Source organism: Ylistrum balloti, unplaced genomic scaffold (assembly GCF_031769215.1).
Source record: "Ylistrum balloti isolate Yb309-2 unplaced genomic scaffold, AGI_CSIRO_Ybal_v1 Utg370568, whole genome shotgun sequence".
Lineage (NCBI taxonomy): Eukaryota > Metazoa > Mollusca > Bivalvia > Pectinida > Pectinidae > Ylistrum > Ylistrum balloti.
The window spans coordinates 1,766,514-1,838,602 of record NW_026782356.1 but is presented as its reverse complement, the minus strand read 5'-3'; the positions used below and the strand labels follow the sequence as shown (position 1 = coordinate 1,838,602).

General features: G+C 35.3%; 5 protein-coding genes and 1 pseudogene across 5 annotated transcripts; 2 read left to right on the top strand and 4 right to left on the bottom strand.

Moving 5' to 3' along the window:
• Positions 1 to 5,860: 5,860 nt before the first annotated feature.
• LOC132556442 (uncharacterized) lies at positions 5,861 to 13,537 on the top strand. Its single transcript, XM_060220854.1, has 3 exons — positions 5,861 to 5,994; positions 9,729 to 9,818; positions 12,222 to 13,537. The coding sequence occupies exons 1-3, from the start codon at positions 5,919 to 5,921 to the stop codon at positions 12,860 to 12,862; spliced, it is 807 nt and encodes a 268-aa protein (XP_060076837.1). The 5' UTR covers positions 5,861 to 5,918; the 3' UTR covers positions 12,863 to 13,537.
• Positions 13,538 to 22,754: 9,217 nt separating this feature from the next.
• LOC132556434 (uncharacterized) lies at positions 22,755 to 25,880 on the bottom strand (annotated as a pseudogene).
• A 10,836-nt stretch (positions 25,881 to 36,716) lies between these two features.
• LOC132556386 (uncharacterized) lies at positions 36,717 to 37,893 on the bottom strand. The gene is made up of 2 exons (XM_060220788.1): positions 37,811 to 37,893; positions 36,717 to 37,109 (listed from the first exon to the last, which is right to left on the bottom strand). Exons 1-2 carry the CDS (start codon positions 37,890 to 37,892, stop codon positions 36,868 to 36,870), a joined length of 324 nt encoding a protein of 107 aa, XP_060076771.1. The 5' UTR covers position 37,893; the 3' UTR covers positions 36,717 to 36,867.
• A 6,272-nt stretch (positions 37,894 to 44,165) lies between these two features.
• Positions 44,166 to 53,880, top strand: LOC132556449 (asparagine-rich protein-like). Its single transcript, XM_060220859.1, has 6 exons — positions 44,166 to 44,243; positions 44,381 to 44,544; positions 50,424 to 50,590; positions 51,857 to 52,129; positions 53,063 to 53,230; positions 53,584 to 53,880. Exons 3-6 carry the CDS (start codon positions 50,467 to 50,469, stop codon positions 53,598 to 53,600), a joined length of 582 nt encoding a protein of 193 aa, XP_060076842.1. The 5' UTR covers positions 44,166 to 44,243; positions 44,381 to 44,544; positions 50,424 to 50,466; the 3' UTR covers positions 53,601 to 53,880.
• A 2,040-nt stretch (positions 53,881 to 55,920) lies between these two features.
• LOC132556440 (conodipine-P2-like) lies at positions 55,921 to 58,642 on the bottom strand. Its single transcript, XM_060220851.1, has 3 exons — positions 58,559 to 58,642; positions 57,284 to 57,448; positions 55,921 to 56,313 (listed from the first exon to the last, which is right to left on the bottom strand). Exons 1-3 carry the CDS (start codon positions 58,571 to 58,573, stop codon positions 56,080 to 56,082), a joined length of 414 nt encoding a protein of 137 aa, XP_060076834.1. The 5' UTR covers positions 58,574 to 58,642; the 3' UTR covers positions 55,921 to 56,079.
• Positions 58,643 to 63,110: 4,468 nt separating this feature from the next.
• LOC132556433 (G-protein coupled receptor GRL101-like) lies at positions 63,111 to 66,639 on the bottom strand. Its single transcript, XM_060220844.1, has 3 exons — positions 65,178 to 66,639; positions 64,203 to 64,336; positions 63,111 to 63,194 (listed from the first exon to the last, which is right to left on the bottom strand). Exons 1-3 carry the CDS (start codon positions 66,637 to 66,639, stop codon positions 63,111 to 63,113), a joined length of 1,680 nt encoding a protein of 559 aa, XP_060076827.1.
• Between the last annotated feature and the right edge of the window lie 5,450 nt (positions 66,640 to 72,089).

The following is a 72,089-nucleotide window of genomic DNA, read 5'->3' as shown; positions in this document are numbered from 1 at the left end:
ATATTTTGTTGCCTTTCCCCATTTCCATACCAGTTAGCTTTTGATCTTAACATTAACCCCTCAACGTTGTTTTTCCATTTAGTTTCTAACTGTTGTTTTTTCTCTTCATACTCCTGACATAAGTTATCTATAGAATTCTTATTGATGCTTGTTGCTATGTTGCCTATTTTTGTCTCTAGTTCTTTTTCAACTTTTCTTCTATGTTTTGCTTTCAAATTGGAAAAGGATATGTTTCTGATCTAATTTTCATCTTCAATAATTCAAAAAAATGTTAATCATTAATTCTAAAAACCAATGACTGTTTATCACCTTCTGTATAGTATTCGTTAATAGTTTGATCAATGCAATCTTTAACGTTTTGAACATAAACTCTGTCTTTTAACAATGATGCATTATGCTTCCAATATCCTTTCCCCTTATAATGTTACTAAAACTTACTTCTAATATTATGCAAGAGTGGTCAGTCTTATATCCAGGGATGATACTAGTATCTTTAATTTATGAAAATATGTCTGTAGATATTAGAAAATAATCTAATCTGCTTTGACGAACAGGATTGTTTTGTCATTATGTGTACTGCCTGGAAAAAGCTGTCGCCAGGGATCAACAAAATCATAGAAATTAATTGTATTTTTTTTATTTCCTGTTGGGCTTCAGGGTTATTATTGTGAATGATATTTTGAGTATCTAAATCCTTATTCTGTTTAACATTCCAGTCGCCACAGAGTATAACAGAAGTATTATTGAATACTCTAATAGTATTTAGGAAATATGAGAGAGAAAAAAACAGGCGAATCTTTATTAGGCCCATAAACACATGGTAAAGTCAATCTGTTTTTGGTTAACTGTTATATCTGACATAATAAATATACCTGAAGTATCAATCCTATTGCCATGAATAGTATATTCAAATGTATTTCTCATCAAGATAGCTACTCCAACTGATCTAGAGTTATGATTGCTGAAGACACAATTATACCCCCACTCCCTTTCTCATATATTTGCTAGTTTCCTCAATACATATAATATCTGCTTTCTTCCACTTACAAAGATAAAAATTCTTGAATAATCCATTCTGACCTCCTAGAGTGACTACTCGGTACTGCGATGGTATATCGATGAACTTCACAGCTGATGGGGGACAACATGCTGAAACCAGGTAACTGTAACTCTTGTAACTATGATGAAGCCCAGGCCGATTTGGTCTGCATCCAAATGCAGTTTTGGGACATTTACGAGTAGGAGGTTAAAGGCATTTTTCATGCCGTGGTCTTATTCTTATTATTGTTCTTATTATTACTATTACTTCACTTGCACAGATCCACGCTTAACCAAGCTTTTATGGCTTAGTAATGAAATATATCTTATTATCTATTAAAACTTAATAATTCATCAAAACAAGAAAAAATAGTTAAATAAAATTACGTTTTTGCGTAAGGATTGGTACTTCCCTGCTGAAGCATTTGAGTAATCCGAAGATGATGCTCTCAGTGCATCTAACTCAACTTGCAATAGTCTCTCCGACACTAAAAATGTTGTTGGTAGACGAGGAAGGTGAATCGTGAAGCCTGGCTGGCATCGAGACTATGGGATGAAAATTTGATGTTCCCACGTGAAATCGTGGAAGATGACTCCACTATCGTGGACCAAGAAAGAATGATATTCCCGTGTTGCCACACGGAAGATAGCTCCACTACTGTGGACCATGGTGTTCTTGTAAGATTTCCTGGAAGGAATTCCGTCACTTAGTTTCTGTGTATTATCTGGACGCGATTGGAAAGTACTTTCGGTGGAACTGGCGCGGGACACGCCAGCAACCCCCAGGATAACATGATGACATTTGACTGTATTGCTCTTATGTGGGGTTTCCAAAGTCATGATATACTAATGGAATGTAAACGGACAAAGTGAATGGTGACTTTCTTTTTTTCTGTTTTTTTCAGTTTGATGTGATTTTGTTATTAACTAAGTCGTATTGTCATATATTTATATTACAATGTGTTTTATTTATATAGTGATGCTGCTAAATACTTTTTCTTTTACAGAGTTCCTAATTTGAGGACAAAATTTACGTCTAAGCAGGAGCAGTGTCGCGAAGTTACACTTTAATTGTAAATGTAAGTACATGTATCTTTCATATAATCTTTTTGTATCCCGTTTGTTACAATTTGCCTGGTATATTGTGTGATGAGACACAAAACCAGAAGTTCAAAGTTCGTTTGTGATGATGGTTACTATTCAACAACGCATTTGATTTTAAATCACAATATGATGACAGATTGGAGAGTGATGATAAATAAGTTCGTATATATTGGTATTACGAAATACATATACAATTTATATGAAAGTCCAACTATGTAAAAATCCTAAGTCCAATGAAATGACAGAGTTCTGTTCACACTCGGTAATCCGTAGTGTTGTCCCTTTGCTGGTTGGTAATCCAATTGCCAGATAGGTCTCCAAAACGAATATATTAAACGGAAGTGACCATTATCGATACTGACGTGTAGACAGGTAAATAATAGAGATTAATGAAACAAAAGAGACGTTACCGCTAAACCATTAACAGTAGATGACGTAATAGCCTCGGGTACATAATTAGATAACGAAACATTTACCGGGGAGAGCTCGCTTGTCACCCTGAAAACATATGCTTGAGAACAATGGAAATAGATTTATTACACATCAAAGCAATTTTAACAGATAAAAAAATGGATAAACGTAAATTAACGATCAATTACAAATATGTGAAAAATATTGAAAAGTTCTTTGTGATATATCTATGAATTGCTATATTTCTTTAACATGTGTTGTTTACATCAGAGACGTATATATTACATGTAATATATATGTCTCTGTTTACATGTATGTACGTACACATACCGTTGACCAGGTACGACAAGCTATTTTAACCACCTTACCTGTGTAGCCACTGGTACCTGTTTTATTTATAGTGTACGCTGGTCGAGAGTTCTTACTTAATGTTGGCGAAGTGTCAACGTTTGCGTAATTCAATTCAATCTACCATGTGCTCAATTCAATTTATTTCCGTAAGTTGTACAACTTACTGGATAAATAAAAGTCAAAGGACAAAGACACTCGCATTCTTACCATCATAAACACTATGTCATCATTCGTTATGCTGGTATAATATTTTTGGAGGAGACCACGAAAATACTAATTAATTTGTCACAATAAATCTTTCTTACTTTTATGTGCTGACGTTAGATACTTTCCTAAATTATCAAGGTCTTTTATATTTTCAGTTTTGAGAAAAGGAATGAATTTAAACATACCAGGCTTATTAAAATAATATGTCTTAATAAATTTGATACAAAAAAATCTTCATAAAACTTACATTTGATAATAAAATGATATTCGTCTTCTGCATCGTTCTCATCACATAAAATACACGTTTTTACTCTGCCTGGGTACATCTCTGTATAGTCCACGTTCAATTACTAAATCATGCACAGATAAACGGATCTTAGAAATAAGTTTCTGAAAACTTACATTAACTGGCTTTTGTAGGTATGACTGGAATTGAATACTTCCAACCAGATGTTTGTATAAAAATCCTTCAGGTGAAGAATTAACTTTCACAAGACATTCTTGTTGAAAATTGTCAAATAAACGTTGTTTATAAACAATAATATGAAATTTAGCAGAACTGTTATTGGTATCTACAAACATGTATCCAAGGTCGACAGTTAAAAGGTCACGTTTTAAATTAATGATTCAAGGGCCATTTTTTCAACTATATCGTCATAACACAATTTTAGTTCACAGTTTTAGCTTTAGCCAATATTTGAAAATTATAACTTTTCTGAGTATTTCTAAGGGAAGTCTTCACAACTCAATGTATAAAAATAGTAGTATTTGTTGTTTTTCTTATTCCTAGTAATGACCAAAGAAATTACGGTATGGAGTTTTTCAATTTCTGGAGATTTGTGATAACCCCAGATTTCAGATTCATACATTCAAATATTATTTACATGAGCGTCAAAAATAGCAAGACAAGATTCGATATCAAAAATAGTCTATCTACATACATTATTCACCGCGTATAATGATTTTCGTCCTTGCTCTGCAAGTTTAAGTTGAGTAAATATTCTTTTAAAATTTAAAGTAATTCCAAGGTAATTATATTCATCTAATATTTCAATTTCCTCATTATCGTAAAACCAATTCTCATTCGAATGTACTAAACCACCAGTCCTTAAGAAGACTATATTTGCCTTATTTACATTTACAGTTAAACTCCATTATCTACCATACTCTTCTAATGTATCTAACGTTTTCTGTGCGTCATGTGGTGTTTTAGACATAATAAATCATGTAATCTGCTTATATCAGTTAAAACGGTTGTTAGTTTGGATTTCTACCGAGGAACAACTATTTGTTTATAAGATTAATTGCTGAACCATTAACACATGAAGTATATAAAAGGGGAGACAATATTTCCCCTGCAATCATCCACAGTCACATTTGAAGAAAGCTAGAGTGCTAGAGAGTGTAATTCAAGTGACCATTGGTATGAAAGTTTTCTTCTAGAGTAGTGTTCCTGTGTTTGGTTAGACAGAGCCTGACTTTTCGGTCGTGTATTTTCACAGTGTACCTGCTGTATATAGAACTTCAGTCTTACTTATATCTGTACACTTGTAAATGTAAATTCCTATTGCTGAGTACAGCTTTTAAAATACACGTATTGGTCTCCTCATCCTTTTCTCCCGTTCATTTAGGGTTTGTTTATACATTTACATGAGCTCACTGCGCGAGCCCCAAACAAATAATTGTTGACAATGCTATTTACCACAATATGATAGTGTTTACAAAATGATCTGCGTCTTTTTTTTCAAATCTATCACGTCACGTGATCAGCCCTAATTTTGAGAGGGGTTTCCCGAAACAAAGTAGTGGTCAAACTGGACTCTAGAAATAGAATGTGAATATCGGGACAGTATAGAGACGTAATTGTAAACACACAAAAATACACCCAATCAATAACAAAAGGTATGTCTCTTTAGTATCAATAACAGCAAAATTAATGTGATTATTGACATTACATTATCATTTTAGAGACACAAATTTCGGTCTAACGTCGCTCCGTCGAATCTATCAGTGAGCAGGCTTACCCTGTAAAGTAGGTGTGTCCTTTATTTTCGATGGGCTGATACAGAAGGTGTTGTCCAGTGTCGGATAGACGTGAAATTTACTCACCATGGTTACGGTTGTAATACGAGACAAAGTAAATGTAGAAACGGTCGAACGCCTGAAGACTTAGCGAGACCTCGACTATCTTGAGCGCTAGGGGGCCAAAACTCTAGAGTTATGAGACTTTTAGGTGACAGAGCAGTTATGGACAGACGGATGTGATCGATATTCCATTGTGTAGCCGGGTGATTTGGAGGATTATGAAAAGTATTTTGTGAAGTAGTTTAACGTATATAGGACGATTTGTATGTGTTGTCGTCTGCTATGTAAATAGACCGAGATTTTCACGGTTGAAGGCCTAGCTATATGCCTTTGTTATATGCTGAAGGATGGACGGATGTTTCGATATTCCGGGATATAAGTGTAATTACAAGTATGATTAGTATAGTATTTTTATAAATAGAAGGTATTATTACATACCTAGATGTTTAAAGAAAAAAGGGCGGTAAATATGCATCGTCATCTGCAGTGTGAATAGACCGAGAGAAGGCCTGATTGAACCAGGTATCTGGCCGTCAGCTTTGTCCAACGACTAACCGGCTATACAACTGAAAACCGAAACCGCAGATCCGGTGAGTGTGTGTACACATATGTACATACGGAAGCCGTGCTGTGGCACATTGCATTCAAAGAAAATTGATCAATATATTTCTCCCTTCACGTATTGGTAGAAGCTACTAGGTTGCTGTTTGACTGGACGTATAATGACATGGAGAACGGTGGCAACATCTTGTGGTGTGGGAATTACATTTCTGGTGGTTATACCATATCTACATATAGGTGAGTCCATCCCCGCTATTCGCACGAGTGATCTGTATGCACACACCACGACCACTTTCTATAAGTGGTACATGAATTAAGTATGTATTTTACTCGTATGAATAGTACTACACCACAAGTGAGTATATCTTTAATTGCTTCCTTATAGTAGGAGATCCGTTTTGGGTACAAAGACGTACAGTAATCTACCAATTTAACTACTATCGGTTGTATATCGTAGCTCGAAGGTTTACACTGAAATGTATTAACATGCTTTATATAACATCTTATATTTTACATCGCGTGACGTTAATATCCTTTGTACACAGTTGTTTTTTGTGACTGGATATTAATACAATCTGTTCCAAATGCGCACGATATTGTGTTTATGTTTGAAGTTTAGCAGGTTACTAGTAGGTAGAGTTACATTGTGAACACCCCATTCCGTCATACATATCACAATGGCCAGCCACTGGAATTCACAAATATGAAATCAGTTATTTTCAACAAGCTATACAAACTTAAATCGAGTCAATTCTTCTCTAGGGAATTTAAGGAATAGTACTAATATGTAAACTGTGTGTCATATGTAGACAAAACGTTTAACAGATAGATACATGTTTATGTACATTAAAGGGACATTGTTGTTCATTAGGTGATACACTTTGTATATATATATATATATATATATATATATGCAATAATATAACATATTGAGAGAAAAAAATATTTTACCGCGAAGTCGCTTTAAACGTTGTCTTGCAACTTATGTCGTGCATTTAACTGTGACATCCCTTCTATAGATGTTGCGACATCAACAATGTGCATTAAACTTAAAACGTGCCGAAATATGTGTACAACCGGAAACAAATAACTTATTCATCATACTTGATTTGAATTTTAAAAATACTGCAATGTTTTTCCATATAGAAAGTTGATAAGTCATAAAGTATGCGTGCTTGGTTTAGGATCACGATGAATGTCAAGAGAAACTAGATCTCAAGGATGTTTGTATTGTGAATTCACGATGTTTACAGACTTTACGGAGTATGGCTGTCCGTACCTAGTGTCATAAAATCAGCTTGCTTGTTGTTATGTTTGAAATAAAACCGAGTTTAAATACATATAACGCTTAGGCTTTACTACTAGATAAAGAAAGAAATGTGATAATATATGCTAACTAGGGAAGATTCTCGTTAAATGTCTCCATCAAAATATGTTATGTTTTAAAAGTTGACAACTTGACGTTAAGGTGTTAAGACTTTTAGACATAGTGGATTTTCCGGTTTACATACAAACTAGTGTGGTTTGTACGTGTGTTATTGGGGTGACTAGATTTCTGCACAAAGTGATTCATATATATTTATGATCTATGAAGTCGTAGCTACAGTGCGTACGAGTAATTCTTCAAATATATATACACTAGAAAGTAATATTCACTGAGTCCGGAACATGTACAGGAAAATGATAAATTGAAACCAGGTATGATTAGTAAAGCGCTGATGATATATAAACGGCCGTCTTTTCAGTGAAGGATGTGGTAGATGTACTAGACAGTAATTAAATCTACTTATGTTGGTAATTGAAATAAATAATGCTTTCGTTACGTTATATAGAAAATATAATCTTGGTATTTAATTTACAATAATTGGGCACACACTGTCAGCTTGTATGAATCACTCTTGCTGTCCAACGTGGACCACCACAAGGGGCTTTTCTGTGTGAGCAAACCCACGTGGTCCAGCAGGTGACCCCGTGCCTTTTCACGTCTGTTCGGGGTTTATAACCGTCTTCACCTTTTTAAGTATGTTACAGTGTATCTATGGTACAAATGTGACCTCGTCACGCGATACGGGGCTCTGGGTCTTTGTACCGCTAGACAAGTCCTAAACTTTTTATATTAAACGTGAAAACGTAACGCAGGTAGGTTTTAGCCTATTTTCACAGCCAGGGACGTAGATATCATCAATTTTATCTACGTCCCTATCACCGCCTTTGGAACTAGCTGTTGTTAAAAATGCTAGCTTTTCTGATCGGTAAAAATATTTAACAATTTACCAGTGGCACTTAGCGGCAGTCGTATGCTAAAAATGTCGTTTTCTTTCAAAACAGAGTCATGCATGAGGACAGTCGTCATGGTTTAAACATAGGTACAGATAAATGGATCAAAGATCAGTTCTAACAACTAACGAACTCCATATATATAATTACAAATAATTAATATACAGCACGTGACACCGATATTTATATTATATACATGAAAATACATTATGTAATATCGTAGACGTACAATTGTAAGTTTAAGTCATTTCATCAAAAGGAGGAAAAGATGAGAAGATAGAAAGAACAGAAGAGAAAAAGAGATTATATAGATAGTCATTATGAGACATTCAATTATAATACTCAAAACACACCAAAATATCCAGAATGAGATTTGTGTCAATCACATGAACGAATTAGCATTGCTCTGGTTTTCAGATGATTTTCCGAGACACGACGATATGGCGGAACGCACTGAATGATGGTATCACTGACATCTGTTAAGTTAACCATATTTATTGCCGTAAGACAAGGGTTAGGCACATGCTATTGCAACTTATCAACGCCTTCTCCGAAACTACGTGCAGATATACAGTCGTCTGCCACCATGGACAGACTTGCTCAATGTACTGCTGAAGACAATGGTGACATTTTCAATAATAGTGAAAGTGCAACCACCCAAAATGTTATCTGTTATATATCAACGGTAGACAGTATAACTAAACATTGAAAGACTTGATTTTCGGTGTTATGTTGAACACTCAGACCCTTCGGCCTCAGGCAACACTTTAGTCCCCTAGTTCAACATAACACATGTTGACCTCAACCCCAGGCAATATATGTATATTGTTCCATATATCAACAGGTAGATCTTGAACAGTATATATTTGTTTGTGTTTATATACCCGGTTCTGTACAGTGTACACACAGTGTCGATCTGATCATGTCAGAGTGACCAACACCAATATTCCCTCCAAGGTTGTTTTTTTTTGTGTCATTATACAACAATTATATTAGCTAAGTTTAGCGGGACGTTTGATATCATTAAGACGTGTAGACCGTCCAGTCATTGTGATTCTATAGGGTCACAAGCACTATGTATATGTATGAATTTCGGATTCCTTTGGGGTAGGAAAAACACATTGCTATCGACTGCTCCAACAAAAATTGAATTCAGTGAGAAAATTCACAACTCTACCAACTGATCAAAGAAGGAAAGATGTCCATTAGCTAGCAGAGACTGTATTTACATCAAACCATACCATGATTGTACATGCAACACCATCCGCTCATTTAACATATATCCATGTAACTGAACACATTAAAATGCAAGAAGCTTAACTGTAACAAGAGTGTTGGTTTTGATGGAAATGCTCTTAAGTTCTGTTAATATATAGCATTACAATATCATTGCCCGGTAGACGGAAACATATATCGCTGATCCCAGGATTTACGTCAGATACATGAAACTTTACCAAATGATTTTCAATCTTGACAACTGCTGTTAAAAGTGGAGATAATTTCATCACCCATTTTCTGTACAATTCTTCGTGAAAAGGTGAACCTTATAAAACATGCTTGTAGTTTTGTATCAGGATTTGTGTCGGTAGCACATTTGATACACGATATACATTTTGCGTAGTGTTTTTGGAGAGGTTGTCTCCCTTTGATTGTTCCTGTTGTGGGTTTTGTATGGATTTGCATTTATTACACAGGGATTTTCCACTTGAAGTTATGGGTACCTGATAAAGAACCGGTAGACAAAGAGAACTGTAGATGTACATGCTGGGACACTGTTTTTAAAGGTAATGTATAACACAAAGGACATTTTAGTAAAAACATTTCCCAATTGGACCTCGTTTCATGGAGATCTGACGGAGCCCCGTTGAAATCGTTGTCCTAGTGACTTTTTCTTACAAGTTTGTTGAAATACCTGACTTTTTTTTAGTGAAATTGAACCTTTATAATACATACAAATTAACGTTTGGGTAGGTGTATATTTTCTTGACGCTGAAGTTAACGAAGCCATGTTTGCTATCTTTGCAACGCCGTTCGGCAACTCTAGTTTTGTATTCTAATAAATATATTTTTTGTTGAGAAATATTCCAAACCCTACATCTGTGACGATACACAAAATAGCATTACCTATACACATCGCTTATTGATTAAAAGTGTCCAAAGTTTGCCGTAACCTGCCTACTACCTATGATTTATTCGATTAGCGACTCGGTTCAGTATAGACACATAAACTTGAAGTTCTTTGAAATGATCTCATATATAAAACTTGTGACATTTATTGGATTATTGGCCTAATAATTTTCCCGATCTAGATTTCGACGTTTCATTCCATTCGTTAGATTTCGATATAAACAGTCGACTGACGGGTTTTAAAATCTAGGCTCGGTATGAGTTACGAGTTCTGAAGATGCAGTTAATTTCTTAATTGCTATTGGAAGATGCTTATCACTGTGTGATAGTCCCTTACCACTGTGTGATGGTCCAAAACCACTGTGTGATGGTCCCTTACCACTGTGTGATAGTCCCTTACCACTTTGTGATAGTCCCTTACCACTGTGTGATGGTCCCTTACCACTGTGTGATGGTCCCTTGTGTGATGGTCCCTAACCACTGTGTGATGGTCCCTAACCACTGTGTGATGGTCCCTAACCACTGTGTGATGGTCCCTTTCCACTGTGTGATGGTCCCTAACCACTGTGTGATAGTCCCTTACCACTGTGTGATGGTCCCTTACCACTATGTGATGGTCCCTAACTACTGTGTGGTGGTCCCTTACCACTGTTTGATGGTCCCTAAACACTGTGTGATGGTCCCTTACCACTGTGTGATGGTCCCTTTACACTGTTTGATGGTCCCTTTACACTGTGCGATGGTCCCTAACCACTGTGTGATGGTCCCTTACCACTGTGTGATGGTCCCTTACCACTGTGTGAGGGTCCCTTACCACTGTGTGATGATCCATTAACACTGTGTGATGATCCCTTAACACTGTGTGATGGTCCCTTACCACTGTGTGATGGTCCCTTACCACTGTGTGATGGTCCCTTAACACTTTGTGATGGTCCCTTACCACTGTGTGATGGTCCCTTTACACTGTTTGATGGTCCCTTTACACTATGCGATGGTCCCTAACCACTGTGTGATGGTCCCTTACCACTGTGTGATAGTCCCTTACCACTGTGTGATGATCCATTAACACTGTGTGATGGTCACTTACCACTGTGTGATGGTCCCTTACCACTGTGTGATGGTCCCTTACCACTGTGTGATGGTCCGTTAACACTGTGTGATGGTCCCTTACCACTGTGTGTTGGTCCCTTACCACTGTGTGATGGTCCCTTACCACTGTGTGATGGTCCCTTGCTACTGTGTGATGGTCCCTTACCACTGTGTGATGATCCCTTAACACTGTGTGATGGTCCTTACCACTGTGTGATGGTCCGTTAACACTGTGCGATGGTCCCTTACCACTGTGTGATGGTCCCTAACCACTGTGTGATGGTCCCTTAACACTGTGTGATTGTCCCCTACCACTGTGTAATGGTCCATTAACACTGTGTGATAGTCCCTTACCACTGTGTGATGGTCCCTTACCACTGTGTGATGGTCCCTTACCACTGTGTGATGCTCCCTTAACACTATGTGATGGTCCATTAACACTGTGTGATGGTCCCTTAACACTGTGTGATGGTCCATTACCACTGTGTGATGGTCCCTTTACACTGTGTGATGGTCCCTTTACACTGTGTGATGGTCCCTAACCACTGTGTGATGGTCCCGTGTGTGATGGGCCTTTAATACTGTGTGATGGTCCCTTGTGTGATGGTCCCTTTACACTCTGCGATGGTCCCTTGTGTGATGGTCCCTTACCACTGTGTGATGGTCCATTAACACTGTTTGATGGTCTCTTAAGACTGTGGGATGGTCCCGTGTGTGATGGGCCTTTAATGCTGTGTGATGGTCCCTTGTGTGATGGTCCCTTAAAACTGTGTGATTGTCCCTTGTGTGATGGTCCCTTTACACTGTGTGATGGTCCCTTAACACTGTGTGATGATCCCTGACTCGTTTTATTATCATGTATCAGGAGCGTAGAAGTGTTTCAAGTTAAATGGGAATATCAACAGACTGCTTATCTTTTTTTGTCAGTTTTCGTCTTGTCTAAAGTTAGGAATGGATTTTGTCTGTTTCAGGATCTTACCAGAATCAAGATGTCATCAAATATAAACACATCTACTTTAACGCCACGGCACAGACTTTCTATATCTGGATACTTACCACTTGTCATATGATCGCGGCATACGAGGCTTTAAAATATCTGTGTGTTACAGTGAGCTCCCGGAAAAGTCGAATACCCATGGTGTTTCTTTTCCTCATGGACATTTATCCCCTTTATTATTCCTGGTGGAATTATCTTAATTATCTGAATGATGATTTTTATGATCAGTTTGTACATCAATTTTTCTTTACAGCTACCGAATTTATATCAACATATCTTATACTGCAGCTATGTTCAAAATCACAACAGATTGATAAATGGAAAATAATCACGATTATCTGTATTAGTTCCGTGCATTTACTGATAGGGGGCGTTGATCAGTTTTTCGTACAAATGTTTCTAGGTAAAGGAAAAATGTACCAGAAGTTACGTAATTTCGGATTTATGTTACCAGACTTTTTACACATCTTTTTACCGTTCTACATCTATCATAAATCGTTGAACGACAGCGGTAGTGTTAACTATCGACAACCAATGTGTACAAAAGTAGATATCTGTTTAGCGGTATCTGCCGTGTGTTGTGGTTTTATCGTTGGTAAATTAATCCTTTCATGACATAACGTACCCTAACAAAAACTCTCATTTATGACTATCAGGTGCACTTTCGCCAGGACATTACTGTACAATATGAAATGTTTTCCTGGCGATAGACAAACTACAAAAAAATGAAATATATTAGAATCTTTCAGATGATTTATATACATTATGTAAATTAGTCCCCTTGAGACAATATATTGGATGTACGCCACGAAAGAAAGTGCCCAGAACATTTTATTTTAAACAGAATTGTACGTACAGAATTTACATTCTTTATACTAGTATTAAGATATCAACACCAATTGAATAAAAAGGAACTGATTATATAAATTGGTTATAGAAAAAAGGTTATTGATCAGAAAACAATATGATTATATACTATATATAACAACAGTCCGTCTTAATGACTCATCGATACAAGTACATTGATGTCGTGTTTACCTGTACAGTGCTGGAAGTGTGAACTGAAGCTATGTTCCATTTTCACCTAAAAATTGACACAACTAATTTTTGATTCAAGTTTGTCAAAGTTATATCAATGTGTTGGAAAGTTACTATACTTGATAGCCAGAGGCATACATTTGGAGATTTATACATATTTTTGCTTTTATTTCACATTGAAGTTGTCCAATAATAGTTTTGTTTAAACATTGTTTAGACTATGAAGAAGATTCATGTGTAAGTTTCAACTGAAAAATGACACATTTAAGTTTCATCTTAAAAAATTAAGAATTATGTATTTGTAACGACGAAAAGTTAACTTTACTGACCAAAGACATACATTTTGGGATTTTTTATCTACAAAACGATATATTAATATTTTTCTGAAATGCCGCTATATAATCTAATTTAAAAAATCGTTCACGTGGAGCGAGAAATCTGCGAATGCGCAACGCGTTACGTCCTCAATAGCTGCAAATGGTATTGTCCAAGTTATTTTATCTTGATTTAATACAGCTTTGAGTGAAATGTTGTGATATGCACAGTCGTGCCACTAAGAAGGCAGCATTGAGTCAAGATATCATCACAGTTTTTTTTTTTTTTTTTATTTCAAAGCAGTTTAAGAAAATGCTGATTTTACAAATGATAAAAAGAATACGGCGGCGGTCACATTTCATATTTTGAGTTATAATAGTTTGAGACATTCTTACAAATATATCTTTTATGATCGATATGAATTTGTGATCGATTTCTTATACTGAATGACGTATACAAGCCTGTGATAATACATTTCAATTGCTACATCTGCGTGAAAATAATAAAAATATGTTTTTAATCATCTGTTTGTTTTCATTGAGTCACCTGTATTCAGTGTCGCCACGCTCATGTCTATATTGTCTTGTTATATCTACGGCTATCGGATATTAGAAAGAGTCATCATGGGGACAAAACACTATCCTAGTAATACATAACAGGCATCATTTTGTGTGTATATCGGTGATATGCTACATGATTATTTTGAATGAGGATTATTTTGGCAATAATAGATCCAAACATGATTTCGAATACTGATCAAAATAAAAAAAAATCAGGTGAATCGAACACTTTTCATATTAAAGCAGATCAGGAGATGAGCAGTAGTCGTCAGAGTGTCCTACCGAATGCTTTGTGTTGACAGCACTTTGTTACACTGTACATCTAAATATTGGAAACCGTCATAACGGTGTTTTTGCTGTTCACGAGATTCTACACATGTCACAGTAAAAGTTTTATACGTAACACAAATGTTATTGTTATATCAATTAGGTTTGCCTTAAGCAGTGATATTTCATCGATATTGAACCTCATCGCTACATTTATCAATACAGTATGTCATAATCCAGTGCTGACCTCGTTTGGCAAATCTTTACACACACTCCAGACGAGGGAATACAGTATTTTCTCAATCTTCACGCTACACAGCGATGTTGTGTCTTCTATTACCAAGAGTAACTACAGTGTAGGATAGATAATAGATCATAAAATCATACTTCAAACTAAGATATATACGGGGATCTATGAACCTACCAAGGGAATTAAACCAGGTATTCCAGAAGGATAAACGTCATCTGGTACTTCGACAAAGAATGTTATTGGTGAAACAGGACAACCAAATTAAATAAGGTAGGTATTTGTGAACTGATAGGTAGAATTATAAATACATTTTAATATTGAGTCTCATATAGCTCCATGTACGTTATACCTTTAATGTATAATAATTTAACACGACATCTCTGTAAAGTTGGGAATAAGTATCCCGGCAACCGAAAAACAAGTTCGAGAATTCAATTTGATAAAAAAAAAAAAAAAACAGTAACGTAAGTCAGCTTTGTAGAACTTTACATACATGTTCCAAATGAATATACATATACACATGAACATGGAAAGACAACTGAAGAAGGACGGCAATTTTGGACTCACGATCCACGGCACCAAATCGCCTAAACAAGAAATTCGACATCTGCCTAAAAATATATATCGACACGACATTCCTAATAAAGGATTTTGGAAGTTGTAGTGATCGACATCCGGAAATTCTTGACATGATCATAGTGGCAAATTGTCTAATGTGTGCTATGAACACCTAGATTGCAATATATAGATATACATGGACATAGGATATATATTATACATGGGTAGAATGCTCAGATAGGGCACGAGTGAAGATTGTGTTCCTTCGTTTGTGGTGTTACCATGTTCAAATATCAATTAAATAAAACAGTTCATCAGAGGTTTCATATGTGAATTTCCTGTCGAAATTATATAGGTGTCTAATATTTCCGCATTCCTTTCATGAACTTGACAAGCGTCACACAAATACTGCACAGATTTTTTTTTTTTTTTTTCGCAACTGACATCACAATATGTTTCTATGGGTCTGTGGTACAATTGATCCTTCGTCTAGGTTTTACACTTCATCAATCATCGTCACTATTCTATTGTTAAAAATACTTACAATGTTGTATTTTTGCTTTATACTCTAACGCATTGGTCTATCAATTAATTGACAACTTTAATGCGGGCACTACCAGCTCGTTTGATGAGGAGGAAGGATAATTCACAAAAAGCAAGGTTACCCCAGTAAATTTATTTTGCTGGTATATACCTCTGTCAAATGATATGAATGTTTTATAAAATGAAGTCGACAAAATATATAGCCCAAAAATAAATTGGTTCGATAATAATACACATTTAATAAAACACTGATTTTGAATTTTAGTTTGAAAAGTACGAGTTATTCCCCTTTAAACATGATATGATTGTATAACAGAAGATCTAATGTTATGGAAATAAAGCTGAAACATAACTACTAATTTTGTAAAACATACATAGATAATAGTGTAATCTTAGACATGGAAATAGGCTGTTTTTATGTGACGTGTAACATATAAATGACTCGTGATGTACGATATTATACTATAACTGAATAATATGATATACACTATATTGTAAACTATTGTACAATAGTATTGTGCAATATCAGATCATGATTAGACAATTCACTGTTACTAGTGCTGCAACGTATATTGTATAATATTATACTGTGACTAAACCATACGATGTAATACGAGTATCACATTTATATTACATAATATTATATCGTGGTCAGATAATACAATGTAATACAGTACCAATATTGCAATGTATACTGTACGATATGATACTACCATTTATATTACATTTATATTATATATATATCGTGGTCAATGTAATACAGTACCAATATTGCAATGTATACAATGTAATACAGTACCAATATTGCAATGTATATTGTACGATATGATACTATAACCAAACTATACGATGTTATACGAGTATTATACACGTATAATTTACAATACTGTATTATAACTACATCATACTATACCGTTGTTATATTGTAAAACAACATACTATGATTTTATCACGTACTCTTGTCTTTTATACCATGATCCATTAATACAAGTAATACATTACAAGAAAACCGTTAATGTATTAAATTTGCCATCGGGACCCCTACTATCACACTAGAATTGTGAAAAAGGAACAAATATACATATGGACAGTACATATTTACAAAAGTTTTGGTATTGATCCTAATTTTATTGAATATTGGACTATGTGTGACGAGTTACATGTGTAAGTATATTATTCGACAGCATATCTTATATAAATTTTTATCAGTTAAAACTTGTAATACTGGTTTATTGCAAAAGCTTTAACAATAGTTAAATAGCAAACCGTTTTAGGAAAAGAAATATTTGTTCAATTGAATCTAAAGGCACTATCCGCCATTTTCATAGAATCCAGAACCCGTACCCCGAGTTCATGAGTTTTGTCAAGGTTGTTGATATCCTCAAATGTCCATATCATACATATTATCGTCATCGCCGGATCTGGATTTCCAGACCGACATCATTGTGCACACAACTCTCTGGCTTCATCTGCATTTTTCATTGAAAACCGCAACTTTAAATGTGCCAAGAAAAAAAAGTCAGATAAAAATTACCTGTTAATTGGAATCAAATTTACTAATAAAACAGACATGATCAGAATAAAAGCACTGCAGAATATACAATATTTCTTTAATGTACTTTGTTTAGGAATTTCCACCTAATCATCAGCTAACATAGACCTTGATGCCATTTTATCTCAGAATTACAGCAGAAACTAGATAGACGATAAAACCAGGTATAAGCATTTAATTAGAATAACATTATCTATCATGCTGTATATCAGAGTAATCTACACCCAGACTAAAATTTGATATCTTATGATAAGCGTTTAAAATATTAATACAAAAGGTTAGGAATTTTCGGTATTGATTGTAGGGGTTATCTGTTTTTCCGTTTAATTCTACTGTTTGTTAAATTGGTATTAAAACACTCAATCATCATAAATGGCGTATAAAATCACTGCATAAAATGATGACGTAATCATATTGTGAGTGGCGCCTTGGTCGAAATAACTGAAACTGTCAATGATGGCATTTTTGCATAGCAATCAACGTAATGGTACCGAAATCTACAACAACCATGTCAGAGCGTTATCTAAGTATATGGTATGAAAAAAAAAAAACGGATGTCAATGTCTGTCAACAGATGTACATATGTCATCTACGTGTACGAGATATTGTAGCAACTACGTTACTTGTTCAAGCGATAATATTTCTATTTTTTCAAGTGACATCTATATTGCCTTAAAAGACACTAGCAACTTGGGACCAGTGATAAGAATCATATACATAAGACAGGACTTCAAAGTGGTGCGAAAAAATAAAGCAAAGAACTCGATCCGTGGGTAACCATCAGCCTCCTTAGTGCACCTTTATACCCATCGCAGGACGCACTGAGACTATTCTTTGGTAAAGGTAGTTCTTTGCTGAAAGTGTAATAAATCCGGAGTGTCCGTCTTCGTTTCTTCGACTATGTCTCCGATCACTCAAACGTTTTGAGTGTAACAAATTACGAATTGTTTTTTTTTATGCCAACTAACTTTCGTTTCCCTATCATCACCAAAAGCGACGCACGTGCGACATAGCGATGCATTTGAAATCAACCTGCGAGCGGCTTATAAAACCGAACTTTTCGTGAATAGAATTATAAATACTAGATGATGAAGTTAAGAATTTACAGACACTCTTACCAATGAACAAAAGAAGTTGAACACAAATCGCTGCCAAATCAAATGCCAGACACCGAGAACAATGGATGGCGTAAAAACAAAATTACAAGAATAAAAAAATGTGTAGCAAAGTTTGAAAGAGAATGAACCAGGACAGGCAGTGACGAAATGACGGAACCGACCCTTACAGCTCTAGAAAAAAGGACTGTTTTTGGACTGACTGCGGTATATGGATTAGCGACTGAAATGACAGACACTTTGGAATTGAAAGGTCACTACACAAGATGATGGTGGTTCCGTTATCTGCACTGAAAATAAACTGACATTGAACTTCTTTCGAATTGATCGAATTGATCAATGCAGTATTACAACAGAACAGCAATGCTACATTCAAACGGGTTTCAGTTTTTTTTGTGACCTGTTTTGAAAAGCTCTTCTATAAATTCAGTTAGCAAACATAGGAACACAGTACGTTCCCTTATGTCAGCCTGTAGTCTGTTGGAACATCTTGCCACCAAACTCAACGAAGATGTTGTAAACCAGAAACTCGACCATTTTTATTATTTCATCCTCCGTATATTTCTTCTTTAATTCGTTCACAACCATTTATTTATTTATACCGCCGCTCAAATTTCTTGGAAAAGAAAACAAGCCAGCTTTTTGTATACAGTAAATGTAATCATATTTGCAGGCAAGGATCAAGTTATTGGACGCCTTGTCGGCAGGCGCAATAACATACCTGTCACTGTAAATCTGGAACTGAGGATTTAACACCAGGATACAAAAAACGGAATAATGGATCAACTCGAATAAACTCTTTCGGAAAATGAATCCAACACAGCATGCTCTCGTTTCAACCATTCTCTGGCATAGTTTTCAACAGATCCATACATATCTTGAAATTCATATTCCAGTTAACGGACGTGGTTTTTAGGATATCTCGGACGAAGATTATTTGATATCAATGAAGACGTTAACCGACCAATTGTGAGGATACGATAAGTGATGACTGAGTCTGAATTCTCCGGGGTTCCTGTTTGGTAATAGACCTAAAGGCGCAAAAGTATCAGTAACACAATCATATATGGGACTGTCCAATCACACGTTTTAACCTCTGAAGACCTACACTTCCACCCGCTACCCATTATATGATTAATTTCTGTCTCTACACTGGCAACATTGCTCTCATAGCTTAACATCTTTAATGTCATTTCATTCGAATTGGCTTCAACTTTTGTCGATATGACCGATAATCGCAGAGGGATTAGATGTAATAGACGTAAAACTTCTAGCCAGGCAATTCGAAAAAAGGCAGTGACAATTATAGAACAACATCACATTTCTACAGTAAGGTGTTTGAACAACATCGTACCTAGATATATAACATTTTGCTGAATTGAGAGGAAACATAATTTAAAATGGTAGACCTCTTTATTCAAATATTTCATCAGTCCTACATATGTATGTAAAATGTGTTACTACGTTTTTATCTCTTCGTCAAAGAACAATAAAAAAAGCCCAAAAACAAAACTTAACATCAATTTCCAGGTATCAAAGAATTGTATATTTGCATAAACACGTAAAAAGAAATTACTACAACTGAAAAATGATTTAATCATAATCAGCACTTCTTCAATTTCCTAGGCACTATTCAACATATATATACATATAGATGTATAAACATTTAATATATAATTGAATTCAACATGTCATGACAAAAGACCAACGGAATTCCGCATCGGCCATTATCCATAAAATAAGGTACTTCCATATGATACTTTTCTTCTCATAATCTTGTAGACGCCTGACATTGTCATCAATAATACGGGTGTAAATAAATACACTGTTGCTCACAACTTCAACCATTTTTAACAGTCACATTTTGGCTTCTTATGCGAAGTTGTTAAAATAAAACCAACACTGGTCAAATGACACATTAAGATATCGATGGGAAAGTGTGTTCATTCCCTAGTGAATGAATTTCAGCTCCATTAAACAGTGCATGATTAAACACAATATCAAAACGACAATATACTCCATAGTATCACGTTAAATATCATATATATAATAACATGCATTTTGCAAGAGAAATGAAGCATAAAAGCAGAAATGCGGGACATTTAGTCAAATTTGGCAGCACAGGATATATATCTATGGAATTCAGCGGGATATTACATGTTTTACCTTTCATTATAGAACTTATCAATATGTTTTATGAAAAACGTGTTGTGCATAGAAACAGGGATAAATCGTATTGTTTCATATTGCAACTAGATTAATTGGTACGAAAGTATGACGAAAATATGTAAGAAGAAGTGACCAATTAAAGTGAAAGAAAATAAATAAACAAAATAAAAAAAAAAGAAAATGTTTTCATAATGTAGATCAAGGTATTCAGGTAAAGGTCAAAAGTATGCTGCATTATTCTCAATAAGGACATTATCCATGCATGTAATTTATCAATTGATACGTCACAGTATAAAAAACAATAACGACGCTATCATCACGCAGCACTCTTTGAACAGCGTTTTAAAGAGTAATAAGATCATTATCAACATTGTAATTTGGACTCAATTGTAACGAAACCAAAACCAATCATCAGTTATATTACCAAAATACTGAAAGCAAGAAAAGGCGTGTTTACCGTGAATACAAATATACTCCAAGTATGAAAACTAGCTGATTGTAGGTGAGTCTGTTAAAACAAACCGCGGTGGTACTTTATTGATATTATCTTTCACTGTATATTTTTTTCAACGCCTTTCAGAATGTTTGAATACAGTAGAGTCAAGCAGTGAATTAAACTGCATCCTATAGCTGTTGTGTCCTTCAAGGACTCGTCTGTTGTGCTATGGGACTAAAGTTTGAAACCAAGGAAGTGAAATAGGAACATATTATTTTTAAAAATGTTCAAATTTAGATAGAGAGCTGATTTTTTTCCAATAGACTTTTAATCTTTCTTCCATATATGATATTTTCTGTACATGCGTATATATTCTGAATAGTCTCACTATTTGAATGAAGTAATGCATGAACTACAGTAATCTAAAGCTAATTGACCGCGTAGATATGATCAAAACCATGCTATATGTATCCTTAACCTGACAATGTTTATCTCCGCCAATTGTATATGCACTTTTGCGTTACGTATTGGTGTATTGTGTGCACCAAGGTGAAGACGTGTGATCATTTATTCATAAGATTATGATATCTATCTCCAGTATATGCGACATATACTTGTACAAAATATAAACAAGTCAACAAATCTTTGTAACGCCGAAAAGTGCAGTTGCTCTGTCTTTCTTCAAGTCATAAGTAATATTAAGGCATACAGAGTTGAAATCAAATATTCGAAGTGTTAATTCCCTATTTAATTAATCTCACCCTCATTCAACAATGAATGATTAAACAACAAAACGACAACTATATACTCCATTGTGTCCCGTTGAATATCACATATACATGTATAACATGAATCGTACGAAAATGCAAAACGTCGGTTGTTTTACATGGGAAATGAAGCATTAAGGCGGAAAAGCTGGGCAATTAGTCAAATTATGTAGCACAGGAAATACATCTATGGAATTCAATGGAACACTACACGTTTTGCATTGAATTATATAGCTTATCGATATGATTGATATAAAAGAACAACAGAACGTAGAAACAGGAATTGTTATTTTGTTATTTTGATGCAATTGTAACGAAACCAAACTGATTGTAGGTGAACAAATCGCGGATGTAGTATTTAATCATTACGTTTTTATTTTAAAACTCAGATGAGTTGATCTAATCGACTGGAACCTTAAGCGATACACAAAATATATGATATTACATTTTTTGGTTCACAGATAAGTGCTATCTCTCATTGTCGGTACAGAGCCAGTGTGTCCGTTAAGACGACACTATCACAAATGTGTATTTTACCACCAAATCTCCCTCGATATCAGATACCAATCATAATTTTTTAAGAAACAACTTTAATGTATATTATCAATGAGAACATTATTAATAAAGCATTTTCATTCTATATCTATTTAACGAGTTTTGAAAAATATCGTCTCTTTAAGATGTTAACGAATCAAGTACATTGAACAATTTTAAAATACAAGTACTACTTTAGCAATTAAAAGTTTTTACCCTTTCCACTTATCTGAGTGGATTCAAACTAAGTTCACAAATATGTCATGACGTATCGAACTTTTCACTATCAATGTCCTTATGTAAGTGTTTCACATGTTTTGTTAAAAGCACAGCAATTACATAAAAAATAACTAAAAGGGCAGATTCTAGAATGAAAAAGTAACAAAACCATATTTTTGAAAAATTAGCCATTATATACCCTAGTAAAAGAGGGTTTGTGACACTTCCAGCCATAGTCGAAGTGAAGAAAATTGATGAAATTTTTCCTGAAATTTTCACAAATGAGTCATTTGTCCATGCTAGTGTAAGAGCGAATACGACAGACTTTGCAAAGCCGAACAGTGATGCTCCAATCCAAAAACCGATTGATGACGAATATGTTACACTAAATGCAATACATACAAATGATGCAAGCATCAACAGGATTTGAGATCCTTCGTAAATAATCAGTGACGTCACTTTAGTCATGATAGTTCCACACATCCCACCTATGACTACAGACACGAAATACACTGACGTCAGATACGAGCTTTCCTGTGTTGACCAATGAAGAGCATCGACACAGAATGATGCCACGTAGGCAGCAAACGCATGGTCTATTGCTTTACTCAGTGTTGATATAGTTATCATGACAGAGAGAGCAACTATTTTGATTGTCCATGGTATCTTCATTTTACTGTTACCAATTTTACTTACCTCACCAACAATTTCATCAGTTTTGGTAGCTACATTATTTGATTGCATAAAGTATTTCCATTTCTTGGACAAATATAGACACAGAAAAAAAAATGACATGAGCAAACAAGTAGCCGCTGATATGACAAAGGCGATGTATATTCTGGACTTCATTTCTGGTCTGCCTGTATATACAGGAAAGGTGGTATTTTCAAACGTATCATTCCATTTTGACAAATTGATGACGGAATTTCTCAATATTGAATACCTATTTGTTGACAAATTGTTATATCCACTATTACTACCAGCGGCAAATTCCTCATAGATTTCGTTACCTGATAAGGTCTGTATTTTTGCACTTTTCATTAAAAATGGAGCGATTATTATTGGGGATAAAACTCCACCAATGTTGAAGACGAGATGGAGACCAACAACCATTGTTCGACTGTCCTTCGTCCATAACTTGATAATCTCTGCATTCCCACCTAGATCAAAATCAATATGGATATTGTGAGAAAAAAACCCCTAGAATTTAACAATTTTTTGATCTAATTGAACAATGTATAGTTGATCAGGTTTATACCCTAACTTTGTGTAGTGTAAATATTCTCTGGATTAGAATTGCTGAAAGTATTATGCAGTTGTTTAATGAAAATTGGAAATATTGGCGACACGTTGATATATGAATATCTTCAATCCATTTTTCAAATCATCTGCAGTAAAAGAATACCTCGTGTAAAGCGATTTTCGCACATAGCGAAGTACAATGATGGATGTTGATCCGTAATAGATAAATAAAATAATTCAAACTTGAAAACGTCTCCACCTAAATAATTCTCAGGATTTGTCTTTACTTTCAATTATGTTGTAAAATCATATTATTTAGTTGCTCTTAATATACGTGTGGTATAAATTTGATTGTCGTTTGTCTTTGGTTAAGTAATATTCACAGAATTGAATAGAACACAATCGTCATGTCAATGTCGATATGATTATGGCTGATTTATGAATATGAGTACCCATGAAATCGACGATAACACAATGCCATTTAATGATTTTATAATATAACAAAAAAGTTATCAGAATTCAATAAGTTAACAAACAAATACAGATTTAGCTAACCCTACTTTACCTGAGTCAACAACACCCTGAAACAAGCCCAACACGGCATGCATGCCTAGCATCAGTGCAAAATCTGTACACCAAGGAATGGCGGCAGTTGATATTCCCATCCCGAAGCAACAGAAGGAGAATAGGCTGGTGCGCCGAAAGCGGTGGTACAGGACGCCATTTAACATGGCTCCGATAGTATAGCCAATGTACAGAAAGGTTACAATCAATGCTCCCTGAGCCAGGTCCACACCGGAAATTGCTATAAGGTCCAGTAAGGCCGGGCCAAGTTGACCTTTAGTACCACCCTGACATAAAAAACATGGAAATACTAGGACTCCAATCATGAAGTAAAAGAAAAATGGGGGACATGAAACAAAAAGTCATCAATGGAAAATAGTTAAGATGCAATTAGATAAAATCAATGATAACGGCAATGCAACATTTAAAATGAAGCTAAAGAAGAAATGAAGTTGAGTAACACATCTGTCAATTTAAAACTTTTTAAAATCAAATTTCAGACTTTCAATCAATTGAACATTAAATGTTGGAATTCGTTTTATTTACAACTTGGATAAAGACTCCTTAAAATGTTATAGAACGTATGTTAATGAATCATATGATAGATCCATACAAATAAAACGTAAATATAAGAACAATGAGAAACATGTATGAATGAAGTAGGTGATTTATACAATGATATAATTAACTATTGAAAGAAAATCAATCTTAATTTCGAGCAGGATATCTAAGCACCTCTACATCTTAATACAAACATATTGTATGTTTTATACACTGTACTTCATCCTTTTTATTGATTTCAGTGCATAAGCTGTAATTGAGGCTACCGTATAGAGCTCCAAATATTCAGGTTTTAAATATTCCATGAATAAAGTAACCATGACAATAATTAATATTTGATAAGACATAATCAGGGTCCGGCAATTTTGCGATAAATACGTTCACATCGGTGAAAATCAATATGATACTCACACTGTGTGAAAAATGATTGATTCTGACAAGACAAGTTAACACTACGACAAAACGTACTTGAAAATGTAAGATTTTGAATTTCAAATACAAAAAATGCTCATAAAAACGACGTGAACGCTGTCAATGATATATCTATAGTGATGTGTATTTTATAGTAAATTTTGAATTATTAAAACAAGGTTGGTCCAAAACCCGTGGAAACAATACACAGAAACAAACAGCGTATTTACAATGCATATGTAGACTAAAAGTTTAAAGGGATTTTGCATTATTGCTATTCCCCTTTGCATTAACGTTAAGAACGTCTGTTGAATACCTGCATAATTTCGTGTGCTTCGTGAAACACTACCCTGAACAGTTGTTTAAATGTAATGTAGATACTCACTATGACGGCGAAAGACAGATAGATGCAAAGCGTCAACAGGACCCGTTCTTTGTATTCAGGATTGGTGCGGATCTTTTGAAAAACATGCCCAAGCATATGACGTTTATTACCTCCATCCTCGGCGTCGACTTCGATATTCTTTTCCATTACTTCCGATCAGTCGGCTGGAACTTCTGGATTTTTGGAGAACTGTGTATATTAATATGCATTTGAAAAAATGACTTGTATCACTGTGATAGAAATTTGAGTCCAGTTCACATAGATTATAACGTTAATAATAAAAAAATTGATGTTTTAGAAGTTTAAACAATTATTTGACTGGTTTTTACCCTAGCACTGGTACGCGTCTGTTGTTAGCCGACAGGCGTGTCTCCTCAATATAATAGTAGTATGAAAATTCTCGGTGTGAAAATTCCCGTGACCCATTCACGACTAGGCCTTCTCCGAGTATTAGGCGTTCACGATTACGAAGGAATAATATTCCTATGACCGCCCAAGTCATAGGCTAGCCTATCAATTTAAAGTGTTTAGTTGTAGAATTAATAACAAAATATCAACCTAACAAATATACTTTTATTTAATCAACAATTAGTTTTATTTATCGACGTCATGCATCGACACCCCATCCGTGTTAGTGTTAGGACAACCATACACACCGCTTCCCTCCTTGATAGGAAGCCATTTTAGCGGATTTTAGCGCTAATTCACCGACCCCTCGTTCACTACCTTAGATATTGTGATATGTGAAGTACTTTCACGTAAATAAACAAAGAAATTACCACGGAAAATCCCAAAATAGATCACAATCACATGTAGCACAGTAAAGACAATATGGCTGCATCAACAAAAGCGTTGAACTTATGACGTCACAGGTTTGGGTGCCCGAAAACGAGGTCAACGCCTCTCAGCCAAAGGTGTGTTTTTCAGAAAAGTCGCAATTTCTCAGTAACGGAACATTCCACGGCATTCGCGTTTTCGGCATAGTGTATTTTATGTGCAGAACTATTTTTCAAGGTCAACATAGCTGACCTCTCAGGGTACACTTTAAGTGTGATTCATGATCCGATTCCTACAAAACCTGATATGAAGATGATGGCTTTTTTTTTAGAAAGATGCTACAGAGGAAGGTCTCGCGATATTCCGTGCTACAGTCTTGAAACAAACTCTCGATCTAGATATAATTATTTGGAAATTATTCACAGTACAGAAAATATATAGAATTTAGGGACGGAACGAAGCTTTTGTAATATCACAAAATTCTGTACTATTTCGATTCACACGTATAGAAGTCTGTGAATTCTTCACATTGTGTGCAGTTAAGGGAACCTCTGTTAGATAACCTCGGGGCACAGGTCAGAAAAGAAAACTGATAAGGGTAGAAATGAGAAACAGTTGCCACTACAATCAAAGGTTTTAGTGCCTAAAAAACTAATGTATGATACGCTCTGAAAGTTCTGCGGTGTACCGCTTTGTTACTATCGATTCGTATAATAGCCAGGTAGAGACATAATTTACTGAATAACATTCGCATAAAGTCTGCCTCACACCGAACCTCAGAGACTTGAACATCACTCAAATCATATTCATGTTATGATTATAACAAAAAAAAATCAAGAATATCATTATACAAATCTACATATTAATTCATGCCTTTTGATCACACTTTCTATTAGATTTTTTCCTACGACTGACCAAACAAGTTAATACATGGACTGTGTTGCTTTCTGGTCACATATCGATTTATTTGATATATGCTGTATATCACAAATGAAAGATGAAATCATAGAATATTCATATCTTTATAGCAAAATTTATGATAAAACTGACTATTAAACAACCCTTTTAAGTTGATAAAAAGCTTTAGTTATCCAAACTGGCATATAACATATATTTAATCATTGAGCTGTATAATAACTTTTTAGATTACGTTTCTCATGTATATGTATGTACACAGCCAGAAAACTAGAACATTGACCTTATATGGAACAGACAATGACAAGCAAAATCCTCATGTACTCAGATTTCACAACGTTTTACATACATCTACTTACGTATTAAATGTATATCCGCATACATGCGGTCCCTCCACAATGATTATCTGTGCAAATAAAACCAAGTGTTAAGCATGTATATCCTTAGCACGAAAGCACGGTCAATCATACTTATATATCTACAGAAACGTCTTTCTACAGTAAGCAGTGTCTCGTGCATCAGAAACCCACTATTTTAAGTAAAGACTATTCTCGTTGTGTGCCGAACCGCGCTCTCCACAAGGACTAATATATACTGCTTACCGACTATGGATTTACGTGACTGACCATGCAGCACTTATAGGTACCCGTCAAGGTCTATATCCGTGATATATAATTATCGTTTGCACAAAGGGCATGCAAATATAGGTATTAGCAATATGTCAAGTGTGGGTGTATACATACAATTGTATATACACATTTATACTTGCATTTACACGCACCAACGGACCCATATTAATACCCGAAGTGCACTACAGACCTTTATTTCTGACACTATTAAATAAAGGGAAGTAAGTCATGTATTCTACAAAACTAATATGTGTGCCACCGGAACTGACAAGATATTTCACTGATGTGGAAATGAAATACAGGAAATTGTCGCCCTCACTAGCAATAAAAGACATGATAAACGTCTAACTTGATTCATACACAGACCTAATCACAGTGAATCGTCTCATATACAACAATGTAGGTACTAGTGACATGTAGGCAAATATGACACAGAAAGTTAGTATTTTTGCATTTATGTCTGTTTTTAGTATATAAGGTATATTCTCGACTTTCAAGCATATGGTTCGAATTTGCTTTTTTTTAAAGTAGACATCACAATGAAATCATACTTTTGAAATGTATTGATTCATTCTCAATTTCAAATTTTGGAGGATTTGAAACCGACAACATTATTTTCGAATCAAGCCACTCGTACAAGAAATAACAGTTATGCTCGTAGCACAAGGGTTTCTAGAGATGCAGTTTGATGACGTTTATTGATATGTTTCTTACGGAAGTCATAATGATCTCACTGGTAGATGTTCTATTCCCTAGTACGTGTTTGATGCTCTTTGGTGTCCGGTTCTTGTTTACCTTGTAGTGACATAATGTACTTCGTTTGAGTAAATTTCAAGTGGTGGGTTTCTTCAGTTAAGTAGAAAACGTGTACCTTTCCGGAACGCATGGTCTTATTCTCCTTGTATTTTTTAAAAGTGTATTCGTGTAGAAGTTTGTTTCTTTTGTAAATATATGATCCTTCTTTGTTAAAATTTCATTTTGAAGTATGATCCTCTCGACAGTCCGAACTCTTAGAGAAAGCAATGCTAAACAATGCCGATAATACTACGTGACAGAATTGATAATTAGGTCGGTCAATAGAAGACGCGACCTTATATGTAACTGACAGCGTTATTAAGTAAGATGCAATTGCGTAATGTAACCTAAATTTTATTCGCAACTTATTGTCACTCCATTATCAAAGAATTCGACAAGCGCGGGGTCATGTCTTATCGACTGTATTATAAAGACTGATTAAGGAAGGAGATACATTTCAATCGTAAATTCATTATTGAAAGAATTATCACTTAACATTTTTAATCCAATTTGATTTTTCAGAACCAGCCCATGCTTGTATCAATATTCTACGATAGCATTAAGGTACATCTGGTTACACTGGATTAGGTTCAGTTGCCATAAAGTAGGTAAATGTGTGCGCTGTGTGTCACAAGTGCATTCAAAGTCGGGAAACGCCCGTGTTGTAGAGTATATTGCTCCAGATAGCAACTGTGACGATCTGTAAGATAACACATAACACTTATCAAGGATTTTTTTGTGATAATTTGCATTTCGATATAGCTCACTGAGTTTAACTATCCGAATTCATCTTTAAAAAAACCCATAAATTTCCATTTCTATTGTTGGTCATATCTAGGTCGAGTCTGACGTTTACACGTCATACCTCTTTGATTTTTTCTATCTTATTTTTTTCATTTATTTTGTCAAAATAGGATGGTTTTGTTTTCGTTCGTCTAATTTTTGCATTTTCGTCATCCTTGGGTAAACATTTGGCGCTTCATCTCCAAGTTTAAGTCGAATCACTACCTCGTTTATCACCAAGAAGTCATCAACGAAATTATATATCATATTTCACTATTTCATATGAATGTCATATACCATATATGGTCACACCTCATGTCCTGTTATCCTAAAGGGTAGATATTACTAAAAGTCATTATTATAAATTCACATGATCTTTTTGTGTTTTAAGATGTTTGAGATTGCTAACATTTGAAGCATGACTCATTACAATATTTATTTTCCTTGTTCAGCTAGTGGCCGGCATTCTACCAGATAATGAAAAACACTTTCTATTTGCCATTTTAAAAACATTTTTATTCCAAACATAACCTCAACAAATTGTAACAGAATTTATTGGGAATATATGTATAGTAGGTATCAGTATTATAAAAGGAAGAAGCCACCTGAAATAAAACCTTGGGAGAATACGTTAAGCCTTTCTTTAGGAACAAGGACATAAGGAAAGCAATATATCTGATCACTTTTGAATTGTAATATCGTCCTCCGTGTGCGTTTGTTGTACTATTTCCGCTTTTGAAATAATCAATATAGAAAATAAATATATGTAACAAGAGCAACTGAAATATAGCACAAACTGGCCAAAATGTGAAAAATATTGAAAAATCAAAATGTCTTTAAAGTTTTTGAACATTCGCAGTATGATAGTTTAAAAAAAGTAATCCATATATCGACAACTTACAAGTCAAGGAAGACGGGGGTAAACAACATCATCTACAAAATGCCAACATGGCAACACATTCCTAATTCCAATTCAAGTTCCATAAATCTACCGAAAAGATATGAAAAAAACAAAGATTGACATGGCGACTCCTGAAAAAAGTTCAAGGAGAATTATACCAGATGTTCCGGAAGAGTAAGCGTCTTCTGCTTCATCGACGACACAAACCATGTAAACATTGTATCAACAAAATCCTAATCCTAATTCAATAACACTAGGGCAAAATATACACAAAAGAAAGATTTACAATGAATATAAGATTAGGTGTTCCTACCTCTTCCGCCTCTTAGACGACACCTACCATGTAAAATAAATTTCACAATAATTTGACTCAAATGAAAACACACTGGAATCTAACATCTTTAATAACAATAATATCAATTGTACGGGTGGCGTGTTAATGATATGCATCGATAAGCAAGGTCGTGTGACAAGAGGTTGAACTTGTCATTTGTTCACAACATAGATAGCATGTATGTCACACGTGTAGAAACATAATAGGAGGTATTCAAGGTCATAAAGACATTGTGTTGACACGAGTGGTCATGTATATCGAAGCTCTTTATTGCAGCTTTTATACCCATTTAATATTACCGGTAATAACAGGATGCATTCATAATTTTATGTTCAAAAGAGAAACACGGGATATGACAAAATATGAATACCTATATACCAATTGTATGCCAGCATCTTATCGTGATTCCTTAATAATGAAAAATGTCCATACAAGCTTATCAATGACCTTAGGATTAAGATACAGAAATAATGTAACACGGGAAAGTTCATACTAAAATATTCGTAGTAGCACGTCCTAATTTTTGTTTTCATCTAACACGTTTTTTCTTATGTAATGTTTTTAGAGGCAAGCGGTGTGGTTTAGGTTAAAAACTAAATCGGTAGGTTCAAAGATAAATAGTTACAAAATCAATGATAATAACATATTTGTAGTAGTTTACAGAAGTGAACACAATACAGTCGGTTGCAATCGGGGAATACCCACTTGATCGGTCAGATGACCCCAAAAAATATAGTGAGATAAATAACAATGGGAGGCTTTTTAACACATGGTTTGATTGTGTTAATTCTTACAAAACTGATTTAGTACATACAGGATTGGTAGACATCTCAACATGACATTGGTAGGGGAAAATGTATCTTGCTATCATATAATGATACTGATAAAGAACACTGGTATTCGTCCGGGAGAAAAATTGCTAAGCAAAATCTCCTGAATTTCAGCGCGAGAAATACGTCCTCGCTGCTTGAAGACTTGTTGATAAATGACCAGAAAATTTTGATGAGCAAAATCTATGTCTGACCGAAACAGATATAACTTGATACAGAAATACACCCTTACCTGAGCAGGTGTCAATTATGTCAAGAAAACAAGGTCTGGTTCATTACACAACGTATGTCATAAGGGCTTCGTCGAATTTTCCGAAAGTCTGAAATCATTGGTTTTTATTAAAACAAAGAGTGATAGTTAAGAGTTATGAACCTCAAATTGCCAAATCAGAGAAAGGACAGTGTTCAGCTTATTTCTGTAATGTGGTTTTGAAACGTTATTACACTTGTTGGGTAGGTAAATCCCGAAGGATTTAAACGTCTCCTTTGTTTTATATCTAAAGGGGACGTTCAAAAAGTTTCCCTAAACAAATTAAAGTGCTTGAATTTGAGTGCTGCTAATGTAAATAGAGAATGTGGCTAAAAGTATACTTACGACAAACCAAGTGGAAGTCTTTCTTTAGAATGGCATTGTGTGATCCGAAAAGGAATTACTGTCACGACCAGCAACGTAAGAGAAGTTTGTTGTTACTAATCAAATTGTTTACTGCTTAATTTAATCGGCCGAAGCCATGGTCTGGACAGGTCAAGTGGTCATGTATCTAGGTATGTGTCATTTAATCACACAAGGTCATGTTACATCAATAAGACGATAAAGACTGCCGAGGTTTGTGATGCAATTCCTGATCAGAGATGTGTTTATTTTAGGAAGCGGATATCACGGACTTTCTGCACACTGTTGTGTCCTTGGACTTTCGCTAAATAGATTTTTTTTATAATTAACATTTAGCAGGTTTCCCACGTGCTCTCAGGCAAATTAGCAACCAACAACTACAACTAGCGTCCTTACCCACGACATCCGGCATTTCACTGGACACAACAAGCGGAACAATTATCAAACTAAGCTATAATTGAAACGGAAGGATGCAAATTTGTTTATATACTTGGAGTATCGCCCTGTGAACAGACGCTGTCATTTTTTAGTGAAGCATTAAATGTCATTTTAACAAAGTTCATTTCATTAAGTAACAGTCTGAAATATACATTGATCAAGGATATTATTCCTAGGTCATAATAAGTTCAGCCACCAGACAACAACATACACATGGTCAGCAATCTATGCTAATGTTTAGACAATGTTATTTACTTATCTAATCACTATATCAAATGTCATACTAAGTAAAGCCAAATGAAATGTATGAAATCCAAACAGAAACAACACATCTTAGTACCAGTATGTTTTGTTACCTGTGTAACGTTTGTTTGTTTCATTAGATTTTATATTTATATAACTATGCTCAATCTCATCTGACCTCTGTTACACAGCTTCAGGTCTATAAATAGTCATGAGTGCACTTGTCACTCATTATACAGACCTCCTCCTGTCCTAAAAATACATTGCATCTGTATTAGCATTTACAAACCTAAGAAACAACCATAAATGTGTATAATAAGAAAGGATATTACTCACTCCAACTGCAGTGTGTTTGTTTAATCGACATGAGATTCAGTCGGGTGTGAGTAAGATGTCCATGATGATGCCATGATGCTCACATTCCTAGAAAATCATAACGTTATGGGATATTAGTTGCTGAAGCGAATCGTGTAAAAGGGATTCTTATCCCATTCGGTACAACCATTACCGATCATCAGAGTTGTAATCTCATTGACAAACATCATATTTCTTTGTGCGATATGAAGGTACACGTGATGCTTGTTAGTTAGTTTATTGATATCCGTGTTTGTTCCGAACACCTGGTCTGATTCTCTTTGGACATTTTCAGGCGTATCCTTGTAAATTTTTCTTTTGTTCATATTCCCCTTGTTTTATTGAATTTGGGTTTGGATTATGATTATATTGACGTGTTTGCATTTTCTTAATGTTTATCCAAAACATTCCAAAAGTAATTATGGCATTATATGTTCTGCACAAGCATGCAAACGAACGAAATAGATTAACCCTTGGACGAGGACAATGGCAAGTCACTACCGTTGAACAAAGAACTAACAATTATAAAGAATTAGGTTGATGATGTACGCAAAAGAAATATAGTCGCCCAGAGCTTGGTATGAGACGTGTGCTGTACACAACCTTAATGCAACAACCCTTGTTATCGTCATCACTTAGATGCAGTTTGTTATGTGATATGCAAATTTCAAAAGTGAAATAATTGTTATGCCATATTTTCAATCATTTTCAGTAATTAGGAAAATCGAATACAAAATCTGAACTGTCTAAAAAAACCACGTTCTTTAACCATTTGAAGCAAAGATACTACATAACAATTTTTTTTAAATAAGAAAAAGTATGAATGTTCAAGTCAAAGTATATTGTACCACCCATTGTTCAGTCGTGTTGCCTTGCTCATTTCGGAATGTTTATAATGAAACCAAATAATCGTTCTACAAATAAAAAATCTCGATATTCTAATGCTTAAAGATATGCATGAAGGGCACAACGGGTTGTTTATTTTGCGTTTTCATATAAATCAATTTACATCACTTCACAACTGAAACTACTTCAAATTTGCGTAATGGTTTGATCAAATGCTTCATTTTCAAAGTTTCTAATCTAATCCCAAAAAATTAAAATTCATTTTTGCAATCGGTTTGATGGATTGTTTGGAATCTCTTCTTAATTGGACAGTTTTATGACACTTCAGGACCATTAATGACTACCATCCTTTGACCTTGCACTAGCCGTCTGCACAAATGCGAAACTTCTTTCAGGAATCTTTCTCAAACATCTCTCCTATATCGAATTGTCTGCCTGAAAGGTCCGAGTACGCTTGTCGCTATGTAGACATATACTGAAATGTATTCGCATGTACATACATACGTTAATTTCTATAAAAAAGACAACTGAGCCATTATTATGTCATTTTTAATTGATCTATTTTAAAAAGCTAGTAAATATATTTCTCATCAATACATAAGAAATAAAGGTCATGTGACTATATAGCTGATGACTATGTTACAACACGGCCATCGAGTTCTGTCAGAAGCATGTAGAATAACTCTACAAAGATGTTACATTTGCCGGTTCTAGAATACCATTGCTACATTCTGCGCTCAAGTTTTAATGGTAAAGTATTACATTTTTATTAATTACCCGGCAAATACTGATCATAGTCATCACTTTAAACTCTGGAAGTGCAGAAATAATTATCTTTACAACTTATATTATGTCTATTGTAAGTGTCAACTACTTAAAATCGGATATGGCTTTTTTTTCTTTTCCGTAATTAGACATGTAAAAGAATAAAAGTGATCTGATAACTCCGATCCCCATCGCCATTGTAACACTTCTTTTCCTTTCTTCTTCGACTTCCTTTATCTTATATGCTTTTCTTAACCGAGGAAGCAAACCCTGATTTTAACAGCAAATACGTACATGAACATCATTAAATTCTAATCAATTCATGTCATTTCTTGTGATGTACCCTGAAGGACAAACTCTACGTTTTCCATGGAATACGGATACCTCACTGTTCACATGTTCAACAGAGCTGTCAGAAAATGATCCCCTGATAGTAAGTCATGCCAAAATATTTACACCACGAAAGTTACACAAAAATTATTTGTAATCGGTAAGAGACAATATTTTTGTTAAATGCTGAAGATTATTTTCTTCAAAATGCCGGTCAAATGAAATTAATATCATATTCTTATTTATTTACAAAGTGGAAATAAGATAATTTACAATTTATTGACTTGCTCCGAGGCGACATATTTGGTGCTTCAGACATAGAGCAATTGGCCTGATGTTCAGTTACTGAAGGCAACTGAAGGCAACAACTCGTTCGTTATTTCCCCGATCATGGCTTTATCCATTGTCCTCTTATGTTTAATACATTTACAAATACATATCAGCGGACCGGTCTGTGTTGTCATGGTTGTAGCCATGGGCAAGACATTTCACTCGAATCGCTCTGGACAACATGCATCGGGTCTCCCATAAAGTGTTGTTCACGAGGAGATTAACCCAACAAACAAACTTCTGTGGTAGTGATGATGCTCCAGATGTTCCCGTCTTTGTTATAAGAACAAGCATACAAACTTAAGTCGGTTGTTTCTAAAATGACCCGATTTGATCTTTGTTTAGGTTTTCGCTGAGTTGATGTACAGATGGTAGTGGGTTTTTTATATCTATAGATGTTTACGTTTAATGATTGTTTGCTATTGTTTTTAAAGAAAACAATAGAAAAGATATCGAACTTCTTCTCATTGTATAATAAAACATATTTGTGCTTATGGCTTTATCAAATACAACACATGGTCAACTACCACCACCTTGAGTTGAATATTTTACCATACCCTAGGAAGCTATTGTATTGTATTGCATTGTATCATTGCGATGATTGAAGTCAGATAACGCCTTGGCCTACGTAGCTTTAGGTGTCTGTTTCGACGCTCCCTATCCGTGGCGGTTGGAATTTCTCAGGGAGCAGAGAACGGTCTGTACTATCATAGTTTTGTGTGTTCTAGGTATTTGTCATCATGTCTGCGAATGATATGCGACGAGCATCACGTTGTGTGGTGAGGTTGTCACCGAAACTAAAAGGGCCGATGAACCATCTTAAAACACTCTGGCTGTTAATGAAGCGATATATCCAGAAAACAAAACAAACAAAACTCTACGTCTACGTCTTTAACACACAAAATTTTGCGATAGAGAAATTACAAGTAAGCAAGAGTTACGTCCCTTTACCTATAAAAATTAATTTCATAGATTTATTTTCGAAGTGGTTTCATGATTTGTTCCCCAGAAGCTTTTACATAAAAACACGAAAAAAAACTGCCTTCTGTTTATTGAATTACTTTATTTACATTCATTGAACAATGTAATAATCCTCAGACAACAGAAATGATGGCCAAACATCATTAGTCAATGCTTATGTTATATTGGATGTGAATTGCGGTAGAACATCTACCAATCAAAATGACTGTTACATTTCACACATGGACGACCATTCCTATCAACAAATGTGGGTTATGTTTCTTGGGAACGTTACATGCCCATGCCAGACATCAACATAAAGGGAAGCATTTCCTCGTCTATAACATTTGTAGCAAACATCATTGGTAGAAGACTGTTTCCGCCAAACATTCCTTTTTGTGTCTTACGTGGCATCATGAATGGCGGAAATCGTGTATTCATCCCAGGCCTGAAATTCATCATCGGTGGAGGAAACAGAAAATTCCCCGTGCTTTTCGGTCTGGGAGGTAACGCCCCAGGTCCGGGCCAAAAATCTAAATCAAATTAAGAGAGAATATTACCAATATGAAAAAAGTTTATGCAAACTGATATGGACCATTGTAGATGTTTTATAATGAAGACGTTTGAAATGATGTCATAGTATCATTAAATAAACGAACAGAGATCGATCACATTTATCATCGCCGATGTTAAAGATTCTTTTCTATGTAAAATATAACCAATTTCCCTCGAGTTTTGTTGTCGCAACATTTGACTTCAATATGTTAAAATCTAGACGTCTAGACGTGTCTTGAGCTGTTTCCTGTGTTACACTGTACTGAAGTTAACAGGCACTTTCCCCACCTTGCGATAAAATAATTATTTTCGAGGTTTATACTGCAAAATTAGTTTGTCATCAACAATTGTATGAAATATACCTGATATTATCTAGTGTTTAGTTAATTAATTGAATGTAATCTTGAAACTTCTAAGATAATGAAGTCAGTGATAAACTTTTGTATAATTTTTGTCCTCCTTGTTCATCTTTACCTCGTAAACATTCAACGTTTTCAATTTCTGAAATGTGGCCTTCGATGGGAAACCGAGCACAAATGCCTACTGGTGGCCATAGTATATATAAGGAAATATATCGAGAACATCTGGTTACAGCTGATCATGGTAATATTTGATAGGAAATTATTTTATAAAAGTGATCGTTCGTAAGATCAGCTGGCTTGTGTAAAGTTTTATCTACCTTTGGATGGTTTGGGGACGACTGCATTGATCGGCTGTTGCTGTAGATTTTGTGCTTCTGTCAGCAGCACAATGGCGGCCATCGCAACGGCCAAGACCGGCAAGGTATGCATCTTCACTAAGGAATGGAACAAAAACAGATATTTTATAAATTTTTCAAGTAAAAGTTTGAAGCACACAGTGGAAAGGAAATTTTGTCTCTTCCCATTTTTGAAATCTAGTTTATGCTTCTTGCAACAATCATGGCAATGAGACGATAGTATTTCTAATTTGCTATGGTGACAACACATTCGGTGATTTAAGTGTTCAACGAATCGCCTTCAACAATTACATGCATTTATATACAGGGTACTTTCTCTTGGATTCAATGATTCCTAAATTAATTTTTTAAAACAGAAGGCAAAATGAGGAGGAGGTGGAGGCAAAAGAAGAGGAGGGAATAGAGGAGGAAAGAGGGACAAGGTGAGGGGGACGACGAGAAGTTGTTGAAATACGAAGATGGAAGGAGGACAACGCCGACGAGGATGAGTTGGCAGAATGAGGATGGCGGATGAGGAGGAAATAGTTAAGGAGGAGGAGGACGACGACGACAAGGAAGAGGTGATGATAGTGGAGACGGAGACGACGACGAAGAGGAATGGAGGATTAGGTAATGGAGGAAGAGGAGAAGGAAGAGGAGGAGGAGGAGGACGACGACGACAAGAAAGAGGTGATGATAGTGGAGAAGTAGACGACGACGAAGAGGAATGGAGGATTAGGTAATGGAGGATGAGGAGAAGGAAGAGGAGGAGGAGGAGGACGACGACGACAAGAAAGAGGTGATGATAGTGGAGAAGTAGACGACGACGAAGAGGAATGGAGGATTAGGTAATGGAGGAAGAGGAGGAGGAGGAATTTACAATAAAACGATCGGATCAGCCACGTTTTCTTTTTAAATGTATGCATTTACGTGTCGTGTCCCTGCCTTTTTTTAATTTCCATGAACATGTATCATGATTCAAAACGTTAAATGCATATTTATACAGGGGCAGGAAAAGGGGTAGTGGGGCTGGATATTACTGACATTTTCAACTTTTTTTTCAAAGGAAAAGATAACAAAAGAGATATTGCTTTCAAACCATTATGGTGATATTTCAAGAGACGTACGACAGGAAATAAAGCATCAAGCGACAAGTTCCAACACCTAAAACTACATCAAAGTCTAATTACCTACAAAACCTACCGTTATGAATTCCAAATATACCTATTGGTATTCTTAAGGAACGAAACAGGATATTAAAGGTGTGCTACAAAATACAAATTCAGTACACTCATAAGAGAGAAAGTCAAAATCAAACAACTAAATACACCAACGCATTTTCCCAACAACTACAGTTAAGAACACTTTTTAAAAACGGCCACCAAATTCGTGGATGATTATTCTTCTGTAACTGAAACTATGGTTGGCGGGAAAATAGTTTATATATTAAGTTAACGACCGTCAATGGCCTTGACACTTACGTAAGTAAATTGAAAAATTATTGATCTTTGTATCAATGTATTATTCATATATATCACGTTATTATATGAAAGATTTTCTGAATGCCGATCTGTTCCTAGGTTATTAAAATGTCGTGTTTCGACAGGCGAAAGATAACATGGCGGATGGTCAGAGCCTTTCGGACATTTTGTGATGGTGAAATGATAATTTTAAAATGCGTTTACTGAAAAAGTTTGGCTGTTCTTAAGCATTGAATCTTGCTTTTGCCGATTTCATGGGGTGGTGAATTGAGTTTCTCTTCAAACAAATTCAATGAACCATGAATTTGCTACATTAAGCAATATGCTCTAAAACGTGGTAGTTTCCTCGACTTCAAATGCAATTTTGACACAAAGTACACACATGAGCCAACTTTTATGTAACTGAACCTAATCCAGTGTGATCATGCTATTCTCAAAAACTGGTATATATGTGCATTGATACCAAAAACATAAAAAAGGACCAAAAATGTTTCGTATGATGCTTTCGATATTGAATTAACGATTAAAATGTCGATAATATCTGCAATAGCGTATATAGTTCAGACGGTAAAATGGTACATCCGGTAATCATTCTTCTTGGGGTCCCAGGTTCGAACCCAGGTAGTGACAATGCATTTCTTTTCAATATATTTTAATGAGCTATTCTAGTTGAGGGTTCTTTAAGTTGTTGTTTTTTTTTTCCTTTCTCAGTTTTAATTGTTATACAGAAATCGGTGCCCACAGCCATGGTAAACCGCCATATCGCCTTGTTATGAGCTATATATCATACATGTTGAAACAAGAGACATGAAAAATGATTAAAAAAAACGATTAAATTTGAATTCAATGTTCAAATTATTAGCTGGATAAAGCTTCCCTTCTCATCCGGAAATAACTGGCAATAGACGCTGCATGAAGGTACCCTGTTGATGTACTCGAAATTTGAGATCTGTGGTGGTATGTGACAAGGCACTTTTCTTAGCCCATCTTATTCACATAATAAAAAAAGCTGTGGATACGAACTAAGATAAACACATTAAAACAAGAAATATATTGAAAGTCTGTGAAATTGACTTGGGGTGTTACTATGAACCTATTTCCATTTTACATTCTACTCTGAATGGAAATAGTTTAATTAAATAAATTTTAAAGAGGTCATCTAGATATTCTTGAAGACATTGTTATCAGCGTATCTTTATGATTTTTCAACTTTAACTATCATAGTAGTATATTTGAAATAACTTCAGTGACATATTATTATTGTCCTAGCTTGATAAACTAGTCAGGACGTACAGACGCGGTCGAGTCAGTCAGCGGCTGAGTAGGTAATAGTGGACGTAAACCCTTTGAATAAATAGATCTAATAAGGCGATAAACTAAGACAGGTGTTCTTGCATCGTTCACTTCCATGTATTAATGGCATTTCCGTTCGTATGAAAACGAGTTAGCTAAAATTCTTTTTAATAGCTTGAAAAATTATCAATTATTGTTACAAACATTGACGCCGCTTTAGAAATTTTCACAGCTAAACACCGGTGTATTTAGAGAAGTCTGAACGTGACAATGCCAATGCGAAGAGCACCTCTAAATAGATTTATAGCTAGATGCAGAAGAGCCAAGCAATGTGTTAAACTACAACAAAAAGCTAATTTACAACTTCGCCGAAAAATTAATGGTTCATCTTATAAGAAAAGTCTATCATTTATTCATATGTAAACATAATATTGTTTTGCCATCGGTATTGTGTGAAAAAAAAGAAAACAAACATAACAAAATAGTTTTCATATTATTCTACCATGAAACTGGGGTTTTAAGATCAATTAAAGACTAGAATCGAGACACCAGCTAGAGTACACAAGTCAATATATTGATCAAAGGCCAGCCGAATAGCCGAATAACAGAGAAATTAAAATAGGAAAATTTCAAAGGCTGACTCTTCATTTTTTGTTACGGTACTATATAAATATTAAACTACATTCCAATCAAGAAGATCATGATTAAAGGTAAACCAGCTGTATCGCTTAGAAGATAAACCCAATCGTTTCATTTTAACCGAACTTTTGAAACAGAACTATATATTTATACCATCATCATTTGTTTTCACGGTTATTACAGTTTACGAATTGATGTAGTATGAAGTATAAGGACAAACTAACGAAAAACGTGAAGTAAGCTCGTGTGATAAAGTGTATTTTAGAAAATTATAAATACTGTTTGTATCAGTCTGTGTGATGATGACTATTCAAAAATATACCCGTGGCATAATGCTGTTTGAATGTCCAAACATCAGGTCCGTCCAAAATCTTTGAAGGTCTTAATCCCTACACTGTATCTTCCCTATGAATACTTATAACTAAGACCTACAAGATGTTTGAAAGTACTGCCACTTACCTTGTTACGTGATAGGTCCGTTTATCTAAACTAAGATATTTTTTCGTGATCTAACTTATATACGTGGTCGGACAACACTAGGGGGTCTTCAAAACGCTGGACAAATTAATGAACGAGAAAATACGTCCCATCCATCGTATGTAAAGTAAATGTCCCATGTTAGGACCTTTTAGCCCTGTATTACAAATTATATTAGGCATACCTTTTTTCTCTCTCTCTCTCTCTCTCTCTCTCTCTCTCTCTCTCTCTCTCTCTCTCTCTCTCTCTCGCTTAACCCGGTACCCTTTATCGACAATGAAATAGCCGAGAAAGGACGTGTGATGTATCTACAAAAAAGAGGCAGTTGTTGTCCGTCCTATCTTCAATACTTCCTTATCTGTCGATTCAGGTTATGCACAATTCAAGGTATATATGTAAAATCCCACACAACCATTGTATAAGAAGGGAGATAACCGTAGTTAAAACTTGTCAGTAGGGCAGTAAACGAGAAGTATCATACCTCTTGTGAGGAGGAACTGTGAATACTATGGCAAAAAGTCTGCAACTTACATTGATGTACTAACAAGAGAGAGATAAATATTTCATTTCATTTCAGTACTGCTATTTGAAGGCCGTCTCCATGTGATATTAAAATCTGCATTTCTATCACTATGAACAGTTGTATCCGCGCTTTTACTGGTGTCAGATCAGTAAGATATTTCACCTCCTTGAGATAGGGGATCTCAACCCGAGTGGGAGATTATCAAGCTTTATAATCCGCCCATCGCCCTGGGAGATGGGGATAGAGGGAATTGTCTTGTGTCGAGGACACAATCTAAATTGTGGTAAAATTGTTTTATCAAAGAAAATAACTGGTTTTCGCTTATTTATCAAAGGATTTATATAACCGTTTATATTGAAATATGACAGAACAAAGGGGGTAACTTGTTTGGAGGCCACATTTTATGTTTTACACTTGTGGAAGGGAGACAACTGTTCTGTTAAGGGGATGAAGCCAGTGAAACATGTGTTACTCGTTCCTTTCTGTGTGTTTGTACAGCATCCCTTTGTGTGTTTCCTGCTCAGGTGCATAATATAGTCTTCGTGATATGGGAGGTCCAGGGCCTTAGGTCCTGACTGTTTTAGATGACGACTTTCGACCTGCTACGTAAACTGAAAAGTTGAAAATAAAGGGAGACTTATTGGTGAAACGTGTGGTGACTGGGTCATACACAAACATTTCGATGATTTATAACTAAAGTTACATCAAAGACTAGATTGTGTGCGCCCTCTAGCGGTTGGAGATTAGGGCGTTGCGTCGGTGTTATTAGTGAATGTAAAACGTATTCTTGTTTCTCTGTCCACGAAATATATATGATCATATGTAATATGAACACAATAACTAACGGGAAACATATTATTTATTTATTTGTTTATCTATTTATTGATGTCAAATACTGAATTGCTCGTGACTTCTATACTTAGATTATAAAGAAAAAATAAAGAAAAGATGAAATGTATTACGGAGAGCACAGAAGAAAAATGAGAGTAAATCCTCTGTGTAATTGGCGAATGGAAACAATGGACATTGTCGTCTATGTTGATTCTGTATTTTTTCTACATGTTTGTATGTATGGCTCGTATCAGGCATCCAGTTGGGATGGACTAATTACAAGACATAAAGATATAAGAAAAGTATTATACATATTTATATATGTGTACCTTGTGCTTGATCTCTTTGTGTGTAAATGGACTAGAGAGAAATACCAGAAAGCAAGAAATGACCAGGAGGAAGAGTTTTCAGAAATAAGTAACGAGTTGATTGATTCTACTGAACTATGAATTATATAGTACATTGATTTCGCCGCCCTTCAACCCCCCCCCCCCCCCCCTCTCTCTCTCTCTCTCTCTCTCTCTCTCTCTCTCTCTCTCTCTCTCTCTCTCTCTCTCTCTCCCTTTTAATTAACAGCACATAATTTGGCTAAGTGGCTTTTGTGAAAGCGTTTGGAAATAACCTATAAACTTTATAAATACAAAAAGTCATACCGCTTTACAGTGAAACCTCACTATTAAGACCAATTTGGGGACTGGACAAAAGTGGTCTGAATAGTGAGGTGGATCAGATTGACTGTATTATCAAACCTACCAAGATATACCACTCGCCTGTTGTCACATACGGAAGACATTTCTTACTTTTTACATAACATATCCCGGCTCTAACGATACTTTTGTACCAGTGGAACGGTTTTATAGTGTAATAATGATTTATGTATATTATTGGTATGACAGGCCTAAACGTACATCTGACCAATGTTATAATGTCACCGAACGTAATCTCCTTTTACGGTGCATGTACATGTATAGATATTTACACGGAAACGCCAGCCTCGTACGAGTTTTATATCTAGGTTATGATATGTTTCCTACATATATGCGTGTGTGCATCTACATACACTAGAGTCGAGTTCCAGGTTTACGTGTATATCTATGAAAATACACTTATACATGTATTGACAAAAGCACTTTTAACTAAGACGTGTATTTAAACAAATCTACATTTTCAGGTGAATCTGATTGTTTCTGTGTATGCTACTCCGGTGAGCTCCATTCTTCCTCGACCTCGATGCATGTTGGTTACATAGAAATTATAGATATGTATATCCCGTTTGCTTGTTAATATCTGTGTCAGTATTTTTTACAGTTTCGTGTTCCGGATCATCACCATTGTCAGTGTAAGTGTCCACTCGCGGTCAGTTCGGCCATTCATCACACCGTGACCGCGGAAAAGGGTCTTCCACGAGCCGTAAGCGGACAATCATGAATCCTAATCTACAGTGATATATGGATCCAGTGAAGTCTTTAAAGGTGAGCACATCTGATAACCTTTTAGTTCTTAAGGCTATTCTATTCTATTAGAACAGAAACGTTTTACATTTCGGGAAATTATTTATTTATAAAACTGCGCAGAAATTCCACAACTACTAATTTATTGTAGTTTCGCCCAGAGCGATCGTCCACTCGTGTCATGTCACGGACATACTGTACTTGAAGCATTAGGCGTCACGGGACAACATTTTTTGAGAACAAAATACTATTTCCTCACTTTTGTTTGTGGTTTTTTCTTCTTCTTTTTCAAGATAAAATGAATGGTTTTGGAGATTCTTACAATAAATATCAAAGAAAATTCACTTGTTTTGAAATTTATCAAACACCAAAACTATTAATGACTTTGAATTTTAAAGTATGAGTGCACAATAAATGTAGTTACTAATTCTTGGCGTTCCAGGGTATGGTAATTTATACATAGATTTGACCAATTCTATAATATTAACCACGACATATTGCGTTGAAATGCTTGTGTGGGGGATATCTATTTCACTGTTGGAGTGTTGGAACCTACAGTAATAATCAGAAAAACGTTAGCTACACAAGCTATTGGAATTATGCAGTCTATTGAAATAAATAAAAAAGGGATAATTTACTCAAATTTTAATGGTTGTTTACCTCGAAGGCGCTTCTGAATAAGATTTTCTCCACACGAAAGAACATGGAGTACACTGTATATCTTATTATAATCATATTATGCAACGTAGGCTTAGCGATGGTAGTATCCCTTACAGGAATGATAATGAATCGAGAGTTGCAGTTAAGAGATTAGTGGAACATGTTACCATTATGGAACATATTGTAGTTATGTGAGTGATGATACATATTGTAGTTATGTGAGTGATGACACATATTGTAGTTATGTGAGTGATGACACATATTGTAGTTATGTGAGTGATGATACATATTGTAGTCATGTGAGTGAAGACACATATTGTAGCTATGTGAGTGATGATACATATTGTAGTCATGTGAGTGAAGACACCTGTTGTAGTTATGGCGGTGATGACACATATTGTAGCTATGTGACTGATGATACATATTGTAGTTATGTGAGTGATGATACATATTGTAGTTATGTGAGTGATGACACATATTGTAGTTATGTGAGTGATGATACATATTGTAGTTATGTGAGTGATGATACATATTGTAGTTATGTGAGTGATGACACATATTGTAGTTATGTGAGTGATGACACATATTGTAGTTATGTGAGTGATGATACATATTGTAGTTATGTGAGTGATGACACATATTGTAGTTATGGCGGTGATGATACCTATTGTAGTTATGTGAGTGATGACACATATTGTAGTTATGTGACTGATGATACATATTGTAGTTATGTGAGTGATGATACCTATTGTAGTTATGTAAGTGATGATACCTATTGTAGTTATGGCGGTGATGATACCTATTGTAGTTATGTGAGTGATGACACATATTGTAGTTATGTGAGTGATGACACATATTGTAGTTATGGCGGTGATGATACCTATTGTAGTTATGTGAGTGATGACACATATTGTAGTTATGTGAGTGATGATACATATTGTAGTTATGTGAGTGATGACACCTATTGTAGTTATGGCGGTGATGACACATATTGTAGTTATGTGAGTGATGACACATATTGTAGTTATGTGAGTGATGACACATATTGTAGTTATGTGAGTGATGATACATATTGTAGTTATGTGAGTGATGACACATATTGTAGTTATGTGATGATACCTATTGTAGTTATGTGAGTGATGACACATATTGTAGTTATGTGACTGATGATACATATTGTAGTTATGTGAGTGATGATACCTATTGTAGTTATGTGAGTGATGACACATATTGTAGTTATGGCGGTGATGATACCTATTGTAGTTATGTGAGTGATGATACATACTGTAGTTATGTGACTGATGACACATATTGTAGTTATGTGAGTGATGACACCTATTGTAGTTATGTGAGTGATGATACCTATTGTAGTTATGTGAGTGATGACACATATTGTAGTTATGTGAGTGATGACACATATTGTAGTTATGGCGGTGATGATACCTATTGTAGTTATGTGAGTGATGACACATATTGTAGTTATGTGAGTGATGACACATATTGTAGTTATGTAAGTGATGATACCTATTGTAGTTATGGCGGTGATGACACCTATTGTAGTTATGTGAGTGATGATACATATTGTAGTTATGTGAGTGATGACACCTATTGTAGTTATGTGAGTGATGACACATATTGTAGTTATGTGAGTGATGACACCTATTGTAGTTATGTGAGTGATGACACCTATTGTAGTTATGTGAGTAATGAAACATATTGTAGTTATGTGAGTGATGACACATATTGTAGTTATGTGAGTGATGATACATATTGTAGTTATGTGAGTGATGACACATATTGTAGTTATGTGAGTGATGATACATATTGTAGTTATGTGAGTGATGACACCTATTGTAGTTATGGCGGTGATGACACCTATTGTAGTTATGGCAGTGATGACACATATTGTAATCATGTGAGTGATGACACCTATTGTAGTTATGTGAGTGATGACACATATTGTAGTTATGTGAGTGATGACACATATTGTAGTTATGGCGGTGATGATACCTATTGTAGTTATGTGAGTGATGATACATATTGTAGTTATGTAAGTGATGATACATATTGTAGTTATGTGAGTGATGACACATATTGTAGTTATGTGAGTGATGATACCTATTGTAGTTATGTAAGTGATGATACATATTGTAGTTATGTGAGTGATGATACCTATTGTAGTTATGTGAGTGATGATACATATTGTAGTTATGGCGGTGATGATACCTATTGTAGTTATGTGAGTGATGATACATATTGTAGTTATGTAAGTGATGATACATATTGTAGTTATGTGAGTGATGATACCTATTGTAGTTATGGCGGTGATGATACCTATTGTAGTTATGTGAGTGATGATACATATTGTAGTTATGTGAGTGATGACACCTATTGTAGTTATGTGAGTGATGATACATATTGTAGTTATGTGAGTGAAGACACATATTGTAGTTATGTGAGTGATGACACATATTGTAGTTATGGCGGTGATGACACATATTGTAGTTATGTGAGTGATGACACTTATTGTAGTTATGTGACTGATGATACATATTGTAGTTATGTGAGTGATGATACATATTGTAGTTATGTGACTGATGATACATATTGTAGTTATGTGAGTGATGATACCTATTGTAGTTATGTGACTGATGATACCTATTGTAGTTATGTGACTGATGATACATATTGTAGTTATGTGAATGATGACACCTATTGTAGTTATGTGAGTAATGAAACATATTGTAGTTATGTGAGTGATGACACCTATTGTAGTTATGGCGGTGATGACACATATTGTAGTTATGGCGGTGATGATACCTATTGTAGTTATGTGAGTGATGATACATATTGTAGTTATGTGAGTGATGACACATATTGTAGTTATGGCGGTGATGACACATATTGTAGTTATGTGAGTGATGATACATATTGTAGTTATGTGAGTGATGATACATATTGTAGTTATGTGAGTGATGACACCTATTGTAGTTATGTGACTGATGAAACATATTGTAGTTATGTGACTGATGAAACATATTGTAGTTATGTGAGTGATGATACCTATTGTTGTTATGTAAGTGATGATACCTATTGTAGTTATGGCGGTGATGATACCTATTGTAGTTATGTGAGTGATGATACATATTGTAGTTATGTGAGTGATGACACCTATTGTAGTTATGGCGGTGATGATACATATTGTAGTTATGTGAGTGATGATACATATTGTAGTTATGTGAGTGATGATACATATTGTAGTTATGTGAGTGATGACACATATTGTAGTTATGTGAGTGATGACACATATTGTAGTTATGTGAGTGATGACACCTATTGTAGTTATGTGAGTGATGATACATATTGTAGTTATGTGAGTGATGACACATATTGTAGTTATGTGAGTGATGACACATATTGTAGTTATGTGAGTGATGACACCTATTGTAGTTATGTGAGTGATGACACATATTGTAGTTATGTGAGTGATGACACCTATTGTAGTTATGTGAGTGATGACACATATTGTAGTTATGTGAGTGATGACACCTATTGTAGTTATGTGAGTGATGACACATATTGTAGTTATGTGAGTGATGATACATATTGTAGTTATGTGAGTGATGACACATATTGTAGTTATGTGAATGATGACACCTATTGTAGTTATGTGAGTGATGATACCTATTGTAGTTATGTGAGTGATGACACATATTGTAGTTATGTGAATGATGACACCTATTGTAGTTATGTGAGTAATGAAACATATTGTAGTTATGGCGGTGATGACACATATTGTAGTTATGTGAGTAATGAAACATATTGTAGTTATGTGAGTGATGACACATATTGTAGTTATGTGAGTGATGATACCTATTGTAGTTATGTAAGTGATGATACATATTGTAGTTATGTGAGTGATGATACATATTGTAGTTATGTGAGTGATGATACCTATTGTAGTTATGGCGGTGATGATACCTATTGTAGTTATGGCGGTGATGACACATATTGTAGTTATGTAAGTGATGACACATATTGTAGTTATGGCGGTGATGACACATATTGTAGTTATGTAAGTGATGATACATATTGTAGTTATGTGAGTGATGACACATATTGTAGTTATGTGAGTGATGATACCTATTGTAGTTATGGCGGTGATGACACATATTGTAGTTATGTAAGTGATGACACATATTGTAGTTATGTGAGTGATGATACATATTGTAGTTATGTGAGTGATGACACATATTGTAGTTATGTGAGTGATGATACCTATTGTAGTTATGGCGGTGATGATACCTATTGTAGTTATGGCGGTGATGACACATATTGTAGTTATGTGAGTGATGACACATATTGTAGTTATGTGAGTGATGATACCTATTGTAGTTATGGCGGTGATGACACATATTGTAGTTATGTAAGTGATGACACATATTGTAGTTATGTAAGTGATGATACATATTGTAGTTATGTGAGTGATGACACATATTGTAGTTATGTGAGTGATGATACCTATTGTAGTTATGGCGGTGATGATACCTATTGTAGTTATGGCGGTGATGACACATATTGTAGTTATGTGAGTGATGACACATATTGTAGTTATGTGAGTGATGATACCTATTGTAGTTATGGCGGTGATGACACATATTGTAGTTATGTAAGTGATGACACATATTGTAGTTATGTAAGTGATGATACATATTGTAGTTATGTGAGTGATGACACATATTGTAGTTATGTGAGTGATGATACCTATTGTAGTTATGGCGGTGATGATACCTATTGTAGTTATGGCGGTGATGACACATATTGTAGTTATGTGAGTGATGACACATATTGTAGTTATGTGAGTGATGATACATATTGTAGTTATGTGAGTGATGACACCTATTGTAGTTATGGCGGTGATGACACATATTGTAGTTATGTGAGTGATGACACATATTGTAGTTATGGCGGTGATGACACATATTGTAGTTATGTGAGTGATGACACATATTGTAGTTATGTGAGTGATGACACATATTGTAGTTATGTGAGTGATGACACCTATTGTAGTTATGTGAGTGATGACACCTATTGTAGTTATGTGAGTAATGCAACATATTGTAGTTATGTGAGTGATGACACATATTGTAGTTATGTGAATGATGATTAAAAAGACTAACAAAGATATGCATCATAATGTGATTGGAAGGTTATTTTTTCACATATGAGGTATTTTTCAGTGACACCTATACAAATACCGCGTTTTATCTTGCTGACCACGTCATGGTGAAATTCCTCGCACTTTCTGTACTGATGGCAGTAACTGTCGTCAGTTTGACGGACGGACTTGAACAGGCCAGAGCCAGATGGCCTTTCAACAAGCTGGAAACACAAGAAGGTATTCAATGTAAGTATCAAACATTCTTACGTATCTTCGCTGTTGTGTCCAGAGTAGGATTTACATACACGGTATTCTTAAAGAAAATCAGTGAGAAATGTACATCTAATCTGGAGCCCGGTGGATGTTAGATAATATACTTGTAAATAATCGTGATGGAAAACACATCTACATTATTAATTCTAAATCACACTTTCTGCATGGCATTTTGAATCAAAATCTTCAAGAACACTTTCTTTATATAATTTTCTTACTTACGTATTTACTTACGTACTGACTTATTTAGTTACTTACTAACTTACTTCCATACTTTCAGATTTACTACTTACTCAATTTCACTCACTCCTTCACTCACTCCTTCACTCATCCACTTACCCACTCACTCACTCACTCACTCACTCACTCACTCACTCACTCACTCACTCACTCACTCACTCACTCACTCACTCACTCACTCACTCACTCACTCACTCACTCACTCACTCACTCACTCACTCACTCACTCACTCACTCACTCACTCACTCACTCACTCACTCACTCACTCACTCACTCACTCACTCACTCACTCACTCACTCACTCACTCACTCACTCACTCACTCATTCACTCACTCACTCACTCACTCACTCATTAATTCATTAATTTATTCACTCACTCAACCACCCACTCACTCACTCACTCACTCACTCACTCACTCACTCACTCACTCACTCACTCACTCACTCATTTATTCATTAACTTATTCACTCACTCACCCACCCACCCACTCACTCACTCACTCACTCACCCACTCACCCACTCACCCACCAACCAACCCACCCACCCACCCACCCACCCACCCACTCACTCACTCACTCACTCACTCACTCACTCACTCACTCACTCACTCACTCACTCACTCACTCACCCACCCACACACCCACCCACCCACCCACCCACCCACCCACCCACCCACCCACCCACCCACTCACTCACTCACTCACTCACTCACTCACTCACTCACTCACTCACTCACTCACTCACTCACTCACTCACTCACTCACTCACTCACTCACTCACTCATTAACTTATTCACTCACTCACTCACGCACTCACTCACTCACGCACTCACTCACTCACTCACTCATTAATTCATTAACTTATTCACTCACCCACTCACTCACTCACTAACTCACTTAATTACTTACCTACCTACCTACTAACCTACTTACCTACCTTCCTACTTACTAACTTAATTACTTAATTACTTTAAGTATTTTTCTTTTTTAATTGCAGTTGTGAATGCGCCTATACTCACCAACATTGGCAACAGTAACGCCGAAATCTTCGACTCAAACAACATCAACAACTTTGATGTGAACAGCATCAACAATGTAGATATCAACAATATCAACAACATTGGAAACTATGGAAACTGTCCCCTTGAACGACATGAGCTTCCCAACATGTATTACCATAGAGAATCATTCGGGAAGCGTTTTGAACGGAAATGTCCTGATAGGCTTATCTTCAGTGAAGTGGACTGCGCGTGTGCATTTCCTCCAGATGGTAAGGGTTTGAGTGGGGGTGGGGGATCCCTTTTGTCCTCAGTTTCACAAACGTTCATTTGCTGCATTCCTTTATAGTATTTTTCAAAACTCTATTTTTGTGGCGGCAGTCTTTAAATATCAGGCATTACGCAAGATTTTGAAAATAAATAACCTTGATCCTGTTCGTAAGAAAAGTAAAAGAAATTGAAATACTGACAATACGATGATAAAATACTGAACCACGTATGAAAACTTCAACGTCATAAATGGCTGAATCAGATTTTATAAAACAAGCTCGTGACGTGATCTCCGTACCGGTGTGAGCGATCAAATCCATTTCCGTTGTGTTGTCTTCATTCCGTTTACCTCCCTTCTTACACACATGTGAATATAAAATCCAATTATTATCATAATAAATTATATACCTATTTGCTAAACAGTAGATAGATGTTGCCATATATGTACTCTGTTATATTTACAGCATCATGTAAACAAATGGTGCTAAGAGGGATCATAGGGATACTTTGCATGAAAAACATTAAATTTGCTTCAAATTGTCCATCATTTATCACCACCCACTTATCGTAAAAAGGTTCAAATTTTGCTGGTTACGATTTGAATTTAAAGGAAGAAATATATTTCTTTCTTTCAAACATTCATAAATAGGTCTATTATTCCAATAAACACTCCAGTTCAAGATGTGTATTTAACACAAAAACTTTCATTAGTTCCATGATAGACTCATAACATTATATAGTATATTTACATGTATTATTTTCTGGAACTTCAAATATCTATTGCAGAGAGTCTATGTTATTTTGCCTCTTTTCGCCATTCTGATCTACCAGAGGCACTGCCCTTCGTTTCACCCTATCAGATGGTATAGCGATAAGCTTGACAGCTGGTTTGAGAATGCTATGCAATGGCTTGATACTTTATGATGTATTGACAGAATGTACTGGGATGAGGACTTCCTCCAAAGGAGCCCGGTATTATCAGCAGTACGCGGCTGGTCGATGGGTGACGATGAAATGTGCCCCGGGGACAGTTTACAACAAAGCTTCCTGTCGATGTGACATCCATAGTGAGCTAGGACAGGGTAAAAGTAACTGGGTAGATGGTTAGTACTTCCATCAACCCTTTGGGGGAGAGGGGGGGGCGATCTGATCGATGTATCTATCTGTAAAACTGTTTCAACCATATAATTGTATAAATACGAAATGTATGGTTTAGATTTCACATTTACAATATAAATACCGGTTAAATAAGCAGTTTTATTTATTGTAGCAAATAATTTTACTCGGGAAAATCTTGGCATATATCATCAATTATCATGTCAATATACGTCAGTGTCTTATAATTTATGGACAGGAAGACAAAAGTGGCTTGTCACTTTAGTCTCTCTCCTCCCTCGCTAATTTACAGTCTCAATTCCCTGACACTGAAATTCTGCTTTTCTTTTTCTTTTTTCAGGCTCTATATTCAACTAGCAAAACTGTAATCAAATGAAAACTGGACGCCTTCAGCCAATGACTGGTCAAATGGCCGGAATGTGTACAGAATATATTTGGTATTTTTCGAGACAATCACGAAAGAAAATCTTTGTTGACATGTACTTGTGTTGTCTCATCTCTACTTTATAAACGTTAACCTTATGTTAACAATACGACAATCAAAACGATGACATGAGAGATAATACTGAGCTGGAGCAAGAAATTTTGTATCTGTTTGATTGATTTTAGTAATTTTTAATAAACTTACCTGCTATAATTATTTTGTGTTTTCAATGACGTTATACCATCACTATGTGTAAAGAACGACAACGACAACGAGAAAAAAATACAAAAATTGAAGAGGAGAGGCAGGTTTGTTTGCCGTGTCATATTGAAGCGTGTTCTACTTGTAGTAGCTAGTTGCTACCTTGATAAATGCAGGGTTTTAATTGCATGAAATCAACAACAAGTTAATATAGAACAATACCACGAGGATTTGGGACGGATCGGATTCTCAGCTTCCTCAGTAACACTAATGTCCCCCGGAGAGGGATGGACACCCATTCACTTCGTTATTAGACAAAACTTTATCCGGATGGAGAATATTTAGAATATTAGTCATTACATCAATGTTATAATAAAGGTAATGTGCAAATCGCAATATTCTTCAAACAACGTTTTACAATGTCCCAGTCATACATTGGCGGTTACGTTCCAGTGAATCAAGGGTACTTTTAGAGGAACGTAATGTGAAGGTGATGTTTTTTTAGTGATCAAGGTCACTCTTGACAACTTCCGGAGGAGCCGTATGATTACTTGGTTCACTTTGGATTGTTCTAAGTGGACGTGATAGAAATTTATAAATTTCTAAAAAGAAAAACTTGCCTATTCGTAGGGGCGACATTTATCCTGTCTCATGGTTATATGTGTAGTGGAGCTCAAAGACTTACTGTAGGTCTTTTTCATTTCCTACGCTTACCTCTGCTCAGTACGTTGTTATAAAAGGCCGAGGACGGGGTATAAAAGGGAGGCGAATCTGGAAGATACAAAACTTTGGCTGCCTTTATTTCAGAGAACGAATTTCCACAAACCCATGCTATTAAAAAAACACCTTGTACAAATTTATCATGGGTACTGAATACGCATATATTTTTTCTGTTGAAAAGTAGATTTAGTTTTTTCCCTGTTGTTGTCTTTCTTGTACATAATTTGCATGCTTTTATTCAAATTTGAAATTGTCAGTTTGCCTCACTGGAAATTGATACCGGAAGTTTTCATCTCTGTTGTTGCTATGGCCCGAGATTCGCATGCTGTGTAAACAAAATCCCTACCCAACAACTTGGAGGCAATGTCCAGAAACAAGATCCTTTAGAAACATACACAGAGTAGTGCATTAATCTAATTATCTCAGTCATAAACAAGACAGGATTTCACTCTCGTCACATGTATATACAATAACCTATCTTCACAAATGACCCATATGCTCTACACGATCAGGTTTCTGAAACTTAAATCTAACAAGTTTGATAACACATTCTGGCATTATATGCCACAGGTTCTCCTCTCCTTGTATGGAGTACAACAGCTTGTTTCTTTTTTGTCTTGATATCTAAGATCACCTTATGCTCCTCTATGATAAAACATGGTCCAAAATAGTTTGTAAATTTCCTGCCTATGAATGTTACAGGGTTGGCGTCCTGCTGGGGGTCTTCGAAAGTATACTTGCGTGTGATAGCACTACAAAGTCGACGTAAGGTCCGGGCTATAACATATTCACTCACCTCTCATATACCAGGGGGACGTCCTTTTGATTATCATGGTTGTCGATACGACCATATACAATGAGAATAAGAACACGTTGTTATAAAGCCAAAAAGCTTCTAATGAAGATCAGCCAAAATTTTGCTCACCATGTTCCCTCAAGTTATCTCACGATCACTGTGGTATAATCTTACGCTGTGTGATTTTATGTAAGAACTGTCTTAAGACTTATGGCCAGGACTAGAGAATGCTAATCATGCTTGGGATACGATGTGAACATGACATGGAGACAGGAGTCAACTTTTTATTATTTATCTACTAGAAATTGGTCTTTTTTATAATTTATTCATTCAATATAGTTACTCTTGAAAAAAAGTGACAGCAACAGCTTGACAAAGTGTTGATGTCAGGCGGTTATCAGGATTCATTTATCCTCCCTCAAGGTTACTTCGACATCTTGTGTGACTGAAGTTTAACAGTGATGGCAGGAAATTCAACTTTAAATTTCAATGAAAAAACAATGACGACATTGAAACACAGAACACGAACGGCACACTAGGTAATGCATTCTTTATCATTTGAGATAAAAATAATTTACATATTATCTATATAATGATGGTCGATGAACATGTATTTTCAGAGTTCAAAGGTATAGCCCGTGATTAATAAAACACGTGACTAAGAATTGGAACCTGCGAAGACACGTGGAAACACGTTACTGGAGACATGGACGTACCCAACTCTGGGTACAGAAGCTAGGAACACGTTCCCGGGATTTCATCCGTCCAATTCCTAGCCCGCGAACTGACGAGTAAAAAATACCAGCATTTAACATGCAGGTAAACCGCCGAAAACCGCCTCGTCTTCTACAAATTGACTGCATATTTTGGTAGAACAGACGGTCGCATCGCTTTCTTCCGTGACGAACAGCATACATCTCGTGATTCCCCTAAAACAAATTAATTTACATAGAAGATATAAACATTCTCCAAAGCTACATTCCAGAACATCAATGCAAAATCTAAATAAAGATGGGGAATATCCCAGGTTCGATTTTATGTCAGTCTAACAGTATGTTGTTTTCTTGAATGCTTAAAAATATCTTATTTTTAAGATAATCAGTATATCGCCTTAGTTTTCATTCCATATGAGCGAAAGACTCATTGAAAAGAAAATAATTCTTAACGTTGTCTCATTGATCTTATATGAAATAGATTTTCATGTAAGGTCCAATAAATATGTACTGGTCGATTGAAAAAAAAAACCCATCACATTACAGAAATGTGTATTGGTTGATTTAACAAAAATCAGATTTTTGAACAATGCATGTACATCTACTGTGAAAGAATATATTTTTGGGGGTGCAATTTTCGTCCTATTTCATCGATATTTTATTTTGTGGATTTCCATAGCTCAATAAATCTACTGATACTAATTTCAAGATTTCATGGACAGATGAATTCGCGGATTAAGAATACCCACGATATCAACAAAAATAAATCACCACGAATATTAATGACTTCACAGTTAAACAGTGAACTGCATCAATGAATAAGAACGTTAATAAGTGTTGTCTGCTAATTAACATACACATATATAGGATGGGATGATTCTGGTCATTTCGCATCATACCATCAATATTATTGTGACACTGTAATAATACTTGTTGAACATCATCGGTGCCTATTTTTGTTGCTACATATTATCTGAAGTCATTTTACTTCATTTTACGTCATAAGTATGATCGATTATTTAAAATTCTGGACTTGTAGTGTCACAATTTTTCACATGTCATTAATAAAATGACCTTTAACAACAATCATTATTCTTATTGTTATTTATTTTAGTTTAATTGCAACAAAACCAGCTTCAGTCTCTTAACATCAAATACCTCGCTTCCATAAATATTGTATACTTACGCATTTGTAGCAGATATCATGTCGCCTGCAGGCAGGAAGGAAGGAATTTCTGAAGGGGATATCGAGGTCAAGAGGGATGGTACATCCGTTATTGTAAGGATTATTGTCACAAGTGTAGTCCTGACTTTCCACGGCGATGAATAGGACGACCACCAGAACAATAACCTTAAATAAATATAAACACGAGCCAAAGTCGAAGTACCCATTAGCTACAAATAATATCTTTTTTAAAATCATATTTGAAGAAACAAATATTAACATCTTAGGAAATTTCACTAGGAAATGTGATACTTTTGGCTCTAGTTATATGGGTTTTGGTTTTGATTTTGTTTTTGTTTTTCACTCTTCTCTTAACAAAACGTATGATACCTTCAAGAAAGTTATCCATGATAATTATATTCCATAAAACTATATCCTTGATATTCATACCAGCACTCATTTTAAATCCTGCTGCCTCTAAACATAAATGACACGAAAAAAGCATTGCGAGACCGTGTTATGCTGTCAAAATTATATCCCTGTAAACAGACTTAAATTTTCCCCGATATCATTTTCTTCAAATGCTACATAAAACTCCTAACATTGTAAAAGCACTTGCTTCACTGAACACACTTCAAAGTTCTGCTTATTAACAAGAGCGTAGAAATTACCGTAAATATCAATAATTCAACAACGCTTCATTTCATTAGAAAAAGTACATTTAAATACTGAAATCAAAGACACTTCCAATAGTGAAACGCGACGTTAATGAACACAGCTTGAACACAAGCTGGTAACGTCTAGCATATTGACAAGAGAAATTGCGAAGTTTTCACAATCTGTTTAGGAGAGTGAGTATGAACTGTATACGAGGTATGAACGTGTATGCTCTTAACAACACTGCGTTGTTATAAAATAAATAAATAAATAAATAAATAAATAAATAAATAAATAAACCAGCACCATACTACCATGAAATTCCGGTACGAACATCCGCGGAATAAAGAAACAATTTCTTTCGTCACGCAAAGAAACACATAATATACCTTGAATTACACACAGACAGTTGTTCTTGATTTTATATGCTGTACGCAAGCAGACACACAAATTATGTTTGATTTCGGCATTATCAAACGTTTTACATTCCTTTACAAAGTAAATAATTTCTATATATCCTGATTCGTACAGAAATAAAGTATGTCACGATCGTATACTAAACTAATATTACATATGGCCTGAAACCTAATAAAACACATTTTTCTATTGACCACTGAACGCGGAAATTAAGATTCTTACCTTTAAAACGACCATGATTACCAGACTAGTCTGTATCAAGTATTGTAAACATCACCTATTATCGAAATTATTTTCGATCTGAACCGGTTCTCGCTAATGAAACATCAGCATTATTTCTTTGGATTGATAACGTTCGAATTCATCAGTTGAGTGTTCACTTCCTTAATGGGGGCAAGTGAAGGATTTTACACACTAAACGTGACAAAAATTGCCAACATATGATGTATATACTGTTTTAATCTACAAAATAATTTTTTAGGAACATAGTGATTATAGACTAGCGGAAAAAGGAAACGCAAGCTCGATTTTTGCAATATAACTTTTAGACTCGTGGACGAAATTTAATTAGATTAGACAATGAGTTATCCCCGTGCACTGGGGAAATGTTCTTCACTTAAAAAGCGTGCATCCGGGGTACTCCTACACCATATGTGTTGGTAAATCATTAAAAAGCGAAATTCCGCGATTGAGTGAAGTCGATAGGGATAGGGTCATTGCTTTGATATTGCAGGTGCATTCGCAACATCATACAGCTTAGCAACATAATGTACACGAGACAACAATATTCCGTTTATTTTGGCGTCTCAGAGCCACAGAGAGATTGGGTGACCGTCTCAGGACGCCTGCGCGTTACGTCGCGACGTCAAGATAGAGGCATACGTCTCTGGCACCTCCGTAACCGTTTTCAGACAGCGGCGGAGACGGCATGCCAAGATGCCGACACTCATGGTCGGCCAGTGTGTCCAAGAACGGTTAGGAATGGGTTGCAGGAGTTTCATTTAAGGCCACGACGTCCCTACATTGGTCCACCACATACGTAGAGGCGACGCAAACGTCGAATAGTGGCTGCTTGCATATAACCCAAATCGGTTTCGTTTGGACGCTAGGAGATGCGTGTTGTTCATTGACGAATCTCGCTTCATGCTTTACAAGTCAACTGTACGACAGCGTCGTGAGTGAGCGATTTTAACTATCGAAGATAAATTTTATACGTCTACGTACATCTTGACAGAGTTACGTAACTTTTAATAAGGGCAGTTTGTATGTTCCTAAATTTTGTCCTAGTTCTTTTCTACTGCTACGATTTATGAAGATTTCCATCGTATCTACATAAAAAAAAGTCCAATGATCTTAGCAAAATATCAGAAATTTAGGATCAGAAGAGACCTCATCATGAAATGTACAAACAGCGGTGCTGTTAGTTCTGTTATTGCAGCGTCTGTTGTGAATCATACTAGTTCTTATAGATTTATATATTTGTGACATTTTTCTTCATTTATATCACTACCTAATTTTCTAAATACAATTCGTAACTAACGCATTTGAACGAAAAGTATGTGACCTAGTTACTACTCCTTGTGGTATCAAGTTTTCTGCTCTCTTTCGCCTAAAATATTCTACATGTATATGTCGTATAATTAATCGTTTAAATTGATTTACTCTCTTATGCGTTAGGTTGAAACTTATCAAAACTTTCAGTAAGTTCATATTTATAACGACGTACGCATGGGCTGTTAAAAAATCCTTTGGACGATTCATGAAATTATAAATTATGATGAAGAGAAAGATGATCTTTTTTCCGAGAAAACAAAACACAGATGACATCCGTTTTGACTTAATTGATAATACCTTTTTCACAGATACAGATCGAACACTACAGTAGTTTGAAATTTATTTTTGCAACAGTATCACTCATTGGGAGGTAAATAAACATATTTTCTTGGATCATGTACGGGCAGCTATAATGAGCCTTCGTCATACTCCGCCAGAGTTGTCGCCCTTCGTTTTGTTATGTACAGATACGGTTCATTTTCGTTACTTAGCCTGCATCGAACAATTACTTAATATCACTTGGCCCGCATGGCATATGTCACACCTGAGTGACTTTTAAAAGTGATCTATTCATATTTGTTATTTTTTCATAAGATTAGAGAGAGTTGAGAGATGTATTGAAATGAAAATATTAGTTATTGTATATGTATGATTAACCTTAACATATAAACTTATAATCTTATTTATGAAATATTGAATTGTCTTAAAAAACAAAAAACTGTTCTCAAAATAAACAAAAAACATATCAGTAAAATTATTTACTGTACTTCAAAACACCGTTGTTAACGTGTATTTGATGTGGTAGATAATCAGATTATATCCTCACTCGGTGTACATACATTTGCACATGATTTCACTTAATTCTCCTGTTTATCATAATATGGTGGTATTGTGTATGTGTACATAGACAGTGTCGCGCAGTAACAAATATTGAATGTAATCAAAAGATATGTTTACAAGTAATACTTATTTGATAGTTAACTGTTTTCTCCAAAGGCAAAAACTCAAAACATACAAAACAAAACAAAACAAAACAAAACAAACAAACAAACAAACAAAAAACAAACCAAAAATATGTGTATAGCTATGAGATTAATACCACACAATCTCTCGCATAATGTGATAAACTGGCCCTCCATGACATGGTTTAAAATTGATATATCTTGTGTGCATGGTATGATAACTGAACCTCCATGACATGGTATAAAAGTGATAAATCTTGTGTGCATGGTATGATAATATGGTATAAAATTGATAAATCTTGTGTGCATGGTATGATAACTGAACCTCCATGACATGGTATAAAAGTGATAAATCTTGTGTGCATGGTATGATAACTGAACCTCCATGACATGGTATAAAAGTGATAAATCTTGTGTGCATGGTATGATAACTGAACCTCCATGGCATGGTATAAAATTGATATATCTTGTGTGCATTGTATGATAACTGTGTGAATAAATTGTTTCATATTAGCCACGCGTTAGAAAGGAGGACATGTCATTTCAGTGTGATGGCGCTATAAATTGGGGAGGGTGCGTGCTCTTATAATCCGTTTTTATTTGTATGCCAGAGTTTAAACATGCTCTTTTCAATAATTTATGAACATAACGATCCAATTTAGTCACTACTGTGAAACCTTTCATAGATGGTTAACTTTATCGTATTTTTAAACTTTGAAATGCAGTTTTGTGTATATCTTCATGTTAGAAATATTCAGTCTCTTAATGCGTCGGACCTACCTAATTGCCAAAGCTGTTCATTTTATAAACGATTTTCTTCATTGTCGTATCAGAGAACACATCTGAAATCAGCGAAGGCTTTATATTAGTCTCCACTTAGAATTCAGCCATAAGCCAGGAGACGATAGATCTATAGATGCTGGTGTATTACATGTGACGGACCTCACATATGTTGTTCAGTCAGGTAGCCCCCAGCTACTACAAAGAGACCCCGCCTCAAAATAACCAAGGCCGTTCATATACAAACATATAATATGCTGCTAATCAGTATTTTAACAAGCCAGAAGTTTGTTTAAGTTTCGTTTTGCTCAGCGGTTTTACAACATATATTATTAAATGTTATCAAATGAACGAACTCTATATATTTGTGAGATGAAATGTGAAGATGTGTTTTAAGGAGATTGAGTTATGTTGCTGTAAATAATCTTCTGCTTTTACCACTTTACTCGAGTAGTATTGTTGCGATGTCATTTCAAGGATATTTTATTGTCTTAACGAAACACGCTCCAGTATAGTTCACAACGAGTGAAAAGAAAACTGAGAATGAGTTGGTTTATTCAGTTTAGTGTAGTATTATAAAAAGTGAGAAGTATAAGGTTTTATTGACCTCAAAATCTCCCTTGGCTTGGCCCCGAAACTCTTTTCGTCAGAATTATATCGTTTGCCCCTGTGAGAAAAAAATCTTGTATAGTCCCGAAGTCGTGGCTTTCAAAACTGGTGTTACCCTGAGATTGTAACTGCTTTCACATGTTGTCACACATAACGGAACTCAAAACAAAACAAATGTTTTAGCAATGAATTTATTTTACACACTTTGACAAAACTTTACAGAAGGTTCCCATGATAAGCAGTAATAAAATGATCATTTTCAAACTAACCACATTTAAAAGTTTTATGTATACATTGTAAATATTACCATGTAAAAAAAATTTGAATTTTCTTCAGTGTTGTATCAGACGTAAATGTTTACGAAATGAAAGAATTTGAATTTGAGTTCAAACTCTTCGCTCTATGTAACCGCGCATTATTAAATGAGGATATCGCATGGCATCTCTTCCCGACAAATTCTTTCACATTCTTTAGTTTCTAAGCATATTTTTAAAAGTAATGTCTTTTATATAAGTATAATAACATTTAAATGACCGATTTACAAACAACGAATAGGAAATGAAGTTAGAGGTATCTGGCAAGAAAGGTTTCACTTGTAATAAATGCACTTTAACTCGCTACGTTCGTGAAAAATAACTTAACATCTAGGAAATACACATCAACTGGTTATTAAATGGTGTCTCTTCACTACTTCAATTGCGTGATGTCATTTAAGATAGTCAAATGTCTGTTGTGAAAAGTAAAAATTACATAAATGCTACCTGTAGCATGTAAGTGGCACAGGCGCGCGCCACACATGATCTTATGTCATGGTGGAATCCTTTAATTTCTTTTTTTCTTTTCTTTCTTTTATACCATCCTCCATTTCCTCATGGTGCAGTGGACTCTACCACAACTGTCTCCGGTTGACGTCTCAAAAGCTTTGTTGACGTCATCGATGCTATATATTGTTCCTGTCGGAAAATTAGAAAAGTATAGGGGATTAAATCCGACATTATTAAACAGTTACATTGATATTAACGAAAGTATTTTTGAAAAGGTTTCCCTGATAAATCTAAATAAAGGATACGTAAAAAAGCTATTTTGCTTCAGCTGCAATCTAAATGACATCATGTCATTGTAAATTTTACTACAAAGAAGTTGTAGATCTACAAACTTTTATAATGTTTTTTTTACTATTAACCTACCTTACTAGTTCTTCTAATCTGCGGATAATTTAATAATTTCATTTATCATGTTTAATCAATTTAGTCATATTACCACCATTTCATAGAATCCATGTTCTGTGTAAGAAAGGTTGTGTAACTTAAATTAGCTGTAAATTGTTTTTTTATGACGTCACAATTTTATGACATTGTGATGTCACAAAAGACACTGAGTGAATTTCTAACCATTTCAGATCAAACTCTGTATTAGGGTATGTAGTTTGCAAGAAGAATTGCAAAGAGCAATTGCAAGGAAATAAGCAAAATATTCATTCTTTTAGTTTTGCGCATTTTAAAAATGATTAATTCTGCCTCGTCAGAGGGTCGTCTACTTCCATTTTTCCCAAATTGCGATGTTTTGTTAAATTTTTCGATTAATTTTCTTTTCATTTGTAGTTTTTTGAGACCCTTCCATCACTGACGTTCGCTGTTTACTTGAGTTCGTTTTTTCTCTCTTTGTTTGTGATCGTTCGTTTTCCTGGTAGTTCCTTTGCTATTAACTTTGTTCTCATTTCAGAACTTGACATTACGTATTTGGATTGACAAAGATTTGCATGGCTTGTGTCGTTAATGAAGCATGTCCCTTTTACTCTTCCTCTTTATTTCGTTCATAGCTTGCACTAGCTTCAATGAATCGGAGTTTGGATTATGATTATATTGATATGTAAGGGTTTTTTCTTTCAAACTTAAGATTATAAATATATTAGTTTGAAAGTATTTTAAATTTGAACTTATTTCTCGTAAAAAGTAACTCACTCTCTGTCTCTTTCGTAGAAAAGATGTAACAGTGTAGAGAAACGGATTAACGGCGGCATTGATAGGTAGGACAAACACTATCACCCAGGCATAAGCTTCGTTCGAGATTGGGATTCCGCACCGAGCCAATAACCCTGAAATAAGATTACAGTTTATACATTAAACATCTTATTAATGATTTTTATTCCTAGTGTTTACAACGTATCTATTTCAATGTTAACACTTAGTATGTTGTTAGTGTAATTAAGAGTTAAACATAGTATATACAAATAACCCTAATTTATGAAGTCACATATTGTACATGTATATATGTGTGTCATGCAATATAACCTGACCAACGTCCCTCTGAGTGGTTAAAAATACTTAAAAATTTATCTCTTTTTTGTTTTTTTTTTTGTTTTGTTTTTGTTTTGTTTTTTCATTCTATTCTCAATATTTACTTGTGCAGCTTCCAATTTGGAGTTTGACTTAGGATTTGCTGAACCACTAGAATAACTGCCAAGTCCGAGAAGGATAACAATATGATGCAGTTTAATTCATTGTTTGGCTCTTTTGTATCTTACTCTATATTTGTAATACAATGTTCTTTTCATATTTGTTCATTTAAACAGTTTTCCCTATCTGAGCTGTTCGTTACAGACAGAGCAGAACATGAACTGCAATGCGGTGATATGATATCCAAACTCACAAACCATTCATAATACTGCACCTTATGTGTAAAGGACAACATGATTGACCATATCATTGTTCAATTAAATGAGGACAAGTTTTCTTGTGGGGTGTAAAGACTTATTTTCGTGAAAGTATAGTTTTGCGTATTTTAGCCGAGCTGGGAATATCATGTAATGTAACTGAAAACTTGGATAATTGCATGTTGATTGAATAAAAAATATGCAAGCAATTTGGTTTTCACGTGATGAAACTTCTCGTAATCTGAATTTTGATTTTGGTTACATTTCGATAGTTATCGCTTACCCAGGATACCAACTGGAAACCAGCAACAAAAGTCGGATGCAACCACAAGGAAGAGTGTCTTCGCCACTGTCCTCTCTCGTTTGATCGTGACTGATGAAGCGATGTTTCTAGTTTTCATTCTGATAGTTTTTAAAATGCAAATTTGGCCAACAACTATTATGCCGAAAACAAAGCTGTTAAGGCAGACAAATACTGCGAAGGAATATTCAGCTCCTGGTTGTTCGTCCCCTAGTAGTGGCAATGCGAGACACACCCCAGCTTGAGAATAGAATTTGCCTTCGAAGTATGACTGGAAGGACACAATTGGTAGGATACTGAGTATGATAGAAAAAGTCCAGAAGAACACTGAGATAAGGATAGCCTGGATCCATGAGATTCTCCACTTAGAGAGGTGGGACAATGGCAGTACTATGACAATCAGTCTGTCAAGTGTCACAAGAAGAATAAGGAACGTTGACATCTCACTAGATATGAAAGATAACACTCCACCTATAGTGCAAAAAATACTTCGTCTCCAGAACTGATCATACCATGCATAAACACCTTGATAATATGCATCAGCGATTCCTATGATAAGAAGATAAATTCCCATAAGAAGGTCAGATATACCCAGATTCAGTACAAAAAGTGAATACGTGTTTTTGAAATTATCTCTATCAATAAACACGCGATAGGCTATAACGACAACGTTTCCCAATAAAGCACAAAGTCCAATTATCCATAGGAAGACTCGAAGTACGTCAGAACCTATCAAGTTTGTACACGAGGAAATTGCATCGCTTTTAGCTATTGGGCACGACACTGCTCTTTCTAAGCAATCTGTTCCTAATTGTTCTAACGCTAAACATTTTTCATCAGTCACAGATTTGGGTTTGATACAACACATGGTTGGGTTTCCGGTAATTAGATACCTAAGATCGTCTAACCCTTGAAAGATATCTCTTGTAATTTCAATTTCATTTCCAATTAGATTTAACAAATACAATTTACTACAATTTGAAAAGATTCCGACGGGGAGACTAGTTATTAAATTTTCTGAAACATCCAGCAGTTTAATGTTGTGTGGTAGCGTTGGAATGGTGCGAAGTTTGTTATGATCTAACTTAAGGAAAATACGGCCGGTTATTCCAAGAAATACTTTCTCGTGTAATTCCGTCAACCTGTTGGAAGACAGGTCTAAAAAATAGAGGTGTGGTAAACCAGCAAATACGTCTGCGTGAAGATTTGTCAATTCATTTTCATCAAGATTAATATAATCAATATTGTGTAATCCGAAGAATCCCTTACTTGCAATGCTTCTGATCTTGTTTCCAGGTAAGGACAGAAACTTAAGTTTATTTAGATCTCTGAAGATATTATCCGGGATTGCTGATATTCTATTTCTGCTTAGATCAAGGGTGATAAGCTTGGATAAACCACTGAACACATTATCAGGAAGATTTGTTATCTTATTGTATGCCATATGGAGAGCCCGAAGGGCATCTAGATCATTGAAAACATTAGCTGCAATGGCGGATATGCGGTTTCCTTCTAAGTAAATGTACCTTAGTTTATGAAGTCCACTGAATACATTTTCCGTTAGGGCTGCTATCATATTTCCACGGAGGCGAAGAATTTCGAGTTTACACAAAGTACTGAAAACTGTGTCAGGAATAACTAAAATCTTATTTCTGGACAAATCAAGAAAATTGACCTCAGGAATAGCCTCGAAAGCTTCACCAATAAGCATCTCTATCCTGTTGTCGGACATACCAAGTACCTTGAGGCGACGCAGTCCAATAAAAGTGTTGTTTTGAATATGAGTTATTTTGTTTCCGTTTGCCCTGAAATATTTAAGTAAGGACAAATTAGCGAACGCATTATCGGGAATAACTTCGATTTCGTTATTGGAAATAGCTAGAAGCCCACTAAAGAAAGATTTCACCGTAAATGGTCGGTTATATCTGTAAGGACTAGATTGTACTTCATTCAGTAGGAAAGATTTCACTTTAAATGGTCGTCAAACTTCATTCAGTAGGAAAGATTTCACCGTAAATGGTCTCAGATTGTACTTCATTCAAAATGGTCGTCAGATTGTAAAGAGGAAAGATTTCACTTTAAATGGTCGTCAGATTGTACTTCATTCAGTAGGAAAGATTTCACTTTAAATGGTCGTCAGATTGTAAATTTTCATTCAGTAGATTTCACTTTAAAAGTATTTCACTTTAAATGGTCGTCAGATTGTACTTCATTCAGTAGGAAAGATTTCACCGTAAATGGTCGTCAGATTGTACTTCATTCAGTAGGAAAGATTTCACTTTAAATGGTCGTCAGATTGTACTTCATTCAGTAGGAAAGATTTCACCGTAAATGGTCGTCAGATTGTACTTCATTCAGTAGGAAAGATTTCACTTTAAATGGTCGTCAGATTGTACTTCATTCAGTAGGAAAGATTTCACCGTAAATGGTCGTCAGATTGTACTTCATTCAGTAGGAAAGATTTCACTTTAAATGGTCGTCAGATTGTACTTCATTCAGTAGGAAAGATTTCACCGTAAATGGTCGTCAGATTGTACTTCATTCAGTAGGAAAGATTTCACTTTAAATGGTCGTCAGATTGTACTTCATTCAGTAGGAAAGATTTCACCTTAAATGGTCGTCAGATTGTACTTCATTCAGTAGGAAAGATTTCACCGTAAATGGTCGTCAGTCGGTCGTCAGATTGTACTTCATTCAGTAGGAAAGATTTCACCGTAAATGGTCGTCAGATTGTACTTCATTCAGTAGGAAAGATTTCACTTTAAATGGTCGTCAGATTGTACTTCATTCAGTAGGAAAGATTTCACCGTAAATGGTCGTCAGATTGTACTTCATTCAGTAGGAAAGATTTCACTTTAAATGGTCGTCAGATTGTACTTCATTCAGTAGGAAAGATTTCACTTTAAATGGTCGTCAGATTGTACTTCATTCAGTAGGAAAGATTTCACCGTAAATGGTCGTCAGATTGTACTTCATTCAGTCGGAAAGATTTCACTTTAAATGGTCGTCAGATTGTACTTCATTCAGTAGGAAAGATTTCACCGTAAATGGTCGTCAGATTGTACTTCATTCAGTAGGAAAGATTTCACTTTAAATGGTCGTCAGATTGTACTTCATTCAGTAGGAAAGATTTCACTTTAAATGGTCGTCAGATTGTACTTCATTCAGTAGGAAAGATTTCACCGTAAATGGTCGTCAGATTGTACTTCATTCAGTAGGAAAGATTTCACCGTTAATGGTCGTCAGATTGTACTTCATTCAGTAGGAAAGATTTCACTTTAAATGGTCGTCAGATTGTACTTCATTCAGTAGGAAAGATTTCACTTTAAATGGTCGTCAGATTGTACTTCATTCAGTAGGAAAGATTTCACCGTAAATGGTCGTCAGATTGTACTTCATTCAGTAGGAAAGATTTCACTTTAAATGGTCGTCAGATTGTAAGACTTTAAATGGTCGTCAGATTTTCATTCAGTAGGAAAGATTTCACCGTAAATGGTCGTCAGATTGTACTTCATTCAGTAGGAAAGATTTCACTTTAAATGGTCGTCAGATTGTACTTCATTCAGTAGGAAAGATTTCACTTTAAATGGTCGTCAGATTGTACTTCATTCAGTAGGAAAGATTTCACCGTAAATGGTCGTCAGATTGTACTTCATTCAGTAGGAAAGATTTCACTTTAAATGGTCGTCAGATTGTACTTCATTCAGTTCATTTCACTTTAAATGGTCGTCAGATTGTAAATTCAGATTTCACCGTAAATGGTCGTCAGATTGTACTTCATTCAGTAGGAAAGATTTCACTTTAAATGGTCGTCAGATTGTACTTCATTCAGTTTCACTTTAAATGGTCGTCAAAGATTTCACCGTAAATGGTCGTCAGATTGTACTTCATTCAGTAGGAAAGATTTCACTTTAAATGGTCGTCAGATTGTACTTCATTCAGTAGGAAAGATTTCACTTTAAATGGTCGTCAGATTGTACTTCATTCAGTAGGAAAGATTTCACTTTAAATGGTCGTCAGATTGTACTTCATTCAGTAGGAAAGATTTCAGTAGGAAAGATTTCACCGTAAATGGTCGTCAGATTGTACTTCATTCAGTAGGAAAGATTTCACTTTAAATGGTCGTCAGATTGTACTTCAGTCAGTAGGAAAGATTTCACTTTAAATGGTCGTCAGATTGTAATTCATTCAGTAGGATAGATTTCACCGTATTTCACCGTAAATGGTTTCACTTTAAATGGTCGTCAGATTGTACTTCATTCAGTAGGAAAGATTTCACCGTAAATGGTCGTCAGATTGTACTTCATTCAGTAGGAAAGATTTCACCGTAAATGGTCGTCAGATTGTACTTCATTCAGTAGGAAAGATTTCACTTTAAATGGTCGTCAGATTGTACTTCATTCAGTAGGATTTCAAGATTTCACTTTAAATGGTCGTCAGATTGTACTTCATTCAGTAGGAAAGATTTCACCGTAAATGGTCGTCAGATTGTACTTCATTCAGTAGGAAAGATTTCACCGTCAAATTAATTGGTCGTCAGATTGTTCTTCATTCAGTAGTAAAGATTTCACTTTTAATGGTCGTCAGATTGTACTTCATTCAGTAGGAAAGATTTCACTTTAAATGGTCGTCAGATTGTACTTCATTCAGTAGGAAAGATTTCACTTTAAATGGTCGTCAGATTGTACTTCATTCAGTAGGAAAGATTTCACTTTAAATGGTCGTCAGATTGTACTTCATTCAGTAGGAAAGATTTCACTTTAAATGGTCGTCAGATTGTACTTCATTCAGTAGGAAAGATTTCACTTTAAATGGTCGTCAGATTGTACTTCATTCAGTAGGAAAGATTTCACTTTAAATGGTCGTCAGATTGTACTTCATTCAGTAGGAAAGATTTCACTTTAAATGGTCGTCAGATTGTACTTCATTCAGTAGGAAAGATTTCACTTTAAATGGTCGTCAGATTGTACTTCATTCAGTAGGAAAGATTTCACTTTAAATGGTCGTCAGATTGTACTTCATTCAGTAGGAAAGATTTCACCGTAAATGGTCGTCAGATTGTACTTCATTCAGTAGGAAAGATTTCACCGTAAATGGTCGTCAGATTGTACTTCATTCAGTAGGAAAGATTTCACTTTAAATGGTCGTCAGATTGTACTTCATTCAGTAGGAAAGATTTCACCGTAAATGGTCGTACAGATTGTACACGGAAAGATTTCACTTTATTGTACTTCATTCAGTAGGAAAGATTTCACTTTAAATGGTCGTCAGATTGTACTTCATTCAGTAGGAAAGATTTCACCGTAAATGGTCGTCAGATTGTACTTCATTCAGTAGGAAAGATTTCACTTCATAAATGGTCGTCAGATTGTACTTCATTCAGTAGGAAAGATTTCACTTTAAATGGTCGTCAGATTGTACTTCATTCAGTAGGAAAGATTTCACTTTAAATGGTCGTCAGATTTCACCGTACTTCATTCAGTAGGAAAGATTTCACCGTAAATGGTCGTCAGTATTGTACAGTAGGAAAGATTAGTCGTAGGATGTTGATGTTTGGTACGGAAGATATATATGTGTAGTGTACAGGATGTTGATGTTAGGTACGGATGGTATATATGTCTCGTGTACAGGAAGTTTATGTTTGGTACGGAAGATATATATGTGTAGTGTACAGGATGTTGATGTTTACGTATATATGTGTCAGTACAGGATGTGTAGTGTATGTTGATGTTTGTACGGAGGATATATATGTGTAGTGTACAGGATGTTGATGTTTGGTACGGAGGGTATATATGTGTAGCGTAGAGGATGTTGATGTTTGGTACGGAGGACATATATGTGTAGTGTACAGGATGTTGATGTTTGGTATGGAGGATATATATGTGTAGTGTAGAGGATGTTGATGTTTGGTACGGAAGATATATATGTGTAGTGTACAGGATGTTGATGTTTGGTACGGAAGATATATATGTGTAGTGTACAGGATGTTGATGTTTGGTACGGAAGATATATATGTGTAGTGTACAGGATGTTGATGTTTGGTATGGAGGATATATATGTGTAGTGTACAGGATGTTGATGTTTGGTACGGAGGATATATATGTGTAGTGTACAGGATGTTGATGTTTGGTACGGAGGGTATATATGTGTAGCGTAGAGGATGTTGATGCTTGGTACGGAGGAGTGTAGTATGTTGATGTATGGTATATATATGTGTAGTGTACAGGATGTTGATGTTTGGTACGGAAGATATATATGTGTAGTGTACAGGATGTTGATGTTTGGTACGGAGGGTATATATGTGTAGTGTACAGGATGTTGATGTTTGGTACGGAAGATATATATGTGTAGTGTACAGGATGTTGATGTTTGGTACGGAGGGTATATATGTGTAGTGTACAGGATGTTGATGTTTGGTACGGAGGATATATATGTGTAGTGTACAGGACGTTATGTGTAGCGTAGAGGATGTTGATGTTTGGTACTTAGGGTACATATGTGTAGTGTACAGGATGTTGATGTTTGGTACGGAGGATATATATGTGTAGTGTACAGGATGTTTATGTTTGGTACGGAAGATATATATGTGTAGTGTACAGGATGTTATGTGTAGCGTAGAGTATGTTGATGTTTGGTATGGAAGATATATATGTGTAGTGTACAGGATGTTATGTGTAGTGTACAGGATGTTGATGTTTGGTACGGAAGATATATATGTGTAGTGTACAGGATGTTGATGTTTGGTACGGAAGATATATATGTGTAGTGTACAGGATGTTGATGTTTGGTACGGAGGGTATATATGTGTAGTGTACAGGATGTTGATGTTTGGTACGGAAGATATATATGTGTAGTGTACAGGATGTTGATGTTTGGTACGGAGGATATATATGT

Excerpts from the sequence above, each read along its gene's own strand:
- LOC132556442 (XM_060220854.1), top strand. The coding sequence starts at position 5,919 with ATGACATGGAGAACGGTGGCAACATCTTGTGGTGTGGGAATTACATTT. Across the intron at positions 5,995-9,728 it reads TATACCATATCTACATATAG|GGATTTTCCACTTGAAGTTA; the intron begins GTGAGTCCATCC and ends TTTATTACACAG. Across the intron at positions 9,819-12,221 it reads CTGGGACACTGTTTTTAAAG|GATCTTACCAGAATCAAGAT; the intron begins GTAATGTATAAC and ends TGTCTGTTTCAG.
- LOC132556386 (XM_060220788.1), bottom strand. The coding sequence starts at position 37,892 with ATGGCCGCCATTGTGCTGCTGACAGAAGCACAAAATCTACAGCAACAG. Across the intron at positions 37,110-37,810 it reads CGTCCCCAAACCATCCAAAG|ATTTTTGGCCCGGACCTGGG; the intron begins GTAGATAAAACT and ends AATTTGATTTAG.
- LOC132556433 (XM_060220844.1), bottom strand. The coding sequence starts at position 66,639 with ATGGCATACAATAAGATAACAAATCTTCCTGATAATGTGTTCAGTGGT. Across the intron at positions 64,337-65,177 it reads GTTTCCAGTTGGTATCCTGG|GGTTATTGGCTCGGTGCGGA; the intron begins GTAAGCGATAAC and ends ATCTTATTTCAG. Across the intron at positions 63,195-64,202 it reads TTCTACGAAAGAGACAGAGA|GAACAATATATAGCATCGAT; the intron begins GTGAGTTACTTT and ends ATTTTCCGACAG.
- LOC132556449 (XM_060220859.1), top strand. The coding sequence starts at position 50,467 with ATGGTGAAATTCCTCGCACTTTCTGTACTGATGGCAGTAACTGTCGTC. Across the intron at positions 50,591-51,856 it reads AACACAAGAAGGTATTCAAT|TTGTGAATGCGCCTATACTC; the intron begins GTAAGTATCAAA and ends TTTTAATTGCAG. Across the intron at positions 52,130-53,062 it reads GTGTGCATTTCCTCCAGATG|AATGTACTGGGATGAGGACT; the intron begins GTAAGGGTTTGA and ends ATGTATTGACAG.
- LOC132556440 (XM_060220851.1), bottom strand. Across the intron at positions 56,314-57,283 it reads ATGATATCTGCTACAAATGC|GGGAATCACGAGATGTATGC; the intron begins GTAAGTATACAA and ends AATTTGTTTTAG.